The sequence below is a fragment of the Lolium rigidum genome, chromosome 3 (assembly GCF_022539505.1).
Source record: "Lolium rigidum isolate FL_2022 chromosome 3, APGP_CSIRO_Lrig_0.1, whole genome shotgun sequence".
In the NCBI taxonomy this organism is placed as follows: Eukaryota; Viridiplantae; Streptophyta; class Magnoliopsida; order Poales; family Poaceae; genus Lolium; species Lolium rigidum.
This window is the reverse complement of record NC_061510.1, coordinates 325,331,753-325,402,480: the sequence shown is the minus strand read 5'-3', so window position 1 is coordinate 325,402,480 and position 70,728 is coordinate 325,331,753. Positions and strand designations below refer to the sequence as shown.

The window sequence follows — 70,728 nt, the reverse complement described above, 5'->3', positions numbered from 1 at the left end:
GGTACCATTATGAATTGCATGCAAACACTGATTATGTGGGCTATTTGCTTGTTATATGTGTTCTTTTCACGCTTTTCTCCTGTACTGTCTCTTTTCACACTGTTCTGTTAGCCCGCTGCAATGTGGTTTTGGCCCATATGAAGTCCATGCATATATTTTTTTGTGCATCACATTTTCTCAGTCCCCTCTGCAAAGCTTAATGCATTTTATTAATTTAATTTTCTTTGGTATTTCTTTACATGATGTGACCATGGGCAAACACGTGAATTTAAGAACTCCATGTAAATGAATGCTAAATACATGGATGGGATTTATGAATGGCAGTTCCTTCTCCATATACATCTGTAAAGTGATTTATGTTTCTAGCATTGCATCTGCGTTTCTTCCAAATTGCTGATGGAAAAGTCACCTCTCAGGATTTTTTTTCCAAGTGTTGCTTTTTGTATGGCAAAGTTGTAATTGCGGTCTGGTATACTATGACGTGTTTATGGAACTTTGTGATGGTATGGTAAGATTTCTATGTATGATCTGATTGACTTGCTTCTCTGTAATTCTTGGCAGGCATCACACCTTTAGCTTGCGCAGTCTTGCGTGGAAAATCAATCACTGTGAAGTATTTGCTTGACAAAGGGGCTAATCCCGATAAGCAAGACAACAAAGGCTTTGCTTCTCTGCACTACGCTACAAAAGAAGGTTCTCTCTCTGCACCTGTTAATTGTTAGCACTTTATATATTTACTAATTCATCGCACACCCAAGGAAGTTCTAAATATTACTGTTTATCTATATGTTAAAGTCCATGCCTGATCTTGTTACTAATGACCATCCTCACTTTGTTTCTAATTGCAGATTTACATGTTTGTACTTAAAAGACTGATAGTATATTATATCTGACACACGTAACATTCCTCATGGATTTATTTTTTTCCACATTTTTGGCTCTTTGTACTCTCTGGAATGACATTGAATTCAATCATGGATTTGCCTGTTATTTCTTAAAGGTTGTCATGTGAATCGCGTTATATGTGCATATCTTGAATGGAACACACTTACTTGAGTGATATAGCCCTGATATATTTGTGTCCATTCTTCCTAAAATAAGAATGTCTAAAATAAAGTATTATTCTAACATTACCTCTTATTTTTCCTTCTTTTTCATAGGGATGGACCGACTGGTTCGACTCTTGCTGTCTAAAGGAGCTAGTGTTAATGTACTTTCTTGTGAAGGGATGCCACTACATGTTGCTGCCTCCTATGGGAAGTCTGGGATCATGCAGATCTTGTTGCAACACAATGCTGATGTAATAAGCAATTTAATATATAGCAGTGGAGGAGCATTACTACGTATCTGTGTAACTATTTTTCTTTTATGTTTCAAATGACGTTTTCTCTAAAAACTTGTAGCCACACAAGGTCGTGGCAGATTTAGGCACTCCCATGGCTGCAGTTCTTTCTGTTGCTTCCGGAAGAGTTAGTGAGTCTGCTGTTTTGAAGTGCATGAAACTCCTTGTCAAGGTCTGGTAGACAATTCACCCTCTTTTTTTTTTCTTTATCTTAACTGGTGCAGGAACTCAGTGTGGATTCTTTACTGGATTTATTTATTATATGTGACCCGCAAATTTCACAACATTCACTTGTATCCACAGGCTGGTACTAATTTGAATTTCACAAATCCTGATCCTCCATTGGTGATAGCAACTAGCAAAGACTTATCTGGATGTGTTGAGTATTTGTTGGAGGCCGGTGCAAATGCCAATATTCCGAGCAATCATGTAAGTCCTTGGCTCTTGCTAATTGATGTTGTTACTTGATTGTCATTCTTCTTGGTACTTTGTCAACTGATATTGGTGCGATTTTGTGTTGCCTGTCAACTGGCCAAATCGATTTCTCAATTTCACAGTGACAGCTTATACACAGCTACATGGGCCTAATGGGCTTTTACTCTACACATACAAGAGATACACTTAAACTATAACTAATACTCTTAACATTGTCGACTCTTGGGAAATGCTATATCTTGATAATTACATTGTTTTGTTTCTAAGATGCTAACAAGATGGACCATATATGACTTCTGTTGACACATGTTGTGATCATGCTCCATAAATATTTCTGCCTTCTGTTTTACATAACAGGGCTGTATGACACCAATAGAAATCGCTGCAAACTCTGGCAGAAGAAAGCTTGTTGAGATTCTATTCCCGTTCACTTCACCCATTCAAACTGTGTCAAACTGGACTGTTGAAGGAATCATTGCCCATGCAAAATTAAGGAAGAACAAGGTACGGACCAAATTATAAGCTCAGTTATTTCGACGTTCTGATTTGTGGCACCTTATATATTACCGTTCCTAAGATTTAAATATGTCTTTCGTTCTCTTTGGTCTCGTCCATACATATTTTCACTAAATTGGAGCAGCTAAATAATTAATATGTCAAATATAAACTAGAGATATCAGTTACTTGCACATTGTCACCTAGTCTAGGAAACAAATCAGTAAGCTATGAATACACAACAGAGAAGCTGTGGTCAATACTCAATAAGGAATCTGATATTGAAACAGAATGTGCCAGTATCTGCTTGAAAGAAACCAGAACATATATAGGCTGTTAATGGAGATAAAATTGCGTTATTCACTCATGCAAGCCAGTCAAGGAATTTTGCTGCACATATTCACTGCTTTTGAGTTGTTGTCATTTCAATTTTTTGTGGAACCTGTGGTTTGGACTGGAAGTACCACAATTAGGGAATTCCGATTGTTTGTGGACCCCCTCCGTCCCATAGGAGGTGGTGTATAAGTTGAACGGAATTGTCTCTTTTAAGGTGGCGCGGGTGACAGAAAAGCGATGATCTTCCTGTTCTGCCCTTGGTTATGATTCAGACTGAGCACACCAGGCGAGGTAGGAGTAAGTGCTCCAGCCGTTTCGCATGCATGCCACAGACTGTCTCTCTCTCTCTTTGTACGTGGCGCTGCTCTGCCTAGTGCCAGAGCACATCATTGGTCCCATAAAAAAGCCATCAATAATTGCTCGCAATTGGTCTTTGCCTGTTCTTAGTGCATAAACCCTTGTGATCATTTCGCGAACTTTGTGTAACTCTTCTACTTCTAGTAAAAATTCTGGTGTCCTTGCCCGATAATAAGCACTAGCAGGTTGGTGAAGCATAATCCTCGCATGAGGGAATGCTATACGCTTGGTGGGTTCTCCTCCAAGCAGAATGAAAGGACAAAAAGCGACTAGAAGGGGGGGGGGGGGGGGGTTGAATAGGAGCTACCAAGTTATAACTTTTTCAATTTTTATGTTGGTTGCGGAAAAGTAAAGGTGAGTGCGGAATAGTAGATATGACCCTATATGAAATGCAAGCACAAACAAGGAAACATCAAATGCAAGACAAAATGAAAATGAAGCGGTACGACCGGGTAAATGTGCGGAGACGAAGGAGACGAGGTTTGTTTCCCGTAGTTCCCTTCACAAAAGGAGGTACGTCTACCTTGAGGAGGTGTGGCACCACAAAGGTGCCAACCGCCACAAAGGTGTCACCTTATTCCTCGTAGGCACACCACAAAGGCATTCCTACTTCTCCACTAAGCAAAGCTGGTTGAGGTGGCTAGCCTTCACACAAGGTTGGGGCAAACTCCACAAATGATGGAGGCTCCCAACAACATCACGACTAGTCACAACAAGATCTAGGACGAGATGCTCTTCCAACAACAAGGACCCCCACAAAGGAGATATAGGGTTTCCAAGTCCACAAAGGATGAGTAGGAGAATCATGAAATTTCTTGGGTAGATAGGTAGATCTAGCCCTCCTTCGATTCCCCAAGTTTGGTGGGATTTGGTTGGCTAGGGAGGGAGATCCACTGATTTAAGCTCAAGAACAATGGAGGAGAGAGAAAGTCTTCGTGCATCTAATTTGAGGGAGAAGAAGGCTCCCCCTTTTATAGCCCATACGCGCCTTGTAGCCGTTGTGGTGGCCGAGGGGGCGGATTATCCGGGGTTATTTACCCCGGAAGTTTTGGCCTCCCCGGAACTTCCGGCCTGCTCAGCAAGTGTGGACGGGGCGGATGATCCCCCCCCCCCCCCCCGCGGATATTTGGGGGCGGAAGAAGATAACTTCCGGGCCCTATCCCGTAAGATGGCACGCGCCGCATCTTCGTGGTGAAGGGCAGGCCGGATGTAAAACACATCCGGCCCACAATTTCCGGCCGAGAAAATCCGGTGGATTTCTGCAGAAGAGGGGTTCGGATGTAGATCACTTCCGGCCTCAAACTTCCGACCAAAGTTCCGGCCTGAACAAAACCTTCTGAAGTCCTTGGAATGTAGTGGCCGGAACTTCCGGCTGCTTGGGGGCCGGATAATCCGGCCTGTAGAGAAAAACTGCTTCTTCAAATCATCAACAAAATGATCTTTCTCCTCACAAGTTCTCTTCCACCAAGTGCAAGATCACACACCCAATTCAAAAGAACCAGAAACAAGATCAAAACAAAAACTGGGTCATCATCCATAGTGCTAAAATTGATTCCTACACACTTGAGCACATATGGTAAAATTCTTATTCAAGTGTTGTGGTCAAACACACAAAACCATGCTCTTTCACTAACTCTTGTTCGTCAGCAGAAAACTGCCATGGCCCCCTCCTTCCATCCCATGAAGAGCTGGATACCCCTTTCTCTACCTATGATCCACTATTACAAGGCCATGATGAGTATTGATGAACCAGCCAGCATTGTTTCCCGCGATCTCTAGTTTGGCTTGGATGCCGTTGCTCTTGTCAGCGAGTCGTATCCGGCATTCCTGCACATATGCCGACTCGGACGCCGTTGGCTGTGAAGATGCCTCGGACGCATGACATAGTTCCCTTGGCTGGCGATCATCTTTACAGGGAAGTCACATACATGGACGATGGTGTGCTAGAAGCTGCACTGGAGGGCGCATGTCCGTGCCCTCCAAGTTATGCACGGTAAGGTCCAGCACCGCATCGATGACGCGCTGCGCGGCGAAGTCCAGAGGGCAGAGCACCCACGCCTCCAAGGCCCAAGCCGGGAAGGAAATCTGATGCCGCCTCGATTGACCCTCTGTCTGCCACCGCGTCCTACCTACCCTCTTCAGTATGGCCGTCCCTCTATGCACTGCCTATTGCCTAGCCAAGCGGCTGCCAACAAGCAGAGATTTGGCGGGATCACAAAAGCAGAGGAAGGGGTGAGAGCGAGAGCTGTCCGTTCGTCCGTTTTTATACCCGTTAAACAGAGGAAGAGCGCCATCACAAAACTATTTGAATCAGGCGCCAATCTTTGAAATCGGCAGTTGCTGGTGCCCAAATCCTTAAATTGGATTGAATCCGGCGCCATTTTTTGTACCTCTGCGATTTATTTCTGCTGTGACGACCCGTGGGAGCTCTCCTGCCTCGCCATGGCCAATAGATGTGGTTTGTGTGCGGGGCAGCTCCCCTTGGCCAATCCATTGCATGTGCCTTGCTTGAAGAGAGAGAAAAGATCAAGCGAGAGATTTGGGCGTGGGTATCGAGGGATAATGCATCGGAACTCAGGGGTATTTTGGTCCAACAATCGTCATTTGCATTTCTGTCTTGGTTCCAGTGCAAAATTTTATGCGCCACCTCCTCCTGGGCGCAAGTAGTATAACTAAACTACTCATGAGTTCAAGTGGTAAAAGTTGTTTCTGTGAAGAAAGCTCTCAAATTTGCAAGTTTAAGTTTTGTGAGTTGTTAAGCTGCTCCATGTTGTTAACTTGACATTTTAATGTATCATGGGTGGCCTGCTTGATCATCGTGATTAGAGCGAGCTAAGTGATAAAGATAGCAATGTTCAGCTGAAATTAAATGCAGAAAAAGCAACCAAGAAACAGGATTCTAGTGCAACAAACCCCTGTTCAAAGGTAATATTCATTGCACATGTTTCCTATAGGAAAGCTGCATTATATATATACTGCTAATATGCATGTCTTTTTCAATGATATATGATAAGAGAGGTGATAAAGATAAGAAGGCTGAGCTGAAATTACTTGGTGCAAAAGCAGTGGAGCAGAAGGACTATGCTAGTGCATCAAAATTCTACAGTGAGGTAGTATACTGTTGCGCCGTCATATTGTAGTACGAGAGTGCTTTCTTAGTTCCATATTTGTAGTACATAGTCAACTATAGAGCATGAATGGAATACATTATGGTTTGCCCACTTCATTCTGGGATGACGGAGTGTGCTTTTGTTTTGAGAATCAAGCATACTGTTTGCTTTGATGCAGGCAATCGAAGTGGATCCTGATGACGCAACGCTTTATTCAAATAGGAGCCTCTGTCATCTAAGGAGGGGTGAAACAGATGATGCTTTGCTTGATGCTAATGCTTGCATAAGGCTCCAGCCTGATTGGCCGAAAGGCTACTATCGGAAAGGAGCTGCCCTCATGTCGCTCAAGGTCAAATAAAATTGCAATTTGATATTCCTTTGCTGTTATACATGTCATGCCCTGTGTAGATAATCTGCCTTTTGTTTTTATCCCTAGGAGTATAAAGAAGCATGCGATGCATTCTTGGCTGGAGGGAAACTGGATCCTGCAAGTGCGGAGATCCATGATGCATTTTGGTAGGCTTTCCATCTGTTGCCTTTGTTTTCTTGAAAATATTTCCTCAGGAGTAAGCATTACTTAAACAGTACCGGGTTTTGATTCCAAACATTTTTTTTTTCATCTTATTTTTTTGAAACTTCGACAGTAGGAAAGGCCCCTACGATCTGTGTTATTATGCATATTATTCTGTCCATAGTTAATGTTGTAAAGCATGTTTTGTGAATCCCATTGCTTGTGTGCCTATCAGTTTCTGTTAACTTGTTTTTCTCATGGTGTATATAGTGTTGCAAGGATATGTTGCACCCCTATAAAAAAACTAAGGAAAGACTTGAGTTATAGCAGTATTAAATATTTATGCCTTCGGCATGGTAGTAGGTACCTTCCAGGTTTCTTAACATTTGTTACATCTCACACATTTTCAGGGAAGCAGTTGAGGCAATGAAGAAAGAATATTCGGCTCGACAAAATTCCAAGTCATCGGATTAGAGCTTGGGCGAGTTCCCTGCTGCTGGGTTTAGTGGTCGCTTGCTGGCTTCTGTTTTGTACACTTCTGATGAAGTGGCGGTTTCTTTTTTTTTGGTCTAAACATACGGTGAAATGGTGAGAACGCTAAGTTCCCTGAAACCGCGACGTGCCTTAACCCATTGTGAAACACTTGGTGGCTTGGGTCCTTTCTGTTGCCATGGCTGTTTGTGTGCGCACTTTAATTTACCATTTACATTTCCTAGCATGAAGGATTAGGATTGCAAGAGTTTGCTACTCCCTCCGGTTCATATTAATTGACTCTAATATGAATGTATCCAGAACTAAGATGTGTCTAGATACATTCATATTAAAGTCAATTAATATGAATCGGAGGGAGTACGTGATTTTTGTACAAAGATTGTAGGAAGGTACATAGAGTACTCAGCTCGTTCAGAGCTAGGGAGCTGTTGTCTCACAGGCTGAGGGGGAGCTAGGGAGCTGTTGTCTCACAGGCTGAGGGCGTTTTTCACCCCATCCTCTGTTCTTGACGAACTTGTAGACCGCCTCAATGTTGCCCACCTTCTGGCAATGCCTTTTGCATCTGGGATTACTTTTGAGATGATGTTAGGAGTGTTGAAGCTGCTGATGAAATCGCGACTCTCCCTTGTCTATCTGGAAAAGATTGTTCTTGTTGCTGCACTATTGAAATTCCTGAAAAAGTCGCAAACCAACATGAGTAGGCCGAGAGTTGCTTTTTCAGCCGACCTTGAATAACCTGAGGTGTTTGAGATTTTACTCGCCACATGAGGAAGATCGCCCCAGTGTGGTCTTGATTAACCGACCTCAAATAACCTGTCTGAGATTTTACTCGGCAACATGAGGAAGATCGTCACAGCCTAATCTTGATTAACTGACCTCGAATAACCTTGGGGTGTTCGAGATTTTACTCGGGAGGAAGATTGCCCCATTCTGATCTTGATTAACCTCCTTATTGACCGGCTATGTGATTGTTTCGTCTAGATTGAATGCTTAATTATGGAGAGTTTCAGAAATTGAGATAACCGGAAACATGACGAAAAATTGTGACTTGGGGGTAGGTAGCCCTATACACACCGGGATGCCCCCGTGGTTCATCGACAAATTATCAGATTTCTTCTCTTGAAACTATATTTTTATTCGGTCACATCTTATGTACTTTACTTGGAGCGTCTGTGTGCTTTTATTTTCGTTTTGTTATTTTCATTCTATGAATAAATTTATGCTTGTGTGGGAGAGAGACACGCTCCGCTGTTGCATATGAACACTAGTGTTCTTCGCTTTATCTTTATTGTTCATGGCGAAGGTTGAAACTGCTTCGTTCATTGTTATATGGTTGGAAACAGAAAATGCTTCATGTGGTAATTGGTATAATGTCTTGAATAATGTGATACTTGGGAATTGTTGTGCTCATATAGATCATGTTTAAGCTCTTGCATCATGTACCTTGTACCCATTAATGAATAACTACATAGAGCTTGTTAAAATTTGGTTTGCATGATTGATCTCTAGAGTCTAGATATTTTCTGGTTGAGGTGTTTGAACAACAAGGAGACAATATAAAGTCTTATAATAGTTACAATATGTTCATATGTGAGCTTTGCTGCACCTTTTATACTTGAGTTTGCTTCAAACAACCTTGCTAGCCTAGCCTTGTATTGAGAGGAATTCTTCTCGTGCATCCAAATCCTTGAGCCAATAACCATGCCATTTGTGTCCACCATACCTACCTACCACATGGTATTTCTCTGCCATTCCAAAGTACATTACTTGAGTGCTACCTTTAAAATTCTATTCTTTGTCTTTACAATATATAGCTCATGGGAAAATAGCCTTAAAAACTATTGTGGTGAAGAATATGTACTTATGCGTCTTATTTCTTAATAAGTTGCTTGTTGAGCGGTAACCATGTTTCTGGGGACGCCATCAACTTTTACCTTTGTTGAATATCATGTGAGTTGCTATGCATGTTCGTCTTGTCTGAAGTAAGGGCGATTTTCATGATCAAATGGTTTGAGTATGCATACTGTTAGAGAAGAACATTGGGCCGCTACCTAAAGCCATGATTCATGGTGGAAGTTTCAGTTTGGACAATTAATCCTCAATCTCTTATGAAAATATTAACCGTTGTTGAATGCTTATGCATTAAAGAGGAGTCCATTATCTGTTGTCTATGTAGTCCCGGTATGGATGTCTAAGTTGAGAATAATCAAAAGCGAGAAATCCAATGCGAACTTTCTCCTTAGACCTTTGTACAGGCGGCATAGAGGTACCCCTTTGTGACACTTGGTTGAAACATATGCTATGCAATGATAATCCATGTTAATCCAAGCTAATTAGGACAAGGTGCGAACACTATTGGTATACTATGCATGAGGCTTGCAACTTATAGGACATCTTATACATAACACAGATGCTTTATTACTACCGTTGACAAAATTGTTTCTTGTTTTCAAAATGAAAAGCTCTAGCACAAATATAGTAATCAATGCTTCCCTCTGCGAAGGGCCTATCTTCTACTTTATTGTTGAGTCAATTTGCCTATTCTTTCTATCCTAGAAGCAAACACTTGTATCAACTGTGTGCATTGATTCTTACATGTTTACCTATTGCACTTGTTATATTACTTTGTGTTGACAATTATCCATGAGATAAATATGTTGAAGTTGAAAGCAATTGCTGAAACTTATATCTTCCTTTGTGTTGCTTCAATGCCTTTACTTCGAATTTATTGCTTTATGAGTAACTCTTATGCAAGTCTTATTGATGCTTGTCTTGAAAGTATTATTCATGAAAAGTCTTTGCTATATGATTCATTTGTTTACTCATTATCTTCACCATTGCTTCGAATCGCTGCATTCATCTCATATGCTTTACAATAGTATGATCAAGATTATGATAGCATGTCACTTCAGAAATTATCTTTGTTATCGTTTACCTACTCGAGGGCGAGTAGGAACTAAGCTTGGGGATGCTTGATACGTCCCAAACGTATCTATAATTTCTTATGTTCCATGTTACTTTTATGATGATACTCACATGTTTTATACATATTATATGTCATTATTATGCATTTTCCGGCACTAACCTATTGACGAGATGCCGAAGAGCCGATTGTCTGTTTTCTGCTGTTTTTGGTTTCAGAAATCCTAGTAAGGAAATATTCTCGGAATTGGACGAAATCAACGCCCAGGGGCCTATTTTTCCACGAAACTTCCAGAAGTCCAAAGAGGAAACGAAGTGGGGCCACGAGGTGGCGACACAATAGGGCGGCGCGGCCCAAGCCTTGGTCGCGCCGGCCTGTTGTGTGGGCCCCTCGTGACGCCCCTTGACCTGCCCTTCCGCCTACTTAAAGCCTTCGTCGCGAAACCCCCAGTACCGAGAGCCACGGTACGAGAAACCTTCCAGAGCCGCCGCCATCGCGAAGCCAAGATCTGGGGGACAGGAGTCTCTGTTCCGGCACGCCGCCGGGACGGGGAAGTGCCCCCGGAAGGCATCTCCATCGACACCACCGCCATCTTCATCAACGCTGCTGTCTCCCATGAGGAGGGAGTAGTTCTCCATCGAGGCTAAGGGCTGTACCGGTAGCTATGTGGTTAATCTCTCTCCTATGTACTTCAATACAATGATCTCATGAGCTGCCTTACATGATTGAGATTCATATGAGCTTATGTGTTACTGCGGTAATGTTATTAAAGTAGTCTATTCCTCCTCCATGGTGTAATGGTGACAGTGTGTGCATCATGTAGTACTTGGCGTAGTTTATGATTGTGATCTCTTGTAGATTATGAAGTTAACTATTACTATGATAGTATTGATGTGATTTATTCCTCCTTCATAGTGTGATGGTGACAGTAGTGCATGCTATGTTAGTACTTGGTGTAATTGCAATGATCTATCATGCACTCTAAGGTTATTTAAATATGAACATCGAATGTTGTGGAGCTTGTTAACTCCGGCATTGAGGTGCTCGTGTAGCCCTACACAATTAGTGGTGTTCATCATCCAACAAGAGAGTGTAGAGTGGTTTTATTATGTGATCAATGTTGAGAGTGTCCACTAGTGAAAGTATGATCCCTAGGCCTTGTTTCCAAACATCGAAACTCCGTTTATTTACTGTTCTGTTGCATGTTTACTCGCTGCCATATTTTATTCAGATTGTTATTACCACTCATATACATCCATACTACTTGTATTTCACCATCTCTTCACCGAACTAGTGCACCTATACATCTGACAAGTGTATTAGGTGTGTTGGGGACACAAGAGACTTCTTGTATCGTGATTGCAGGGTTGCTTGAGAGGGATATCTTTGACCTCTTCCTCCCTGAGTTCGATAAACTTTGGGTGATCCACTTAAGGGAAACTTGCTGCTGTTCTACAAACCTCTGCTCTTGGAGGCCCAACACTGTCTACAAGAATAGAAGCACCCGTAGACATCACCGTTGCTGCTACCGTTATCACGGTTCTTCTTTTGCTGATGCAGGGGAATTGCTGTAGCTGCGAGATCTCCGCCTGCGTCGTCATCGGCGGTAGTGTGATCGCTGGCAATGGTGATCATGTCATCCAAAGTCAGTTTATTTGCGTTGACCAAGCAAGTGAGCTTGTGCCGCAGTAGTCGTCCCCTCTGCAATCCACCTATGAAGGCATGCATTGCTGTGCGATTATCGACGTTTTCGCACTCATTCCTGGTTGCTAACCATCGTGTGAGGAAGTTCCTTCATGTTTCTCCCTTCTTCTGGATACATGCATGTAGGTCGCTTGTCGTGGTAGGTCTCTTGTAGGTGCCCCTGAAGTGCTTTTCGAAGGCGGTCTTCAGGTCAAACCAGCAAAAGATGGAATTCTTCTTGAGGTCGCTGAGCCAGATCCGGGCTGGACCTACAAGATACAGCTGAAGCATGCGGCAGGCAATATTAGGGGTTCCTCCGGCAAAGGTTACTGCATTATAGTAATCCTCAATCCAGGTATCCGGCCTTTCCATGCCATCATAATTCTTCAGGTTTCCGGGTAGCTTGAGGTTCATCCTTGGCTTTGGTTCCTCTCGAATCATCCTGCCAAAGCACTTTGGGCCGATGTAGTCAGTTTTGTATTCATTGAGACGTTCCCGCACGTCATGCGAGCCGTTGCGAGGGGATTTTGAGCGAGATCTCCGGCCACCGCCTCCGCCTCCACCTCCGCCTCCACCACTGGGTGGTGGGGAAGGAGATCTGCGAGGGGGCCGATGTGACCTCTTGCTTCCGCCATCTGACTCTCCTCGTCCTTCGCGATGATGACTCCGGCTTCGGTGGCTGCCTTCACCATGGTGCTGGCTGCCTTCGTCGTTCCGGCTTCGGCGCGGCTCCGGCTCGCGTTCCTCGTTCCGACTCCTCCTGGGCTCGGGCTCACGATCATTGTTCCGGCTTTGGCGGGGTTCCGGCGTACGCTCTCTGTTCCTCGGAGGCGGCACATTGTCGCGGATGTTAATTCCACCTGGACCATGGGGTCTGGTGTTTCCGAATGGACTACGGCGGCGAGGGGGCGGAGGACGCGGGTACCCGTTGGGTGGAGGTGAAGCATTCCGGTACTTGTCCCTACCAGTGTACATTGCATCCTTCCCTTCTTCGGATCTGACGGATGTGTCTTTGATGGTACAGGGATTGGATTTGGGTGTTCTCTGGTTTTCCTTCTGCGTTCCGAGGATCCGGTTCGCGATTCGTCATCGCGATGGCGATTGTCGTAGGCGTCCTTCTGCGCGGTAGAGATGCAATGATCCGGGTTGGATTCCAACTTGCGCGAAGTATCTGCCTTGCTCTGCTGCTTCATTGCTGAGGCAACGAGCGTACGGACGTAGTCGATATCAATCTCCTCGTCCTTCTTTTTCAAGATTTCCGCAGCCTTCTTCATGTTATCCTTTGGAGTTGCGAGCGGCTGTTGCTCGGTAGGGGTTGCGAAGGTGATCCTGCGAGGAGCTACAACGTCTCGCCTGATCCTATCAGCTTCCTGTTGAGCCTCGGTGATCTTTTCCTCCCAATGTTTCCGGAGTTACTTGACTTTTACCAATGACTCGTCCACCACACGTTCTCGCTTGAGAAAATTGTCCACGAAGTTCGCGGCCTCCTTCGTCTCATCTAGCATTGCTGCTGCGGTGGTGGCGAATTTTTTAGCTGTTGCCAGCATCTCCTGTCTTTTTGCTTCTAGAGCTTCCGCATCTGCTGCATCTTCAGGAGTTATGGGTTTGTTGAGGATATCCGAGTGTGCGATTGCATCCATGCCCGCCTGATCAACCAGTTCTTCTGGGGACAGGACTTCATTATGCGGACGTTCCCTCGAGAGCGGAGATCCTGCACGGGATGGCTGTGGGTCGGAGTGGGTGTTTTCATCCTCTGATTCCCGTTGCTCCAGCGCCGCCAAGGTTGCAAGAACCTGTTTAGGCTGGGCGGATTCAACTTCAGGCTGATCACCGTATCCAAATTCCTTCACCTTGCGATCGAACTCATCAGTATCCATGGAGGGGGTATCCCCGGAAATTGGGCTTAGGTTACCCAGGATCGATTCTTCACCCGGAGCACTGCTTTCTCCGACAGCCTCCTGCTGATTGGGAGCAGCGTTATTTTCCGGTTCCTCAACCTGCATGGGGCCTGCTCCGACTTCCTGAGGGGTGGCTCCTGCGGTATGGGCTAAGAAGTGCACGAAGTGACACCTTTGCTTCTCTAACACCTGGGAGACCCAGGCGGATCTGTGTTGGTCTTCCACCTTTATTTCCTGCTCAGGGGCGGATTGGGTGGGTTTTGATTTTTTCAGATCTAAGGCGGAATCTTCCTTGGGAAGCTCCTGCGTCTCAGATCGGATCTTCGCGACTGCGTCCTGCTCAGCGGCGGTCGCGTCAGCGTTACTTACCAGTGCGTTCCCGTCGGAATCGACGGTTTCGCCGATGAAGATGTGTATGCCGCCAACTGGGACGATGGAGAGCTTGACGGGGTTAGTCTTAGCCGGAATCCAGCACTCGTCCGGAGGGACGATCGCAAGGTTTCCGGCGTAAAGGACGCGCCCCACAGCGATGGTGTCATCGTAGCTTCCCATAGCGGAACCCTCCCGGTTCCTGCCTCCAGACGCCGCTGGCCCCACGGTGGGCGCCAACTTTCGTTGCCTATTCGACGATACCTCGGAGGAGGGATCCTCACGAGGGGGAGAAGAGGTAGGGGCCATAGGGCGGAGTGCACACGGGACGGTGGTACGCGATTTACCCAGCTTCGGAACACCTGCACGATGACAAGGCCTACTGCTGCTTGTCTGAAATTATCTGGGCGCTTTCGCGTTGTTACAATGAGTTGTGGTTGTGCCTCTAGGGCTCCCAGGATCCGGTTTATATAGGCGCATGGATTTAGGGTTTACATGGAGAGTCCTAGCCGGAATACAAGTTGCCTAACTACGGTACAATATCTTGTCGTGTACCTCAAGGATCCGCCTTCCTCTAAGAAACTGCTGGATCCGGATACTTCATGGGCCTTCACGAATCCGGCCTCCTTCGTAGGTCGGTTGGGATCCGGCTCCCTGCTCCTGGGCTGGACTTCATCCTTCAGGATCTACAGCAATTGGGCCGCCCGATGGGCCACATGCCACATCACCGTCTGTGGGCCACCCGGGCTTGTCGGATCTAAGCCATGCCGTTGATATACCCATAAAGTATACCCACAACATTCTCATTCCTCCTCTTGTGGCGCAATAGGTATTCCTCATACCCCTTTGCATACGGTCATCTTCCGCCTTCTTCTTAGCTATCTTCTCCTGCCTCTTCCTCTCAAGTTTTTCCTTCTCCCTCTTCCGCACCGTCCTCAAAGCCTCCTCCCAAACAGACTCCTCCTTGGCATTGCCCTCCCACGCCTCCTTCCCCTTGATGGGTTGAGTTGCCATAGCTGAAAACAAAAGTGAAAAAACCAAAGTGAGTCACGGAATTGGAAAATAGAAAGTACAATACAATTAATATATTGGAGACACATACGGAAAAGGCTCCGCTAGGTATCCTAGCATACTACCACCCCGACGTCCACCACGACGACCTCTACTAAGTCCTACATGAATCCTTGGTTGCCTTGGAGGTTGTCGCCATTGTGATTGATAACTTGGAGCTTGATGCCTTGGAGCTTGTTGCCTAGGACCATGTTGCCTTGGGGCTTGTTGCCTAGGACCATGTTGCCTTGGGGCTTGTTGGCTAGGAGCTTGTTGCCTTGGAGCTTGTTGCCTTGGAGCTTGTTGGATTGGAGCTTGTTGAGAATGAACTTGTTGGCTTCGACTTTCATGGCTTGGAGTTTGTTGGCTTGGAGGTTGATTTGAAGCTTGTTGGCTACTTGATTGTTGGCTTGTGCTAGCATCATTGCCCTCTGACTTCTTGCCATTATGATGGGTCCAAGTAGGGAGAAAACCTTGGAGCCCATGTCCTTTTTGTGGCTTCGATGGAGAACTTGAACTCCCGAACTGTGAACGGATTATTATAGTCCACACGTCGAGTGCGTGCTGCTGTGAGCAAGTGGGAGCAAGCCAAATGAAGCAACGATGGCCTCCTACATGTGCATTCACTAGAGTACTCAACCAAACAATATGTGATTACGGAAGTGTGGTGTTATTGTGATCGCTACATGTGTGATCGCTCCACTGACCCCGTCTTGGAAGAGCCTATGCAAGAAACAAAAGTGTGCTGCGAACCATTTGATACTTGTGTCATTGAGATATTGTAACTTCGTTACATTTGCCCCCTTCATCTACCTGTGCGCTCGACAGTCAACAAAAGCTTCACAATTTTGGGCGAACAGACCTCCACCTCCGCAAGTTTTACAAAGAAACTGGGATCAAGCCACCAGAACAGAGCATCCAAACTCAGACGGTGCGCATCAAAAGGCATGTGCAAACAGTGCGATTCTAGCTAATCTGTTGATTGGAGATTTCCTGCAGCAGCATGATCCTTTTTCATAGCCTCCAAAGCCTCCCTGCGAACATAGACCAAAATTAATGTATATAAAAGCAAAAGGTTGATGAAAATATGGTGCAAGAACTTCTTGAGATCTACTACATAGTTCAGGAAACAAAATATATGCACAGAAGCAGGCTATGATAAATATGTTTGTTTTACTGCATGGTGTAGGCGCGGACTCCACCTGACTAATCAGTGTACGTGTGTTGGGGTTTAGAAAAAAGGAGTAATTACCACAATACTTTCTCAATCTCGGCATTCCCTGGATCCAGTTTCAGTCCATCCAAGAAGGCCTCAACTGCTTTCTTGTGCTCCTGGGGAACACAAATTGGACAGATGATCCACAGCAAGCTAATGCAAACAAGGCAACAGATGACGAGTAGAGTAATAATCTTTCCAACCTTGAGCGACATATGAGCAGCCCCTTTCCGGTAGTAACCTTTCACCCATTTGGGTCGTCTTGCAATGCAAACATCAGCATCAAGCAAAGCCTTCTGAGATTTGCCAATTTGAACATAGCACAAGCTTCTATTTGAATACAAGGTTGCATCACAATTGTCTAATTCAAGTGCCTGCATCAAATTGACAATTTAGATATATAATATGAGTCAAATCCAAGAAAAAATATTCTATATACTAGCTGCCTTTGCATCTAGCAAGCAGGAGTCAAGATAACTTGCAAATCCTCCAGCCGCTACTTTACGCATAAAATTTCAGAAATGTAGTTTACATAGTGGAAATGTTAAGAGTTAATTTTGGAAACCCCCAGTTTGTGGTCGTACTTACGAAATTACCCCGAGTATTTTGGCATGAGGCACATAACCTCATGTTATCTGGTCCTGTCCGTTTGACGAAACCCTGTCTTTTGTTAATCACACAGCCACATAGGTGCTGACAAGTGGCCCTGCAGAATTATGTTGGTTCCATCTCTCTACCAGTAAAAGTCACTATTTCTCCCCAGCATAGCCGCTCCTGCACGGCAGCGCCTCCCCAACAGTGAACACATGCCGCTCACATCCCCCCAACTATCACCGATCCGAAATGCGCTGCCCCCCACTGGAGAGCTGAGTCCACTGATTTGTGGATGTATTTATACCAACAGATAGTAGATTGCACAGAAAGGTGGTGACTAGTGGAGAGCTCTTGTTAGCTGGCAGGACACTTTGGCAGGAAGCAGAGTCACTAGGCCTCCCAACCATCAACAGTGACATCACCATTCTACGAGGTCTAGAGCGGAGCGTTGCGGGGGGAAACTCTGGGGACTGTGACATGAATCAGTTGGGTTGCGGAAAAAATTACGGCGTGAGTGAATGGACCTCAGTCCATGTCAGATAGACTAACAAGTTTCCATACTGGGAAGGAAGACAAAGCAGTCAAATGGTCCAGCAAGTAGATCCTTGACGTCACCAAGCTTGCAAATTTAATCTCATGTACTTTGGTGAAACTATAGTACCATAATATCTGAGGTTATGTTTTGCTAGACATACCCATGGTTCCCGCAGCTTGCTAACAATACATATGTTTTTTCTGAGGCTTGTAATTTCGGCCATTTTTAAGTTCCTAGTTGTGGCATCTGTTTAATCTGCTTAGTAACATGAAGTGCATAAAATTGACCGCTGAAGGTAAAGGACCAAAAACTGAACAAGTGCAAACTATTGACATAAAAACTAAGAACATCCAAAGCATAACAAACTATTTTGCTCCTTACAGGATAATGCAATTAACAACAAAACGGTGAAGCACAATTCATACTGCGCAAGGCACCTCATATAGCATTAAGATGGGAGTACCTCTGAGTAGAGTTTTGAAGCACCAAGGTAGTCCTTTCTCTTAACTGCATTTTCTCCTTGCGATTTCAGATCAGCTATCTTATCCATGGTCTTGTTGCGTGGCTTCTATGAACATACATTATGGGAAAGTAGGTTAGTAACACCAAGAGAAGCAATCATGCAAATTTAGGAAAAGACATCGCAAGCTTAACAGCACACTACAGGTGAAAACTACTTTTTGCCCTTCAAATTCTCTGATGTTAACCAGTTGCAGCCGAGGGGGCACATCCTCACAGATGTGGAGGTCACCAGATCATGACAGGAATGGAGGAGGCAACCAGATCTGTTAGTTGTGTAAATTAAGTGTTGCCATGGAGTTATCCCCTGGCAGCGTTATTTCGAGTGTAGTAATACAAATATTATTTTCGTGCATATATCTCGCAATAATATGATTGCTAGTGTTGTTAATTTTGTACAACATAAAAAAATTAATATGTTGTACCCCATTTGGGATTATGTATTGCTTTGCAAAATATTTAACTACTTATGTCACAATATCTTGATAAGCTGAAGTATTGCTGAAATGATCCAAAGATGACTAAGATTGAAGCTTAAAATAGGCTTGTTAGATTGTAGTGTTACTTCTCAAAAGAAAAAAAAATACATATATCATGGTTAGTGAAACAACTATGTTTGTTATTAGCAAATTGCATGTGAAAATAACCATGAATAGTCTAATTTAAAATTATTAATGTAATTCATGCTGCATGGATTTTGCTTGTTATAGTTAATCAGTAGACACTTCAATTTTTGCAGCCCATGTTGGCGCTGCTGAATTGTTCAGCACAATAACCTGCTCAGTCGAGTCTGGAACATGTGCGTACTGACACACCTATCATCTGGGGCTTATGTGACATGGTAACCATGAATACTTGGAATAATACGAAACAAATACAACCCATACATATAGTATAATAACACAGCTCACTGGTGCAATGGATTGAACGTGGGGGGATAAACCATGCAAGCAACCGCGAGTCCCATTAACTTTCACTTTTTGGCAATACTAACCATAATATATGTGTTACTGGAACCATATAATATTCTGACAAGTTACGATAACATTCCATGGAAAGCTTAACAGTTACTGCCAGCCACCTGTTGTAGTAAATAACAGGTGGTGATACTTGAGGGGGAGAAATCCTGAGTCAATGTGTGAAATTCTCATTCAAGTGAGATAAGGGTTACAAGTTCATAAAATCCATGTATACAAGCAACTATAGAAATATAGAATGGTTAGAGAACTTCCAATACAAGTCAAACCTTAGGAATTGAGCATCCTGATTTCTGGTGAGCAATAATTCCTTGGACACTCCAGTTTGCTACTGCTCTGATGGGAGAAGTGAAAGGAAATAGAATCTCCACAAGACTTCTTTTTCCGAAGCTTGCAGCAATTTGTAGTGGCAGGTGGCCATGCTGTGAAGTAACAAAAGAAAGAAGATTAATTTTATAGGGACAATATATCACATCAGAAAACTGGATATGGTTTTCGCTGGAATATACTCCTATTAGTTTATTATGAGCTGATTACCTCACAAAGAAAATAATCATGACAAAAATCGTTGCGATATAAACAAATATAGAAGGGTGGGCCTGGCGCAGTGGTAGAGTATCTCCACTTGTGTCCTTGCAAGGGAAAGGCTTCCTAGAAATACCCTTCCCCAGACCCCACAAGGTGTGGGAGCTTTTAGCACTAGGTACGCCCTTTTTTTAATAAACAAATAATTCCCTATGAACCCAACATGGATGTGCAGCTGCACATGTGCAGCCAGATACAGAAAATTACAAATGTAACCATGTCATAAGGATGTGACTACACACTAAGCCCACAAAATACCATATGCATTAGATTTACACATACTTAGAATGACAAAGGATTGGGAAGAATAAAAACTCACCTCTTTATCTGGAATGTTAGGGTCTGCGCCAGCCTCTAGCAAGTACTTCATACAGTCAGCCAAGCCATACTTGGTTGCCACCACCAAGGGAGTGTCTGGATTAGCGGAATTCACATCAGCACCAGCCTGTGGACACATGCAATGCAAATCCATGCATACATCAGATCATGAAGAAATGGAATCAAATAAGAAACCACTTATAATGGATAGATGCTATACATGAAGAAAAATAAAGCAAATAGGATTTTACCAGACCTTGACAAGTAGCTTGACACAATGCAGTGAAATAGATTCACTCAACCCATGCTTAGTAGAATCAAGAGCCGTAGCTATAGGGGTACCTGAAACTTCTGAAACCCTGTTTGGCTACAAATTTAAAAGAAGACAATCATTTCCTCCAAAAGAAGTGAGTCGTGACATAATTCAACAGGTCTCAAGAATACCACAGTGAATACAAAGTCAAAACAGAAAGCACAGGCCAGAAGCATTCGACTATATACATCCAAAATACATGTCCGAACTCACATTTGTACAATTACCATTATTTTGGATTTCTAAAGCTAAATTAACAGCAGATGCTACCCTCGACTTGGCAATAAAATTTACATGAGTGGCCTGAATTTAGTTGGCCATTATAGGCATTTTCCAATATATGATTGAAGCAGAGGTGACTAGAAAATTTATGACTGCTGGATTTGTCAAAACAAAATATGGTAAAAAATACTTGATTATCAAGTAGTCTTGGGTGGAAATTTGGAAGATAAATCCAACATGACAGATGAAAGCAAAGCATATAAATAATCCAGATTGCATCAAGTTGTCCATATTGTCAATGAAAATAGTATGCAATGTACACTACATCTGCATGGTGATCCAACAAAATCTTCAAAGCACCAGGATTCCCATATGAAGCAGCAGTGTGCAGGGGTGTTCCATGAACGCCAGCTATATCAACTGTGGCTCCTCTGGATAGCAACAGACGCACTATCGCTTCATTCCCTGGAAATACATTAACATGAGTGTTATACAGAGCAACCATTATTTAGACACACTGGCTAAGACAACTAGGCAATTAATTCCTATAAGATGCAGTAAGCCACTAAAAAGCTCCATAACGGCCTTTTCTTCCCGTAGTATCAATCATGATAAGCAAAAACATTTAAAAATGCAAACACCAATGTAACCATAAAATGCATTTGAGTTCCTCTAAGTTGTTATCAAATAATTTACAGAAAGGAATTAAAATGGAACTATCAGACGTTCAAAAGCAAACAAACAATTGAACATGAATGGCACCTTAACGAGGTGGGTCAATAGTGCTGGCAAGGCACCAAATCCAGAATGGATTCAGACACCGAGATATGCGTCCAGTAACAACAGTGGGTGAGGGCACAGCGTGTTGGCCAAATAGTAGTTCCGGCTACTTAAAAACCAGTAAATCAGTAATGAAAATGGTTTGGGGCATATTTTTCAGTCGCACCTCTGAGGTAATGAGGTGTACTAGTAAAAACTTCTGAAAAATACCATGACATAGAGATAATATATATCAATTGTGCTACAAAAGGTCAAATCCAAATTCGATCCACACTTGATAAACAAAAATAAACGGCTATGAATTAGTAGTATCATATTCAAAACCAGAGCAAATAGTATCATGCTAGTACTTCACAGTGAAATTTGTCCCCTTTTTATCTGTAAGTTCAGTGACATGATATATGCATGTTGTAAAAAAATAAGAAAATTCTCAAGACTTCTTTAATGCAAAATTAGGAGCTCTCAATATTCTTCCAAGTTGTAGGCCTCTCGGTGATATGTTTGGATCAACACCATAGTATCAAAGCATGATCGGGAAGAACCACAAGAGCTACAATGCTGGCAGGATGCAAGGTTCATATTGACAATGGTGCGTAATGATTAAGTAGTGGGGTAGGTTATATGGAACAAAATCTCGAATAAAGCTTTAAGAAGATTGAAAGAAGAATGTTTTAAGACAGGTAAATAATACATAGTGGGTTCGTTTCAAGATTGTTATCATGAGGCTAACAAACCAGCCCAGCATAGAAGAACAGGGCAACTAAGAAGTTAGTGGAACAAGTAGAATACTTAATCACACAAAGGAATATTTCAATACCCAAAACGGCTTCATATTTACCTGTTCTTGTTTAGCAACAGATCAACATTCATGAAAATCACTAATAGATCAATGAGAGAGAGAGAGAGAGAGAGAGAGAGAGAGAGAGAGACCATTTTTAGCAGCTGCATGAAGAGCAGCAAAGCCTGTCCCATCTATCTTATTCGGATTAGCTCCATGGTCAAGAAGATATCTGGCAGAAATAAATTCTCCAGACACTGCTGCAGCAGCCAAAGGTGTTGGACCTGACAATAAAAAAAGTACTTTGTAAGGTTACCAATATCTCTGGTTCTCTCATGTCGAAGGTGAAAACACTAAGAGCTCTACCAATGTAGTATTAGGCATACCATGTTTCCTCCTTACATTGATGTACTACCATTAGATAAATGCCTAGAAGTGTGAGAAATAATTCACGAAATTTCTATGAGATCCTCTCACCACTGGATAAGGATAACCACATAATGAGATATAGCATGGCATGCATCATGCAGGCCCTCATGTGAGTTCGAGACGGGAGATATTCCCTCAAGCTTCAAATTCCATTATGAGATGCTATATGTGGAACCCATATTTTAACTTCTGCTACATATATAGCCAACTTATTAACAAAGTACCACCTAAAAATGGTAAATAAGCACGAAACTGGAACATGAATCAATTCTACTTGTAACAGTGTAGAAGTACATGTAAGGAATGTGATGGGAGCTGTGTATTGAATGATAAAACGTGACGGAAAAGATAGCAATATCAAAGTAGAACATATCTCAATAAAAAAAAAAGTTGAACATATCTCAATAAAGATTATATTAAATGTACCATGTTACTCAAGCAACACACTGATGTAAAAAATGATAAGAAAATAGTTGAAATCTCCGAAAAGAACCTGCGTCAGCTACATTATTTATTAAATCAGAAACACACAAAAAGCAGATATGAATTGAATTTAACTTCACAAAGTGCCCTGAAATCATGCCAAAAAAATCCTGAGAAGTGCAAAACAGAGAGAACAAGGGCAAAAACTATTTTGACAGCACATCATCACTTTTGTTCACTAATTTTAGCATTCAGAATTGGACATAGAAATAGGGTAGTGGAGCTAGGAAATATATAGAAGAACTAGCAAAGACAGGCATCATCTAAACTTGACATGCTGCTTCAGACAAACGTACATGACAATAACGCAAGCTCATAAAACAAAAGTGCAGTTAATCTAGAAGAGAGAAAAGCACGCACCGCCACGGAAGCCACCGAGATTGACGTCGAAACCAAGCTCCTCCACGAGGTACTTGCAGACCTTCATTTGGGACAGGGACGAGGCCATTTCCAGCATTCCACATCCCTCTAGTATAACCATGTCCGCAAGTTTAGCCCTATCCTCCTCGTCCAGTGCGCGCACCATCTCTACATCAACCAAAAAAATAAATAGAACTGCAGATGAATTGATTGTGATGAGATGCGTACAGAAACTAACTCCCAAATCCTAAAACAAATAATTGTGCAACATGGGTCAAAAAGTTGACAGTAAGCATGCAAGTCAGCAGCTTAGCGCTCCAGTAGAATAGCAGAGCCAGATCTGGCCAAAATCGACTAACGAAACAGAGTATGTACAGCCGCTTATTTTTATTGAAAAAAATTGGGTGGGTAGATAGTAAAAAGAGCACAACCATCCACGCGCGAAGGAATTCGGGAACAAGCACTCCTGCAAGGAACAGGAGGCAAGCGCACCGCGTACAGGCCACAACGAAACGAAATGACTGCCGTATTGGGGCGGCGGGCGGGGCGTACGGTAACTCACCCTTGAGGCGGGGAACGTCGTCGTCAATGACCGCCTGGAGAAACGCGCTCTCCGTCGACCCGTTGGCTGGAGGAAGCAAAGAACCGAAATCAGCTCACTGTTATTAGAGACGAGGAAATACGCGACGCGGGGCTAGGGTTTCCGGCGGCGGCGGCGGCGGCGGCGGAGATGCACGCGCGTACCGAGGATGGACTGCAATTCGTAGTTGTCCAGGCACGACTGCATCTCCCCCATTGTAGGGCTTCGGCGGCGGCTGGCAGGCTGCCTGAGCTGCGGCTCCGGGAGGGGGTTTGTGGTGGTTGGGGTTTTTGGCGGTGGCTTCCAGGGGAAGGAGGCGGGAGGGGCAGGGGAAGGGGCGATTTACAAAAAATAACCCTTTATGTAAGAATTTCACAAAATGACCCTCCAGTCAAACTATTTCACGATTCTAACCCTTTTGTGTGGCTCCGCGCCACACCCTCCGTTTGTGTGGCTCCCTTTGCATGGGCGCCACACATTCTGATATACGTGGCGGCTCGAGCCTGCCTGCCAACAATGTGTGGCGCCGCTCCCAGGTGTGACGCTCTTGCAAAGGGCGCCACACAAAAGAGTTAGAGGCGTGAAATAGTTTGGCCGAAAGGTCATTCTGTGCGTTTTTTCTCATAAAGGGTTATTTTTGTGTAAATCGTCAGGGGAAGGAGCGGCAACACTGAATGTATGGGAAAAACATATACCGTTGATGGGTATGGGTGACGGTAAAATTGAGCAATGGTATGGGTATGGGATAGCTTCACTCGTACTCATACCCTCCGGGTGCCATTCCTAATAATACCTTTTTATGTGCGATTATGCCTGTGTGGAAGTCACTTGTTAGTAAAATATTTTTATATTATCCCCCATTTCAAATTCATCCAGGTCATATCTTTGTCTTAGGTCAAATTTAAGTAAGGTCTCAAAAAAAGTGTGCAGAAATATACATCTAAAGAACTTTATAGAAACCTATATCAAAATCTAAAACACCAAATTAGCCCAATTTCATTTGTCATAAAATACACTCTTATTGCATATATTTGATAGTGTAAATATCAGTGTATTTCTTATACTACCTACGTTTAAAAATATGTGTCTCACTTTTGTCTAGATATAGATGTATCTAGATGTATTTTAGTTAGGGATACATTGTATCTAGATAAAGTTCATACCCCTATTTTTAGACGAATGGAGTAGAGTAATTTTAATTCAAAGATAAAACTTTAATTAGTTTGAAACTTAGAATTCGTTTCTTGGTTGGTTCGATGGTTCGAGTGAAACCAATTCTAAGTTTTATCTGGCGGAGCAACCACGAAAATGGAATTTCTTTTCTAGCCGATGTGAAACTCCAGTATTATTGTGGCTTTTCATGGTTGTACTATTTGGCCCATTCCCTTGTCAATCTCTGCGGAAAAGATCCAACCGAACATATCCTACTACAGCACCCAACCAAACATATCCTACTACGGCAATATGTCTATGTGTAGTGTATTCAATCTCTATGTTTCTTTATTCTGTATTCGTTTTTTTCCTTTAGTCAAAAGGATACTCCGCATGAAACAAACTGGTTCGCTATTTTCACCCCTACTTGTAGCTACAAATTTACCTCAACTCAAGTTTCATTATATAGGTGGAGTGGCACAGCTCTAGAAAGTGGGAGTATAGACCTATTTCTGATTCACATACTATTTTATTAAAAATTCTCTCATTTTCTGAAACAGGTATCTACTTATCATATGCCATACAAATTAAAAATTGTTAATTAGCTGAAGCTGAGGAGTTGAATGTTGAGAGCTAATTTTAAGAGCAGAGTTAGTTGGAATATGGTATAGGTTAATAATACCAACAAGCGGTTTCCTTATTGAGTCTGAATTTTAGAGAAAATTGCAGAGGCAGCAAAGATGAAAAGAGAGAAAACGCTCCTAACTTTTACCACGGGGAAGTGAAAGCACAGGTTACCAAAGCAGCAAAACGTGTGGTTTGGCAAAGAAACCACAAGACATTCCAGAAACCATATCCAAACACAGGATGATTAGCTAGACAAAGCAAATAAATCTTTAGAACACTGCCTGGCTCCACAAGCAGCCATATGTAGCAACAGGCAACAGCCAACCTCACACAAAGAAAGTACCAGTATCCTAACGACTCAGATGGGTTACAGCACGTCAAGGCTCACCACCACTTCGCCGCACTGAGTCACGATTAGACAAAAAGAGTCCGCCACTTCATCAGACATGAATAAACAGACACGAATGAGAAGCCGCCAGAAAGGAAACCCACTCAACCAGCAGGAACTCCTTCAGCCCTAGTCAGATGAATCGTCGCTGCAACCAGACGAATGATCCTTCTTCAATGCCACAACTGCCTCCCTGAAAATTGACAGACATGACTGTTAAGAAAAATCTATGGTGGGGCTCAAGCTGTGCCAAGTTTAATCTGTTCCAAAGTTCTCCCTCACATTTCTGCTCAAACATAATGTCACAACTAGATATACAGCATAAGAATGCACCAGTTTACACTAACTATATGTAATGACAGTATACAGGCAATAGGATTCATACAACATGCCTCACTTGATTAATTTTAACCAGAATAATTTGGATAAAAACCAGTTATTTAAGCAAATCTCAGAAGAGATGTTCAAGGAAAGAAAGGAAAGATTAAAAGATTTACCAAAATGCGTCATGCATCTCCTCATTCTCAGGATCCAGTTTCACTGCAGCCATGAAAGCGTCGCATGCTTCTTTGTACTCCTAAGGACAAATAGAAAACACAAATCACATTATCAACATGGGCACATGGGGTTTACATGTAAAACAGTAAAATAATACCAAATTGTAGCTTTATCTTACCTTGAGCACCATGAAGGCAGCTCCTTTCCGATAGTGACCTTTTGGCCAATCAGGCCGCACCCTTATGGAAGCATTAGCATCCACCAAAGCATCCTGTGCTTTACCACTCTTCAGATGGCAAAGGCTCCTGTTTGAATAAAGCGCCGCATCTGCAGGATCCACTTTGATTGCCTGCATAAAAAAAATTCACAAAAAGCTGTCAGTCATCCCAGAATCAAACTAGCAAAACGGGAAGTATAGATCACACATATCCACGCCACAACAAATATGGAGCAAACGTAGCCCTCTGGTAGGAAGACATGAAGCCACAACAATTTACCTCACTGTAGAATTTTGTTGCAGCAGCATAGTCCTTCTCCTCTACCGCTTTTGCACCAAGTGATTTCAGCTTTGCCTTCTCATCTTTATCACATACCTTGTTCTGTAACAGTAAGAAAACATATATATTAGCAGTATGCATCTAATGCACCTTTTCCAGTATGGAAGTTATGCAATTATGTACCTTGGCAGAGGACTTCGACGCACTAGCCTCCACTTTCTTGGAAGGTTTTTCTGAGTTTGCGTCCACTTTCTTGGATGTTTTTTCTGACTCTGATTCCAGCTTAACCTTGTTGTCTTTGTCACATTTCTTATCCTTAATAAGAATGTTCAGTGTGTTATATACATACAAAATATGTGAAGTTAACAAACATGGAGAAGCTCAATGTAACACCTTTACGTTCAAAATAAGTTTGAATATACATTGAAAATACTCAAGTATTTAGTTCAGAACAACAATTTAACCACTTCACTTCAAGGGCATGTTTAGTTACAATCAATTGAACCCTAACTATGGTACTTCAATCTCCAAGCAACTGTTTGGCAAAATTGTGCAAAGAGAACACCTAGAAATGGTAAAAAAATGCAAGTGAGTATGTCACATAACATACTTTTACTGACCCAGTGTGGGTAAATATCATGATGCTATATGTAAAAACCTATTTATGTTCTGTTTCGCAAGAGTGGCAACTAGGACTCTGCATCTATTTTGCATGTGGTTCCCTGTTGACCACAGTTTCAATACAATTTGTGTTCATCAGTTCCTGATTTTAAGTGGCCAGAAGAAGTTTTGACAAACTAAATAGGTCACATTATTCAAGACATGATAGTTTTACACATCCATTTCTACATATTTGTTATTTAGCTGCTAGGCAGATTTTTCTGACAAAAGAACATTGCCAAGACAAAAGAGAACAAATGACATGAATCTTACATCACAGTTCCACAAATTAAAACATTTTTTAATGAACGTATAATGTAGCTTGTACCTTCTCCTTCAATTGTTTCGATTTTGCATGAGCAATGATCCCTTCAACACTCCAGTTTGACACGGAATGAAGAGGGTAAGTGTGAGGAAATAGAATCTCCACGAGCTCTCTTCTTCCAGCATCTGCAGCAATTTCTATTGGTGTGGAACCGCCCTGTTATAAAAATAGAACAAGATATTTACAAAGGATGATCGCAACATGTTTCCATCAAGTTAGCATGTTAAAAAACAACAACGGGCACACTAAAGCAGCAATCATCTAGACACATTGCCTCAGGCTGCAAGAGTTAACAATAGAACATCATCACCACAAGTTTCCTACCTAATGCTAATTATAACGATTCAAGTTGGTGGCCACCCGTTTACTCTTGCTCTGGACTTACTTATCTCAACCATGGCAAGAGCAACATACAAAACTTTTTTGCAGGTACATACAAAGTTACAAACCTATAAAGCATAGCAGCAAGCTACCGTCACATCTGCCACCCCCGATAAATGAAGCATCACCGTAACTTAATTTGACACAATATATTTAGAGAATAATTTGACATATTTACTTCAGTACACTATGCATCACATCGATTTATGGTTCCATATTGTATCATGGGTGTCTTACTAGGCAGTTTAATATTAACAGGAATAATATCAATCAAGAAAGCAAGTTGCAGGAGTCAAGAGCTTACATGGTTGATCGGAATATTGGCATCTGCACCGACCTCCAACAAGTACTTGACACATTCAGATAAGTCTTTACTGGTTGCTATCACCAATGGAGTATCAGGATTTGTACAGTTGAAATCAGCACCAGCCTGTGAATAAAATTAATGCAATAAATGAATGTGAATGGACATTTACAATTCGTATAAAGTTCAAAAGCGCAGCAAAGCCTAAATTGGATTTCTTGTAGCAGTGAAGATACAATTAAAGTGAACTGGCTACAGACCTTGACAAGGAGCTTCATGCACTTTAGAGCAGCAGACTCAGTAATTTTTCCAGGAATAACACAAGCAACCGCGGCACAAAGAACTGTAGCAGTCATGGGTGTTCCTAAATCTGCACAAACCCTGTTTGGCTACAGGTATTTTGGAAAATATGTCAGTTCCCATGAAAAGCATAATAATTGTACAGATACCAAATATCAAAATACTTACATCTGCATTGTTCTGCAACAAAACCTGCACGATGGCAGACTTCCCATGAGATGCAGCCATATGTAGTGGCGTCCCTTCAGAAGAGGATGCATTAACACTTGCACCGTTGGATAGCAACAGTCGTACCAGTCCATCATTTCCTATTATTAAAAAAGAAATGTAAGGAGTTGCGTCAATTACAAAGATCATTCTAGAAAATAATTTGTTCTAGACATTCTCTAGAAAAATTAAGCAAAACATAGATCTGAGATCGGCACTATATTATTCAAGTGATGTATTTTGAGTTCAACACACACACACATACACGGCCCCAATGCACATGACAAACTTGAAGTACAAACAGGCAGAAAAACAATTCGAAAAAAAGGTGAAGAAACATTAATCCAAGAGGGACATTAATTATGTGTAAGTTATTTATGTGTAATACAATATCATGCTTCAAGTACAAACAGATAAATATGCAGTCTAAACACAAACTGTGGATGGCCATTACTTATAGTAACCAGATCAGGTGGCAGGACCTCAACATATAAAATGAGCAGTAATTTGGAACTATTTTGTGTATGCAGCAACAAGGTAGTAAACATAAAAAATGTGAATAGGCGCTGAAAGAGAACCTTCCTTTGTAGCATAGTGAAGAGGAGTAAAGCCTATGATGTCTTCCTTATTCGGATCAGCGCCTTTCTCCAGCAAATACCTCACAGCAATTGCTTTGCCACGCGACACCGCACAAACCAAAGGTGTCATGCCTGCAAGGAGTGTGACAAACAAGCAGTTTACTCAGCTCAGATACATCTTGCCAGGCTATCACAACAGAACGTGAGGCATAAAAGTTCTACAAATGCATCATGGCATACCAGGCCACAACTACAACAACAAATGACAATCCAATAACAGCACAATATATGCATGTTTCAAAGTGGGTGGGATTCTCAATCAGTTATTTACAAGAAATGCATATCACATTGGCTGCAACATGAAAAGCAGAACCACATTGCAGCAAAGTCTGGATATGGCACTATTGTTAATGATAATAAGAAGCATCGTTACAGGGATTCCAAAATCATTAACCTTTGCGCAGTGGCACAAGACAGCCACATTGAGTGGGGTAATAAAACAGGGTAGGCAATAAAGGGAGAAATTGTGTAATAAGCAAAATAAGCACACGAGACGAAGAAACCAGTTATGCACATAACAAGCAATGAGCCCGCATGATGAGTGCTTTCCTCGCATTTCTAATAATAGCATGCCAACAGTACAACTTCATTTAGAATAGCAGTTGACTACTCGAGAGAGAGAGCAAGCTGATACCCGAATCATCGTTAGCCTCGGCGTTGATGTCAAACCCAAGATCCTCCACCAGGTACTTGCACGTGTCCATCCTCCCCATGCCTGCCGCCTCATGCAGCGGCCCCAGCTCCTCCATCTCCCCCGAGTCGGTCGACTCGCTGTCGCTCCCAGCCATGTCCTCCATCATCCCTTGACAAAAGAAGCACGGTCAGGCAAAAAGTTCAGAAAATTTCCGCAATTTCAGTCACGACTCGTGCGCCGGATGTGAAGTAGTAAAATCGAAGCGCTCAAAAGACAGGGAAAACGGGCGCCTTGCGCGCGGAATCACAGGATGGCCTGCGCTACCTACTGACTGTACAGCGGAAGGCGTACGTCTACGGAAATAACAGCGCATCTGAATGAGCAGTGGCGGAAAAGTAGAGAGACCGGCTAGAAGCAAACCCTAGGTAGAGTAGCGAAAATAAAGCAGTTGCATTTTGGAAGAGGGGGAGTGAGGGGAGCGGGGGATCTGACTTTGGGCGCGCTCGGGGTCGACGTCCGAGGACTCGATCATGCGCTTCATCGTCTGCTTCTGCTGGGCACCTGTAAGCCAAAAACACAAGGGATTAGCCCAAGACGCCGCCGCGGGACGGATCTCCCGAAAAGAGGAGCGGGGAAGCGGCAGATCGGCGGCGGCTTACTCATTTTGCACATCCCGAGCTGGGCGGCGACGTGGCCGACGCTGGCGGAGATGCTCTCGTTGCTGCCCGGGACGAACGCGCCGCCGCGGCCCCGCCCGCCTCCGCCGCCGCCGGGGTGGACGGCGACCGCGCGGCGCCTCCCCCTCGCCATGGATGCGGAACCCTAGCTAGGAGATTGGTGTGGATTGGGTTTGGAGTTTGGACTGTGGTGGTGGCTGAATGCTGCTTCGGGAAGGCTCGCGGCAGGCTTTATGGTGGGATGGGAGCGGGCGGGAAACCGGGGGGAGAGAGATAGACACAGGAATGGGATGGAGCGCGATCGGGCGCCACGTGGAGGATCGGACGGATGGGGTGGAGCGGGGAGCAGGTGGGGACTGGGGAGGGGTCTTCGCTACGCGGCACCCGTGTCGTGCCACGAATGGGGGGGCCTCGTGCCCCGGAGGCGTGCGTGCGTGCGTGGTCTGCGGGTCTGAAATGGAAATGCTACGCGCACGTCCGGAAGTCGCTACGCTGGATGTACATGGTTCTGCTAATCCGCTGCAACCCTAAAAGCATCACTCTGCTACTGCCTTTAAAAGTTTGAGCCTTAAAACGCAAATACAGGTCGAGAAAAACGAGTTTTGAGGGATGAAAACAGCGCGCAGATCTGTGCCCTAAAAAATAACCCGAATAGAGGAATATGTTAGTATTATGCGCGCGGATCTCCATCTCCAACAGTGCCCGGGGCTTGGTATCACCGCGGTCGGGCCGTCATCGTCCGCCACAAACCCCCGCCTAGCCTGCGCGCATTAGCGGCAGGCAACGCCTCGCCCCTCGCTGGCATGGTTTGGCTCATGCTCCTGCCGTCCTCACCTCTGTGCGGCATCGTGTGCGCCCGTACTTTGCCCTGCCAACCCTCACTAATACAGGTTGAGGAGCAAAGTAGGGGCCAGGCCTCAAAAGGTTTAGAGATTTAGGGGCACTGGTCTGCGCAATTTTTTGCCCACAACCCGTAAAAAAATCCGTTATTTTGAGGGTTTGACCATTTATGCTCTAAACAACACGGGGGAAATGTTCGGCAGAAAAAGACTTCCTGAAGAATGCTCTTTCTCCCCAGATTTTTTTTTTGCTATGATTTTTGTTTCCGGAAAAATGTTGAATACTCCCTCTGTGCACTAATATAAAATATTTTAGGTATTTATAAAGTAGACTAGATACAAACTAAATTGAGTGAACCTAAATAGTAAGAGTAGTAAAAATAGATTAGGTACAAACTAAAGTGGGTGAACCAAAAAAAAAGACTTCAACATCTTCTAGTAGATAACTTGATATGGGATGTTAATTGCATGATGAAGGAGAAAACCACATGAGCGTGTTTGTGACACAAGAATTCTGATCTTGTTAATTGTACTACTCCAAACTATCTATAATTTGTATTCTGATCTAGTAAATTTATGCAGAAAATGGATTAGAATCGAGCTTCTAATCAGCCTAATCTGCTACACATAGCAGAGAAAGTGACTCTAGAACATGCTGCTTGGCTCAACAGGTGACATGGCTCAACAGGAAATCTAAGTAGGGATAAGTAAACCTTACTGTACCAATCGAGCAACAATGGCAGGGGAGAGGATATATAGACTACCAATCGGTCAACAATGCAAGTTACTCAGCGTCCATGCACTACAGCTCAACGGATGACACACAACAACACACAGTACATAAACTAGCTGCCAGCTTGAACCGAAAGCCCATTGGTCGCAGCAACGAACAGTGATAAATGATCGTGATGCATGATCATACATGTATGGTAGTCCTATTGATGCATAATTTGCCTCGACTCACAAAACGAGCATTTTGGACTGAGTTGACATACAAAAACCACGTGCTACCTTTTTCCAAGTATATACAAAGAACGGAAACACCAGAGATTACAGAAACCAGCACGCACAGACACTCCCGGCCGAGCACTAATCAAGATCGTAGAGACTTGGTTCAGACTGTTCCTTCCTCATCGCCTCAACTGCCTCCCTGAAATTGTGAACAAGATGGGGGATCATAAGGTGTTTCCACAACCATTGAGAAAGGAACAGACCATTTAACAGTCGTCCTTTTGTTTAAAAAATAAATCTACCAAATAGTGTCAACAATAAAGAGACCAAGTTAATTTCAAATGTATATCGTCAAATTATCACCACAGGTACTAAGGTTCATAAACATGGTCCCCACTAAGAGGCGGTAGTTGAAGAATCATGCTAATGGAATAGGTACAGTACCAATATGCGTCCTCCATCTCTTTATTTTCAGGCTTCAGTTTCACTCCAGCCAAGAATGCATCAGATGCCTCTTTGTACTCCTAAGAATAAAAACGTGGATCAAAGATCTACTAAGAGTTGATTTATGAAGCAGCAAAAGACCATTATATCGTTCTCTAAGTCTTACCAGAAGAGACATGAGGGCAGCTCCTTTCCGATAGTAACCTTTGTTCCAATCAGGCTTCAGACGTATGCAAGCATTGGCATCATGCAAAGCGTCGTATTCTTCATCACACTTGAGATGGCAAAGGCTCCTGTTCGAATACAACACTGCATCTTCAGGATCCAGCTTGATCGCCTGTACCAAAACAGTTATTGATGACAAAGAAGCATATAGACCCTGTTATTGCAGAGTCAAACTAGAATCATGATGTGGCTAACTATGTTAGAACATAAGAGTATGCTGATGCGTGATGTACAGCAGTACATGTAAAGCTACTAGCCTGTGACTGAATGCGAAGGTTAAACTCTGGAAACTTTATCGCTCATATATCATTATTTGAAGTACGTTCGAAATAGGACAGAACAATGATCCAGTTAAAACAATGAATGGAATACGTGAGCTTATTAGTTTTTCTTGTACGAAGTAATGTAAATACTTAGAAAGGGGATACGAATATTAGTCAAAATACACAAATCAACAGTAACTTGCATTTGCCGGCGTATTATATGCAAATAGAAAAGGCCCTCATGCCCCCTAAAAGCTAGCAGTACAACAAATATTCTCAGATGTGGGAAGCAGTAGTGTGACTGTGTGTGAGAACATGCAAATTTTCAGGATGCAAAGTGTTCTGTTCTCAGTTAATGTCCACTACTTCCTGATGTATTAGCGAATATCCACAGTACTCTACAGTTCTTCAGTAAGAACACTTTCAGAAATGATTGAACAGCGATAGTACCTCAGTATAGAATTTCAATGCAGCAGCATAGTCATTCTCCTGAACTGCTTTTGCACCGTTTGATTTCAGCTGAGCCTTTGGACCGTTTGATTTCAGTCGAGCCTTCCTACGATCCTCACTTGGCTTAACCTAAATTCATTAAGCAAAAGTTATGTCAAGACAATAGATAGATCTAGAAAACTTCCTATCATGCTTTCCACCAATTATTTTCTTCAAAACGTATAGCAGGCATCTATTAAAGAGATAATGAGTTTGATTATTGCGAATAAATTTCCCCACTTGCCTCTCCAATATCACAAAATCGCAGCTAACAATTTCGTGTTCGCAATAACCCTTCATAACCATGAATTCAATGCATGTATGTTTGAGAGAGGCTACATACCAAGCTTTTTCTACTGGTTTCCCAAGTAATTATTGCAGACAGGATACAAAAAAATACAGGGGTTGTGAGTGCAAGAAACATAACACAAGAAGATTTTTGCAAAACAGAGACATCTCACATCTAAATGATTTATGCACTTTTCTATAGCATAATGAGATAAAAGACTGCTAAGGTCAAATGAAGCAAGCAAAGTTCTTCGGTTTGTGTTGAGCAGTGTCTATATATAAATTTTCACATTAAACTAGTAAAATCATTGGACAGTACGTAAAACATGAAATTATTCACATAAAAAACAAAAGTCATTAATGATGCAATGGGATCATTAGATTATTGTTTTGGGTAGAACTAGACTGTACTGTTTAAGAAACAGCAACAGGTCTCAGCAGTAGGATCAATCAATCAACCCATAGCACCTAGTTTATGGATAGGACTATTAGGGTCTCTAATCTGATTTTCTAGAATGATTCTGTCTCTTGATGTAACTGAAGCTCACGTATTAAATACGACAAGTTGCACTTAAGTATCAGTAAAGAAGGATTGTGGCCTCCGTACACTCCGAGTCTCCAAGAGATTGCATCGCATTGTATTCATCACCCAGACAAGTTAATCCAACAAGTGCAAAGATAATAACGATGATGTTAGAGTATCAGGTTTAAGAACTAACATCAGTATCATGTTTAACTGGAACATTGGCATTTGTAGCAACCTTCAACAAGTATTCAGCACATTTAGTTAAGCCATTGGTAGTTGCTATCGCCAATGGAGTCTCAGGATTTGTACATTTGACATCAGCACCAGCCTGTGGATGAACAAATATAACATAAAAACATGTGAATGCCGAAAATATCTTTTCACACGAGATTCTCTCGAGCAATCAAAATATACAGAATGTAAAACTGGGTATCAGACCTCGACAAGAAGTTTCACACACTTTAAGCAAGTGGATTCGTCCATTCTGTCAGGAGTAGCATAAAGTGTTGTAGTTAGGGGTGTACCATACTCCCAAGAGACTTTGTTCGGCTGCAATTTTAAATTGAAAAAGCATAAGCCACTTCCCAGGTACCATGTAGAAGAAATAAGATTCTAGAGATTTCATATGCATAAATACTTGAACTAAGCAAGAAGTAGTAAGCTCAAGTAAAGAACATCAATTTATTAATTACGTCTGCATGGTGCTCCAACAAAATCTTCATAGAACTGAACTTCCCGTGAGCGGCAGCAGCCACTAGAGGTGTCCCTTGAGAAGAAGGTTCATCAACATTTGCTCCATTTGCTAGCAGAAGTTGTGTAATTTCATCATAGCCTATGAATAAAGGAAAAAGAGACCTAAGTATAGAGCCATAATATGAAATATAAAAAGCTTAGTAAGCTGTAACTATCATAACCACCATCGCCCCTCCTGGTTATGGATCAGGAGTATAATTCATACAAGCCTTAGTTTATGTGAATGACATGCTTTAAGGGTTTAAGTGAAAGAAGACCACCATGCAATTTGAATCGATATATCCTATTAGGATATACAAGAGGTTAACAATTGTTTTGATCCCCAAGACAAGTTCGATTTGGGAGATCTATAAAAAAGTTATGTAGTGGAACCATCACTTGTGTATTAGTACTCTCTCGCTGCAGCGCAGCATAAAAGACAAAGTTAGGATAGTCACAGGTTGGAAAGCAAATAACCAGGGAAACTGGGGCATAATAGTCAACTATATTTTATACAGCAGAAATCAGTAATCATTTACAACTGAGTAGAATGTGCAGAAATAGACACCTAACGCTGCTGCCTCATGCAGAGAAGCTGTGCCGTTGGAGGAGTCCTTTATATTGGGATCAGCACCCTTTTCAAGAAAATACCTCACAGCAGTCACTTGTTCATGCGACACCGCAAAATGCAAAGGTGTCACGCCTGCCAAGAGCATTCCAGTAGAGCAATTTAGTCAAATATTGACACCTTGACAGCAAATGGCGGGACATAAGAAGTCCACAGCAGCATTCTTCAGCATACCAAAGGGATACATTGCAAATTTGCAGTACTGAAGACTATCCGTAACATAAACATCATTTATAAAATTATAAGCATATTCACTATCTGTTCAGAAAGATGTCTTAGAATCATGTTTCACTACAGTAAAAAGAAAATTGAAACACGAGATGAATAGGAGTACGAATTGTAAAGAACACACATACACAAAAGCAAAATAAACAATTGCACTTGCACAACGCAATATTATTTTTTGTATCATTTGGAGTATACCCCACATTCTCCTACAGATTTATTTTCGTTTTAGTGCTGTCAATATATATGGTATCAAGAAAAATACAGTGCATAAAAACAGAGGGCAATAGCTGAAACAAATAAGGAAAAGCCTGCTAATAGAACTGATCATAATACATGTTCCATCTGCGAACTGAGTCATATATACAGTCTATAGTAGCAGCTCTTGTTTTCCAGAAACAAGAACTCAACAATAAGATGAAAACAGTAAATATAGCATTCGCATACCAGATCCACGATCAGAAGCATCCGAATTGACATCAAACCCAAGCTCCTCCACCAAGTACTTGCAGATGGCCATATCACCCGAGCTTGCCGCCAAATGCAGTGGCCCCAAGTCGGTAAACCTCAGAGAGGAGAGCGACTCCCTCTCAGCCACATCCATGGCATCTACCGCGGCTTCAATGCCCAATATTCACAGGAAGCACGTTTTAGTCGTTAAGGCACAGAACTTGCATAGTAGTATCCAGTATCCACGATTGTTGCATAAAACAAGATCCAAATACTCAATAAACTGAAGGTGAAATGCGATTTCCGACCGAAACTCAATGCAACTTGGCCACGAATCAGATTCCACCAACTACAGATTAGAAGTCGGTCGATCTCGTGCAGACGCAAAGGTGCATGCATCCGCAATCAGAGAACGCAATCCGAGGGAATAACGGCTACAGGGATCGAACACCTCACGACCATGCCATATTTGTGCAGCCAAAGGAAACAGGAAAGCCAGTGACGTACTCCCGCAAATTAAGCACCATTCCAAAAAATGTCTGCACGCAAATTTACTCAAACGGGGAAGGCGCACAGCAGCGCAAACACAGCAGTGCACGCGAAGGCGTGTATAGACCCCACCTAGCTAGCAGAAATCACGGCTAAAATTAAGCGCTACATCGAGAAGCAAACGCCATTACGGGGGAGGAGGATCTTACCCTTGGCGCGGCCGAGGTCGCCGTCCGTGCACGCGAAGTGGAACTGCATCTCCGGCGGCCAGCCGGTACCTAGACGCGCGCGAGACGAGGAGGAGGAAGGAAACATAGCACATGCCGCAGTTAGTGGGTGTCGATCGCGCGCAGAGCAAATGCCGCGCGCCCAGAACGGCGAAGCGAGGGAGGAATCGTAGTGGATTCGCGGTGGTTGCGTATGCGTACGTACCCGCGTCGGTAGCCTGGAGGCCGTGGCGCGCGGCGGCGTCGATGAGAGTCGCCGCGACTCGCTGTCGCTGGAGGTCGTTCGGGCTCGCCGGCCCGCGGCCCCGTCCGCCGCCGCGTCCGCCGCGACGGCTCCCCATGGCGATGCGAGGCGAGAGGTGGAGAACCCTGTGGAAGAAGACGGAGGGTTTGGGGTGGAGTAGTTGGCGAGCAGAGCAGAGGGGGGAAGGAGAGCGGGGAGAGAGATATGGTGTCGAGTCTCGTCGTGGGCGGGTGGGATGTAACGAGACGGGGTGGTGGGAGTGAATTTTGGTATGCCGAAACAGGGGCCCGACCTCTGCCGTGGACCATGGGTGTACAGGCAGCGGAGAAGCCGGCGGGCGTGACGGTTTCCGGGGAGGAAATGATACGGACACACCAGCTGTACAGTACAGTAAGAGCATCAGTACCAGCCATCGTGCCCCATAGCGGCCTCGATAGGTTTTGCAGCCGCCGTGGTTTTTAGGCTTACAATGCACACGCTTAGAGGAGACGCTAGGATTTTAACCCCAGCAGTTTTATGAAGTTCCTGGCCGTGGAGGAAAAATACCATGTGCTAGAAGCATGGAGTGCAAAGCGATGCGCTCTGGCGATGACGAAGGCGAACCTGGCGACCTCGAAGACGCTGCGCTGGCCCGCGGTCGGTACCTTCTCCAGGGGCGGGGAGGAACCGGGGCAGGTTCTGGGCACGGGAGAACCACAAGGACGACGACGCGCTGTCCTCCTCCTCGGATGGTTCTGACGACGGCGGGTCTGACGCGGAGCAGGGGATGCTCTGGCCACCGGCCCTGTGTACCCTGGATGCTTTCGTGCTCCGGGCTGTGGAGCTTGGGGGCTCCCTCCCGGCGACGAAGCGCTCGGCCTTTGCCCCTGGCGGCAGGCCTTCCAGATGCACTGGCTCAGCGCCGCCGCGGTTACGGCGGCTGGGCGATGTGGCGGGTCTTCGGCGATGAGGCCAGTCCGCCAGCCCGCGTGCGGCCACCAGTTTTAGGTGGCTCTGGCTCCCTTCGGGCTGCACCGAGCCAGAGTTAGGGTTTCCTGCTAGACCCTCCGAAGTGCGGCGGCATCTCTCGGATCCCCTTGCGCCGCGCCATCACCTCCTCCGCCGCATCCCTGATCCAACGCCGCTGGTTTGCTCCTTCGCAGTTGTGGTCATGGCGGGTGGCTTCGACGAGGGGTGCAAGATGCGCTTTGACGAGAGCTCGGGGGGCGCGTCGGCAGGATGGCGGGGGGCGCGCGGCGGGGGCCGCCAGGATGGCGGTGGCGGGGGACGACAAGGCGGAGGTGGCGGCAGGTAGGATGGTGGTGGCGGGGGATGGAGGCGGTGGAGGGCGTCAAGATGGTGGGGGGCGTGCAGCGTGGGGGGGGGCAGGATGGTGGAGGCGGGGGTTGGCAAGACGGAGGCGGCGGAGGTGGTGGGAGGCCAGATGGCGGCGGAGGAGGACGCCAGGACGGGGACGGCTACCACTACATCGACGGGCCAGGCCGCCTTGATGGCTGGCAGGAAGGTGGTGCTGGCGGGCAGGACCGTGGCCGGGGCGACTTTGGTACCTACGGGGCTCCGCCTCCATGGTGGGAGGAGCAGCACTGGAGGGAGGAAGCCCTGGCCAACCGCCGCGGGGACGACAACTCGAGCAGAGGCTTCGGGCCGCCGACGCAGGGCGAGCGGGGCAACCCGCGTGGGCAGCAGCAGAAGAACACGGGGAAGAAGGCGGCCGGTAGCGCATCAGGTGACGGGCACCAGCCGGCCAAGGGCAAAGCCAAGCAAGCCCCCCGCCCGGACAGGGGCTCCGGTGGCGGGCGAGTGCTTCAAGTGTGGGAGAGAGGGTCACTATCAATCCGATTGCACCTACGACCCTCTGTGCATTATGTGCTCCGGGGAGGGGCACACGTCCGCGAACTGCCCGTCCAGGGGTAAGGGGCTGCGGCTGGAGACCATGGGACATGCCATCACCGACGGCGGCTTCTACAACATAGACATTGAGCCGCTGCGCGGGGGGGGGGAGGGGCAACGTCGAGGTCTTCGCCGCGATCATCAAGTTCAGCTCGGCCCCGCTCTCTGAGGAACAACTGTCTGATGAACTGAAGCATCTTGTGGATGATCTGTGGGACTAGCAGGTTCGCAAGCTGTAATATCCCAGGTTTAGAGGCTATAAAATGAGAGAACGCCAAAGTGTGCATTGCATTCATGCATAGGAAATCCGGGGAATTTTCGCGCTTTCAAATAAAACTTACCATAGTAACTGAAGTTTCACCTGACTTGCTGGAATTGAAGTAGATCATCAAGTCAAGCGCTATAAACTTCACTGTGATCTTTGCTAAAACCCTGTTTTGGGTAGAGAGGATTTGATCTAGGGGCTAGATCAAATGGAATTAGCTTTACAACAAACAACACCTTAAGTAAGGATCAACTGTAAGATCCTACAAAGGAATTATAAATGATCTCAACATGACATTCCTTACAACCACACATGAATATTGATTCAACTATAAATCAAGGAACACAATCAATTAAGAAACTATTCTTTACTTATCTTTTCCATGTCTTTTACTAAATAAATATTCCTACCATGATTCACATGGTATATCTTTTCAACTACAATACTTGAATCCATGTCAAGGATATTCATGTTCATTCTTCATCAACCCTTGACCATTCAATCTAGTTCTATCAAACCTATTCCTATTAAACCTCAGAGAAAGGAGAGGATTATCTCTATATGTGTATACCATCCATTGAGTAAAACCTAGGTTGACACTTAAACCTTATCCAAGTGAGGAAATTGTTGATACTAACCAATGCTACAAGAAATATAAGTCAAATATTAAATCCTACTTGACCTAGCTAACATTTGGTGGTAAGTGAGAACCTATTTAATTAGGGATTCAAGAGAGGCAAGTGTTGTGATCATTAAACCTTGGTAATGTTCATAAACCCTAGAGAAAACCCTACCTATTCAAGAGAGATCAAGCTAAAGGTGTAGGCTTAAGTATATTGACCAATACTTGATCTTGGAGAGAAGAACCATGTTTCATTAATGAATCATTACAAGGCCCATACTTTGATCATTACAAATTTGGTGATGATCATAAACCCTAAGAATCTAAGTGAATGTGTTGAGAGGAAGAATAAAGAAGTGATTAGTGAGGAATGAGTGGATCTTGTCTAATGCATGATCATACCTTGTAAATTTAGATGATAAGTTAAACCTATATATATGATCAATAGATCTCATCCATCACATGAAATAATAAGTATATCACTAGTATTTAACCAAGACCAATCCTCATGCCTTGTGTAGAGGAGTAATGGCATAAACTCAGCTCTTGATTATCCAACTATTTGGGACAACCATAGCATTGCCTTGATAAAAGAATTCTAACTAAGTGAGGAGGAGTAACCCTAGCCAATTAAACATAACCCTAGCTATTGCTCATATCCTAATCCTAGTGGTGTATCACATTGGTGATCTCTACTAAAACCCTAGGTCACATGTGAATTCCAATCCAAGTACCACTTTGGGGGAATAAGTGGAACCCTGCCATGCCTAATGCCTATTTTATACTTCAAATAGTGAAGCATCACCAAAACTCTAAACCTTTCAAATAGAATTCCCCCCGCCTCTCGTCGGTGCGTGGAGGCGATCTCGGGCTTCCCCCGCGACACGAGGTCGCCGGGGGCAGCAGCCTTGGGTTTGACGGTGGAGGTGGCCCTCTTCTTCGCTGGAGAGGGTCGGCCTACGGTTGGTGGTGGTGGATCTGTTGATCTATCACCGCGTTTTGGCGGCGAGATGGAGAGGCGTGGAAGCCGGCGACGGCTGATGTCACCGGTGGAGGGTTGGAGGCGGATTCTGGAGGTCGCCGGCGTGGTTGCGCGGCAGAGAGTCCAAACGGGGACACTGGCCTCCTCCTCGTGAGACGAACGGGAGAACGAATGGGGAGGTGGGGCGGGGCGTCAACGTGCCATCGTGTTGTCCGAAGGGAACAGACGGGCCAAAGGGCCGAGCTGATGTCAGTTTGGCAAATCAGGTGGGATTAACACCGTTAATCGTGGCTGCCTGTCTTCTTTGGAAAACGTGCAAAAGAAAGTCTCGAAAAGCATAGGAGCACTCTTCTGATAATTTACCCCAAAATTGATTCTCTGGAGGAAAATTGAGATATTGAGGAATCTGGAGGGATACAGGTAGGCTTGGAAACTTTCTTCTACACGCATCTAGGACCTTCTAGAGAGTTCTTAAATTTGCCTCATCATATGCAACAATATTTCCATAAGCCAAGTTTTTCAAGTTTGACTATGGTATGCGACTGCTCCTGTCCAAGCCGACACGCGACCCCGGCCACATCAGCGGGCCACCCAGCCCCATAGCCCACCTAGCTTACGCCCCGTCCAGGTCAGCCCCTCCCGCCTCCACGACCATGTCCGTGCAGGTATGCGCCCTATGGTCGCCTGCTTCTCACTAATCACTATAATATGATTCTTAATCTCAAGAGATGCATGTAAACTATGATGCACAACATACAGAAAAGACTATCAATGCGTGAGAACCAGGAACGGGGAGATCTCCCCTTTTTCCGCCCGACTCTTTGATCTTAAACTTAAGAATGCTGGTTTTAAGAACGAGTGATTTCCCTTCTCCGACCCTTACTGCCCAACCGAGAGCGGACGGCTAATGTGTTCCACTTATTGAACAGGGTCTATGGTCGGTCCGTGACCCCTGGCCGCCGAAGTTGTCCTTGGGGTGATCTCGTAGTTCCTACGGGGTGGAGACAATGGGGTCGGTCCATAGATTTTCCTTCCTTTTGCTACATTTCGCTCAAAGGGTTGAAGGGAGATAGTGCTTATTCGCAAGGACCAACTTGATCCTCTTCCCCAGGTGGTGCCTATCACTAAGAAAAATGACTTTACTGCGCAAAGGTTCTCTTGCTAGTACCTCCATACCGGTTTATTAATCCTACACTATGCATAGATCATAAATTTGATCAACTTAATATTTATATATTACAAAAAATATTATTAGAAACGTCAGATATAATATTTTGTAGTGACATACTTTTTACATTATAAAATTTATATTACGTCGGTTAAATTGATGGTGTCGCGATACGCGTAGGCCTATAAAATGGTATGGAGGGAGTAGTTTCTTGAATATTTAGAGAACCAAGAGAAGTATATATTTGTCTTTGAAAGTGATATGAGCAGGTATTGCCATAGAACATGCTTTACTCTGTTGCGAACTACTCAAGGCAATGACCTGCAAAAAAACATCACTTTCACATGAGATTGTCATTTATCTCTCCTTCAGCACGCTCTTGATAAATAGAAGATCGATGTGATATTCTTCCAAAAAAGAGGAGGATATATAAAGAGGGCACATGACCAGCCATACATTACACATCTCTCCCTTAGACAGATGAAAGAAGATTCCAAGTAGGGAACAAAGGAGGATAGTAGCAAAGACTAAACGAGAGCCAAACATGGGAACGGGACACAACGGAATTTTTGTCTGTAGGAAGTCAAATTAACCAAGCGGCGCCTTGGCTTGCGATGAACGAGGTATTTCTTACTCAGAATATCGTCGAGGGAAGGAAATCACTGGTCTCTAATCTGTGTGTTGTCAAGCTGTTTGATATCCTCCAATCGTTGGTGGTGAGGTGATGACGAAAAATTACTATAGTCTAGTTGGCACATCGAGACAGCTTGTCAGTGGAATTGACAGCGCTTCACGATCGTGTAACTTTTTTTCTTTTTCTTCAACTGTTACATGCAGCAATTGATGACATAAATTGACTATTTACTGTCAAAGTTCTTGTAATAGGAATCACTAGATCTCCAAAACAAAAAGTTTCAACGGATCTTTCACGGAGGTAAAATTAGCTACTCGCTTTGGCCCTGAATATTTGTCGGGAGTAGTTACATTACTCGCACTAATAGTTGTATGCACAACGTTGCATGTTCACTCTTTAAACCTCTATAAGCAATTGGTCAGTTGTTCCTATCAAACAAACCTTATCAAAGTGATGATGCCTGATCAAGTTGTGTGGCTGGTGTTAACATTATGTCCGACTTTGTTCAGTTTGCATATCCCCCTATTTTAGATACAAATGAAAGATTATTACCTATCGATTTCAGTGGTGCTCATAGCTAAGGAGAATCATTTTACCACAAAGAGACGTTTTTACTAATTTTTTAAAAACTCAAGGACGTGATTGGTAGCCTGCATGGAGTCCAGCTATGCCCGGCGAAGCCAAAATCGGGGTGATTGGATGCATGCACATCTTACTTGGCCGCGCTATCCTGAAGCTTAAAGCACCCTGCAGCCAAGCCTGCTAGGAACAACTAAATCAACCATTTCATGGAGCCACCGTCGCAAAAGCTAATATTCGGAATGTAGCGTACGAGCTGATGCAAACCATGGAGCTCGAGGTAGCGCAAGCTAGCGCGCTGCATTGAAATTGTGGTGGGAGAACTTTGGTCACCGTCCGCCTAAAATCAGCCCTCTATTTGTACCCTTCACTCTCACCCATGCGAGCTTCTCCACCCTCAGAATTTCAAATCGACCATTTCACTCATGAGAGTTTCTCCACCCTCAGAATTCCATGGAAATGGCGGGAGCTTCTTCACGAGCTGCACCCACGAGTAAATTAGCAACGGTTGTTGGCGGCCAACCGATTTCTCCCTCTTGCTTGACCTATAAACATGTGCTAGATGTTGGTAGGTCTATAAGAACGTGCTAGATGTTGGTAGACCTGTATGGATTTGATGGTGCTTGTTGCTAGTGAGTGTATATTTAGGTGATACACAAGCAATTTTCATGCTTAACATTGTTCTCGCTAGCGATTTAGGTTATCTGCAAACAATTTTTTATGATTACCATCGATCTTTCTAGCGATTTAGCTCACATTCTAGTGATTGTCATGATTACCGATGACCGATGTAGGATTTCAGATTCATGCTTACGATGTTAACCTATTTGTATGATATCATGCTAGCTAGCTCTCTCGATTTATTTGCTCCCTCAGTGTTGTTGTATGCGCTTAAACCCAATATGATAAGGGAACCTTCTCTATGAGAGTTTGTCCTGAATGAAATGGTTGAGCTCTTCAACACCGGGATCAAGTGTGACAATTGGTTTCCGAGAAAGACTCATGCAGCGTGTTTGCGATGATGTTCTTGACATCGCTAGGATCATAGTCACCACTACTCAGCTCTACAACCACCTTAGAAAGTGGAACATGATATGCAAGATTAGAGAGCAAAAAAATCATATTTTGTAAGGACACCATGATCATTAGGATGTATGATGATGAGAAGCTGATGATATACCTCATAATTAATTCGATAACATTGCACTATTCTATTTCCACTTGTTCATAGTCTACATATTGAGCTATATCTAGCACCCTATCTTGTCAATGTTAGATGTACCCAAAGCACGATGACTCCCTGAACAATCCCATTGTGAACTATGCTCGGATGAAGGCGATTCTCATGCCTAAGTATGTTAATGCCGACCAACTCTTCGATCCGCGCTTACCGATCCAAGCTATAGACTACCTTGTGGACAACAAAGATGAAGGTAGCAACTATACTGAGATGACAATAACTGGTAGCAGGTCCTGGCTGTGAAACCACTATTGTTAGTGCAACTAGTTTGCTGTGCATATGTTGTTTGATGGTGGTCATGATCTGTTGATGAGGTCATGTATATTTTGGGAGAAACTTGTATATGTTTGCATTAGTTAGGACGTGATGAAAACTGATGTCACGTCTGTAATATTGTGGGGGTGTTATATATTAACCAGTCTGATGATGAACTTATGATGCATTAGAAACTATAATTGCTTATTTTGTGGTATACCAGTAATTAAGATAATTATTAGTTTGGACGGTACATACTACTTAGTATCACCTCCTTTTGACAAATTTATTATATTAACTCCTTATTTGCTCTTTAGTATTAAATAATGAGTGTTGGATAGCCTCACCACTCTTAAGTAAATGGTTACCGCATCGGCTGCCTGCTTGCGGCCAATCACCTGCATTTGTTTTGTCTAGAATGAAAAAAAAGCAGCCAACCAAACACCCGGTCTCCCGTTCCTCTCTCATAATGCAAGAAAGTGGATTATGTGCAAGCAAATAAAATGAACAATATGAGCTCAATGGTGTTCAGATGGGACATATGATATGCCCATGCTCCAGGGAGGCCAAAAGTGCCCCAGTCAACCAATCACAACATCATGAAGGAAGATAAATATTTATTTTTCTAGGAAAGTGATGTCAGTAGGTGCATTGGCCACACAAAAATGATTTACTACTGAGCCGAGTTTTCAAGCCAATGGCATGCTCAAAACTACACTCTCCGTGTCGATTGTCATTTATTTCTCCTTCACGAGTCCCTGATAAATAGAAGGTGTGATACTCTTCCAACAAGTAGAGGATAAAGAGCACACGAGCATATGAGTAATTGGAAAAAGAAAGAGCACACCAACAACCATAGCTTACACCCCGCTCCTTCAGACAAATGAAAGAAGACTCCGATCCAAGGAGAAAAAGAAAAGGGTGCCAAAACTTCAAGTAGAGTGTAGTAGCAAAGAATAGAGATGAGAGCCAAGATCCTGGTGCTTTGTAGTGCTTAATTAATTCGTTTTCTAGCGCCAAAAAATAGGAATGGGAGGCTACAGAATTTCAGCATGTCACACGAGATGCCTATGATGCGGTGGCTCGAGTTGCCGAAGCAGACTGGCCTGCAATGGACCGGACAGTCAACATGAATTAGCGAGAACATCTTAGAGAGAACGAAGGCACCGGTATCTCACTACCGCATTTTGACCTTGTTGTGCGTTGTCAACCTGTTTAACATTCGGATTTGTTTGCTTCGAAGGTGCAAGCAAGATGGAATTTAGTACGGTTTTAAATGCAGAAAGTTCGATATTGAGTAGTATTGGACTATCCGACTCTCAAATGTTACATCCATAAATTGGTGCCAAAATTGACTGCTCCTTGTGCCATAAATGTGTGCACGAAACTGAAACCAAATTTGGTCCACAAATGTGTCGTTGTTCGTTCTAACACAAACAGATCCGAGTTTTCCGTTTGCGTCGGGCGGCTGGAGATACTCTTAGGCACCATCTATGTATTAGATTGGGATCCACTGAGCAACCTTTTGGCTAACAGATTTTACCACTATGTATGTTATAAAAATACTTCTTAAGGTAGACCCCATTCGTTAGAAAAGCAGCTAATAGAGTTCTATTGAATATTACTATTTCATCACTTTGTGTACCACAACTGTATAAGTAATATTATTATATTCCGTATGGGTAACCACACTTGCGGGTTACCCAAAGCTTTTGAGTTGCTGCAGAATAGGTTCCACTATGTATGTGGATAATATAGTGGATGCACTTAGGTGAAAGCCTAGAGTGACCTCAGTCAGAGACAATGACGCCCTTAAACAAGAAAATAGCATAAAACTACCATAATTTAGGCTAATGCTTAAGAAGTTAAATATTGAAGATTTTCTTTGAAAATCACCATCCGTCCCTCTAATTGTTGCGGATAGCACTGATCCAACGATTTGGTCCGTTCGACGCTAACTTTGATGGGTGGGCCACCTGCAGGCTGATGTGGCTATCAATTTTTTTCGCAAAAAACACCTCCATAAATTGTGTCTGCGAATTATATGTCCTATCAGAAAAAATCCAGTGTTTAAAATAGCCAGCTACAGGATATAGCCGCGGCCTCCCAAAACAGCTATAACCCGGCTATAGTATGACTATAGCCGGCTATTTAAGAATTTTGACAGCTTTTACGGGCTAATGCAGTTAGCCGCACCATGCGGGAAAGGCTATAGCGGGCTATAGCCGGCTACTTTAAACTATGGAAAAATCCCAAACCCTTGCCCTCGATCCGAAGACCACGGCCAACGCAATAGCCACCACATCTTGACCTCTGCGAGCTGACACGCCAGCCTAGGTGTACAAAGTGATTAAGCTTGCTGAAAAAAGAATACTTTCATTTGCTGATATTTAACAGACTAATCTACTTTACTTCTGATAATTTATTTCAGTGGTCCTAGCTAGCTACTACTCCAAAAAGAGTAACTTTATGCTCGATAAAGGGAACATGGGACACAAGATTCTAGCTAGCTCCAATGAGAGAAAATGCAGGCCCCAAACACTGAATACAGTTAGGCGAGAACTCCGACTAGACATTCTCAAGGAGTTAACCAAATGTGACAGTGCTACCCCATGAGCTACTTATGACGCCAAACCCTATAAGGAAGTTTTGTGCATATGTGCGGGTATGCCATTGCTTGCCGGGTCTCAAAGTCCAATGCCTCTAAATGGGAATGAGAGGATTTGGGAATAGCCAGCAGGTGAAACATGGCACATGTGCCTCGCCGCAAGCATTTCAGACCGGATCTTCTGCGAGCTGGCGCGACCTAACCTGTACTTACTCGTGATTAAGCCGACCAAAAAGTCACTGTTGGCAAATCAGGGTGGATAGGGACAAGGCACCTGTACAGACGGAAATGCACAATTGTATGTCTTCTTTTCAATTAAGATATGCTTAGCATGGTTGTCACGTGGTGTTTACTGATCTATCTCACTATCAGAACCTATTCGATGGTGGCCGTTTATTGAAAGTCTTAAAGCCAAGGATTGATTGTTTGTATTATTATGCACATCAGGTAAATGATGTCCAACAGAATGATGGGAGGCACTGGAAATTAATCTAGTGATTATTGTAGTTTGAAGAAAGTGTTCATGGATCTAGCGAAAACTTGATCGTGTTAAAACTTCTTAACTACTTTGGCTAGAACACCAAGCTAGCATAAGAAATTTCTACCACAATGGAAGATATACATGATCGTGCACACGCCACCGAACATGCCCTAAATACTGAAGTATTTAGAGGCCGCTTCTTAATTTTTTTTGTCTAGTTGAGATGCTCTTTAAGCTTTCAAAACCAATACTGAAGTATTGTGTTTAAGCACACGGAGGGGACATTTTTTTAAAGGGAATATATTAATATCAAAACGATACCAATTACACCCAGCCTGCAACAACGCACCACCCTAATGGCACTACAGATGCACACAACAAAAAAAGGAAAAGAAAACTAAGAAACAAAAGTCCCGCTACAGTATCTCGGGCCTAACAACAGCAATACATCCACCGCCAAGACAACACCTGAAATACAGAATCTTCAAAAACGACGCCTCCAAGAAGGGAACAGTGCGCTAACACCATCGTCGCCCGATCAACGATCTTAGGTTTTCACCCTGAAGATAGTCCCCGCTCTCAAAACAATGCCTCCAACAAGGTCATTGCTAGACACAACCAGTTAAGGCCAGACCTTGGGTTTTCACCCTGAAAGGTCGGACTCTGATTCACCTGTGTTGTCGCCCCCACTTTCATACCGCTGCTGTGAAGCCCGGAACACCAAGCAAGTCCCTCAACAGCGCGGAGACTTGAACCTCCCTTAGCTAGTCCTCCCCTCCGGCCTTCATGAACTTCTCTTCTTCCGACTTTCATCATGGATCCATAGTCACTTGATGTCAACACGAAAAAGAGCTTCGCGCCGCTCTCTCCAGAACCAATCGGTCGGAATAAAAGCATGGGTGCGCACGACCGAATACCACTGATCCAGCAAACTCCAGGCAAAAAGCACCGTTACATTCGCCGGTGGAGCCTTCCGGAACTCAACACTCCGGCTAGATCACGAGTCCAGGCCTCCGGTAGGTCTTCCTCTTCACGCAAGAGAGACCCTAGGACCACCACCTTTATTCAGGTCGGACCCCCACGTCGGCGACCATCCCGGGCTGGCCACTCCAACCCTCCACCGGCGACTCCGTCGCCGGCTTCCAAGCATCTCCATCTCGCCGCCGGAACGCGGTGATAGATCGATAGATCCACCACCACCAACCGCAGGCCGACCCTCTCCGGCGAAGAAGAGGGCCACCTCCACCGTCGTACCCGAGGCTGCAGCCCAGGCGACCTCGTGTCGCGGGTGAAGCCCGAGATCGCCTCCACTCACCGGCGAGAGGCGGGGGGAAATTGGTGCAGGCCATGAGCCTGGCCGCCGCCCACCACCAGCCCCTGTCGGAGTGTTGCGGAGAGCCGACGGGAGGAGGGAGGCCGCAGCGCTGGCTGCCGCCGCCCATCCCAACCGCGCCGGCTGATCCACCAGGGGAGAGCCGACGGGAGAAGGGATGCAGTGCAGGCCGCCGCCACCCAACCCATCCGCGCGCCCGCCATGCGTCGAGGAAGGAGATCTGGCCGCCGTCCACCAGGCGTCGACGAGGAAGGGCCCCCGCCGCCGCCACGCTCCGAGGGTCTTTGCCCCGGCAGCGCTACCGGCGGTGGCGGCGGCGGCATTTAGGGCTGGGGAGGCTGGAGGGTTACGGGAGGCTGGAGGCCAATACCACACGGAGGGGACATGAAAAGTAGCATACGTCTATGGAAGTACTAACAATCCGAGGTATCGAAGCTTGGTCCGAATCCCAACGGATTTGCCGCCGTGTCCACCAAACGTACTATGGATGTGTTTTTATCTTTTAGATATACAGAACGAGAATTCTGAAGGAAAATACAGGAGCCCGAACCAGCATGGACATCCCCGAACTAATCCACTGTGTAATGACTTGGTTCAAGAATGTTCCTTCCGCATCGCCTCAACTGCCTCCCTGCAAATGCCAACGAAATGAATTTAGAAATATTAGAGCATCTCCAGTCGCGTCCCCCCAAATCGTCCCCCAAACCGCGCCGGATTGAGCGTTTGGGGGACGTGTTTTGCTCGTGCCGCGTTTGGGGGACGTCGCTCCCCAGCCGCGTCCCCCAAACGCCGCCCCCAAATGAATATTTGTGCAGGAAAATAAAGGTTTTCATTCAATTTTGATTATATATTACAAAATTTGAATGAAAACGGCTAGATTTCATCTAAACCTAGGCTACTGACCGCCCGGCGGCGCGTTCGACGGCCCCGCCCCGTCGTCGCCTCCCCTACGCCGCAGCTCCTCCTGCGCGCGCCTCCTCTCCTTGCGTTCGGCGGTGGCCGGACGGTGCCGCTCCCGCCGATAGTCCTCCTTCGCCCTCCCCTGCTGGGCCGCCTGGAGAGCTCGACGGCGCGACGAATCTGCGCCTCTTCGCGGGCACGGGCCTCGTCCTGGAGCTTCTTCTCCGACTCGAAGGACTCGACGAGGGCGCGTTGCTGATCGGCCGTCTCGTCCGGGTGCGGGGCGTCGTCGTCGGACCCGGCCGAACTCGTCGTCGTCGTCGTCGTCCTCCACCTCGGTCTCCTCCGCCTCGGCCTCCTCCTCCATTGGCGCCTCCTCCTCCACATCCGTTGGCGCCTCCATCATCGCCGCCGCAAACGCGTCGGCCGCCGCCAACTGCTCCGCCCGCCTCCCCCATAGCGCCGTAGCGCCGACTCCCGCCGTCGACGCTCCTCCGCCGCCGCCTGCTGCTGGAGCTCGCTCGCCTCACGCCGCCGGCGCTCGATCGAGTCACGCCGTTCACGGAACAGCGCCGCCGCTCATCGCGCCGGGCGCCGGCGCTCGTCGGCCCATCGCTGCTCCATGTCCTCCCGGTACCGGCGCCGTCGCGCCTCTTGTCCCGTCGAGGCGTCGAACGCCGCAACGGTGTCGCACCGCTGCTCCCGCCACGCTGCTGCCGCCGCGGCCTCCTCGGCTGCGGAGGCAGGGGCGGAGAACGCCGCTAGATCCGCCGCCCGCCGGGCCTCACGCCGCCGGCGGGCCTCCTCCTCGAGTGCCTCCTCGAGTGCCGCACGCCGCTGCCGGCTCGTCAATGGAGGAGACGGCGGTGGAGGGAAGTGGCCATCGCCGGGCCGGTTCGCCATTGCCACTCGGTGATGGAGGAGACGGCTGTGGAGCGACGAGGGCTGTGTTTGTTGCCGGCGGGGTGTGGTGGCTACCATTGATGAGCCGGGAGACCTTTTATAGACGCCGGCGTCGGGAAGAAAGCGCGGGAACAGTACGAGAAGAGGCGGGAAGATCGCGCGGGAACGGGCGGTGGCGTGCGAACGCCGGCGACGCGTGGAGGCCGCGCAGCACCGACGAGACGTCTCGCCTGCCCCTCCGTCGCCATTAAGGCAAAGATGCCGCTGCGCGCGAATAACTTCCGTCGCGAGGTAGGCGACGGTTAGGTTAAAATTAACTGTGCCGCTGACGCGTCGGCCCCGCGCCTCCTCGCCTCTCATTTCGTTGTGTCCGGCGTGCCCGGTGCGTCCCCTGTGGGACGGGGACGGGCTCGGGGCGCCGGACACCATATAGGGACGCGCCGGACAAAAAAGGGCTTTGGGGGACGCGGCTGGAACGCTTTTTTTGTCCGGCGCGCCCCAAATCCCTTTGGGGGACGGTTTGGGGGACGTGACTGGAGATGCTCTTACACCTTGTCTGCAATCTGCAAGAACTCAGAAAGACAGAAGAAAAACATTTTAAATTTCCTCGTCCGTTAAGTAAGGCTACCAATAATTCGTCACTTAAGATTGTTACATTTGCATGAAATATGTACAATATAAAAAAGAAGTTAACAGTAGCATCGTGATATCATAAAAGTACCAAGGTCCCACGAAAACACCAGTGTAAAAAGGTAAATTAAGCATGCAATCGTTGAAAAACTGTGGTGAAGAAATGCAGTACCAAAACGCTTGCTGCATCTCCATATTTTTTGGATCCAGTTTCACTCCAGCCAAGAATGCATCAGATGCCTCTTTGTAATCCTAAGAATAAGAATATGGAGTAGGACTATATGAAAGGAAGTGATCTTTATAGCAGAAGACTAGAAGATTGTTTTTCTTTTATCTTACCAGGAGCAGCATGAGGGCAGCTCCTTTCCTATAGTAACCCTTATGCCACTCAGGCCGAAGACTTATGCAAGCATTGGCATCAAGCAAAGCGTCATTTGCTTCTCCACACTTTAGATGGCACAGGCTCTTGTTTGAATACAACACTGCATCTGCAGGATCCAGCTTGATTGCCTGCGCCAAACCAAATGTTAAGGGCCAAGAAGCACAACCTGTTATTCCAGAATGAAACAATAATCATGCTCTGCTCCATTGTGTCCAGACCATCTGAGTGGCTGATTATTGGTTTACAGGTGAATCTAAACTAGCCTTTGAATGGAAACCTAAGTGCCACAGTTAATATTTTATAACTAACTGAACATAGTTACAAAAACACTCGTAAAAAGGCTTACTTGGCAAACTGACGCGTCCAATGGAATGTGTTACACAAGAGATGCAGATAGATGCAGATTTTATCAGTTATATGCTAACCAATTTTATTTAAACAAATAATGATGAACGTGATTACAAAAAACATAAACTTCAAGTCAAAACAGATGAATGAAACATAACAGGTTCCTTTTGGTGGAGTACTGGAGTATGAAATCCATTTTGGACAAGTCTCCCTTTCATAATTCAACGAGATAATGATGTATCAAAATACAGAAAATGAAAATACTCTCCAATCTTTTTTCAGTAACAACAATTTTGGATTGCACAACAATATACCTCAGTATAGAATTTTAATGCGGTGGCATAGTTCTTCCCCTCAACTGCTTTTGCACCTTGTGATTTCAGCTGGGCCTTGCTATCTTTGTCACTTGACTTATCCTAAATGATTAAGAAAACTTATGCCAATATATAATACTCCCTCCGTTATTTTTTATAAGACGTTTTGGCAAAGCCAATTAGTCTTTCCCAAATCGTCTTAGAAAAGGGAACAGAGGTCGTAGAAAAGATGGATGTCAAGCAGTAGAAATGTGGCAATATCAACTGACGAAGCATTAGTACAACACAACTAAGATGGTTTTCTTCTAACATCAGGAGACATTCCTAGACATACTCGCATCCAAACGAATGACCAGAGCTCTCGACAAATGTAAACATAAAACTTGGATGAGAATTCCTTTTCCTAGGCCTTTTCCTTTGTTCCTGAAGAAAGCAAGATTATGACTCCTAAAAGGCCTCCTGCGAGAGGTCTTAAGCAGAGGAAATCCAAAACAACTTTAACCCAATGGGTGGAGTTCATAGCACCTATTTTATGGATACAACTACTGGGGCCTACAATCCCATTTGCTCCTATTCTCTTTGTATCACCTCACATATAAAAGCATTAAAACAACATGCACTGAAGCAACATTATTAACAAATTATGGTTTCTGTTTGTTCTGAGAGATTGAACACATAGCATTCATCACCCCCAAGTTTATCCAACAAGTGCCAAGCATACCAACAATGACGTTAGGATATATCAAGTTTCAAGGTTTATGAACTAACATGACTTACTTAAGAAAATACACTCACATGGTTTACTGGAAGATTAGCATTTCTAACCTCCAACAAGTACTCAACACAACTAGTTAAGCCTTTGAAAGTTGCTATCGCCAGTGGAGTCTCAGGGTTTGTACAATTGACATCAGCACCAGCCTATGGATGAACATATAGAAAACAAACATATGCACATTACAAATAATATTTTTTTACACGAGATCCTCTCCAGCAACAAAAATAATAGAGAAAGTGAACTGGGTACCAAACCTCGACAAGAAGTTTCACACACTTTAAGCAAGTGGATTCACTCATTCTTTCAGGAGCACCATAAAGAGTTGAAGTCAGGGGTGTACCAAAATCCCATGAGACCTTGTTTGGCTGCAATATTTTTGCAAATAGTCACTCACAAGTTCCCATGTAGAATTAACATGCTTATATAAATTAAGAAGTAAAGATAAAAATATATCATGACCTGTTAAGCTTTAGAAAGGGCACGTGCCACTATAAATTTGGCAAATAAAAAAATAAAAAAATTATGAATTCCTATTTGTAAACCTTGAACAGATTCTCCATCGATTTGTGCATAAAAATCATATTTCAAGGTTTCTGGCATTATCAGAATAAAAGTATGGCACTTCGGACAAAAAAGAAGATGCACCAAATGTAATGTGGCGCCATCCAACTTGACTACTTGAGCATAGAAACAAATATATGCCACGCATGATAAACATTCCCGCATGACTTTGAACCAGTAGTAGTCAGAAACATAAAAGATAAATGATGGTAGACCAACAAGCAGGACATTTGTACACGTAAAAAACTTAAGAAAAATAGCAAAAAAGCAAGTATGAAGGACACTAGACCATGTTTGGTATGCATTCGGCATCAGCTTATGATGGTGCCAAGTCCCCCAGAAAGAATCAATGAAATTAGACGATGCTGAGCAATATAAAATTAAACCTTGAACTATGCAAAAAAAAAGGGTAAACTCAAGTGAAAGAACATCATTTACTAATTACATCTGCATTATTCTCTAACAAAATCTTCATAACACTGAACTTCCCACGAACACCAGCAGCAACTAGAGGAGCCCCGTAAAAAGAAGATGCATCAACACTAGCTCCTTTCGATAGCAAAAGCCGTGCTATTTCATCATGCCCTAGACAGAAAAATATATGTAATTATAAAACCGAAATACGAAATAAAATCCTAGTCATGTGTATGTTGGATAACCATCATTCCTGTATAGTCACGAATCTGGTGTGTACAATTAATGTAGTGTCAAGTAAAAAAATTATTCCGTAAAAGACGGCAGCCATTGCAGTTTCGAGTCGATCTGTCATGTTAGAATACACAAACTGGTCAACAAATAGTTTTCACTCACGATAAAAGTTCATTTGGACAAGTATACCAAATTTTATGTAGGACAACCTCCACTTATTTATTATCACCTCTCCCTGTTTATGTGAGCTGCAGCGCAATCATAAACACAATATAGGGAGGGCCAAACCTCATAACATATTTGGAATACAATTTGGGAGTGAAAAAATAGATAGAATGTGCTAACTACTACCGGCCTCCTTGCCACAATGTAGTGCATATAAGATTTTTTAAGAAGTCAAAAAAGGTAAAAAGTTTGACCGAGTTTATTGAGAAAACTATCTATATCTACAATACAAAATGTATACCATAAGAAAATATACATCATGATTAATCTAATGGTATTGATTTGATAATTCAAATATTGATATTTTATCTACATACTTGGTCAAACTTTACATTGTTTGACTTTTGAAAAAAACTTATATGCACTATATTTTGGCAAGGAGGGAGTACGTTTTTCTGTATAGCGGAAGTTGGTAATTCTTTGTTATGAGAGTTCCAAATATATACATGAATTTAGACATGGCACCTGCTTCTGCTGCCTCATGCAGAGGAGTTGTGCCTCTAGAGGAGTTCTTCTTATTTGGATTAGCACCTTTGTCAAGAAAATACCTTGCAGCAATCACTTGCCCATGTGCCGCTGCAAAAGCCAAAGGTGTGATACCTGCCAAGAGGATCACAATAAATCAGTTTAGTGAAACATCAACACCCTTACATATTGTGACAAAACATAAAAGGCCCGCTTCAACATACTTAGGGATGTATGTAATACTAAATTTTGAGAACGTCAAAATTGATGAAGTGCAGAAAAATTGGAGGAGCGAAAAATTATGAAAAGTAAGTACAGAAACAGGTGGAATAAATGGTGCTTACAATAAGAAAAAAATATTTTGATATAACGGAATGTGTCACCTGTCGCTACAAGCTTATATATGTTTATTATGAATATTAAAATAAATATTAATATCAACATCCTTTCAGGTTTTTAACTGAATCTGTTGTACAACGCCTTTGCTCTATACTAAATCAGCAGAAAAGCCCTTACCATCTACTTACAAAAAGAATGCATAGATGACTAACAAAGAGTCGGATTTAGAGTTGGGGTTGATATGCAAATTTTGAGCAAAGGTTTCCATTAGGACTGACAAACAAATTTTGAAAAGTTTCAGTTATAACATATCCAGTCTACACAATAAATCAATAGAGTACAAGAAAACAAAGGTACAGTGCTGAAAAAATAATGAAATGCCTGCGAATATAATACCAATAATTCACATCTGATATAAGAAAATCATCATGCACAATATTACTCCCTCTGTTCCATTTAGTTGTCGTAACTTTGTACTAAAGCAGCGGCAACTAATATGGAACGGAGGGAGTACCATACTATTTTGCATTGAATCCCACAAACAAAACTCATGAGTAAACATGAAATCACTTAATTTAGAGTTGGAAAGAGCGCATGTACCGGAACCATGATTAATAGCTTCAAAATCTACATCAAATCCGAGCTGCTCCACCAAGTACTTGCAGACCACCATATTACCCGAGCCTGCCACCGAATGCAATGGCCCACAACCCTCCATCCTCAGAGAGGGGAGTGACGCCCTGTCATCCTCGTCCAAGCTATCCACCACGGCTTCAGGGCCCAATTTTGAAAACAAGAATGGTGAGACGCAAACTTGCATACATTTCAGTTTCCACCAAAGTTTGATGCACAAAAATAAATCGAAGTACTTGAGTATCAATAGGGTAAATCGAAATATAAAACGTTTTAGCAAGCTATTTTAGCTCACCAAAACAGTACAGTATAATATTATGGAACGGAGGGAGTATCTTGCAATGTTGAAAGCAACATTACAAAAACTAGCTGTCTTGAGTGTTGGAGCATATATCAGTTAAAGCAAACAGTCCACCAAACAGTAGCATGCATCATCACCATTTAATCATGTATACACAGCAACAGTAAACTAAATTAAGAAAAAAACTAGGACCCTCCAGCAATTATCAGATAAGAACAACAACTACGGATGACAATTCGCTCTCAGTGCGCGCGCACAAGGGCACAACGAAACGGGCACACCGACAACGCACACTCAAAACCTACACGGAGCCCGCCACGGCTAAGAGCAGGTCTAACAGACCCCGTAAAAGGGGCAAACCCGTATAATAACCGCCGATTTGAGGGTTTCGCGTCTACCCGGCCGTCTAGCACGCCCCGTAAAAACGGCCCCCGCATCGTTTTTTGCTGTTTTCGACTACGGGGTGGGTCGTCGCCCCCTACTTGTGCGGGGTGGGAGCGGGGATAGTGGGTGAAACCAGCATCGCCCACTCCACTGCGCGCGAAGCATTTCGCTGAAGCCAACCGCCGCCGCCGCCGACCGATCTCCTCCCCGCGCCCTTCCGGCCGGATCCCGCTGCCATGGATCGTCCGCAAGAGCCGCCTGCCGCCGGCGATGCATCTCCTCCGGCCGCGGTGGTCGATGTCGCCGTCGGAGCTGCGCTGAACGCCGGGGTGGTGTCGGCCATGATCTCCGCCACCATCCCATCGAAGAGGAAGAGGATCCCGAAGGTATTCTTCGAAGCACCTGCGGCGGCGGCCGCAGCTTCGCCGGCCGAAGCCCCGCCGGCTGCCAAGAAGGGGGCCAGGCTGAAGACCAAGGCGGCCGGGCCGAGGGGCGTCGCGCCGGCCAAGGTGCGGACAAAGGCCATCAACCGCATCGGCCTCGCGCCTCCACCGCCCTCCAAGGCCACGCCCTCTCCTCCCTCCGTTCCGTCCGATGCGCCGCCCGCGCCGCCGCCATCCACCATTGACGTAGACAAGGTGTTCGATGTTGAGTCCACAACATCCTACATGGACATGCTCAACGATTCCGCGGTGAATTTGGACGCCGGTATCGATGCATTCGATGGCGAGTGCAACGTCGAAGAGATTGATGAGGAGGAGGAGGATGAGGGTGACGAGGAGGAGGTGGTTGAGGTTAATCCGGCTGCCGCCGGTTCTTCGTCGACGCCGAAGCCACGCACGGCGAACTACAGCGAGATCGAAGACACCATCTTGGTCCGTGCTTGGAGCAAGGTGGGGATGGATGCGTGCACCGGAGTGGACCAAGGCGGCAAGCGCTATTGGCAGCGCATTGAGGATCTGTACCACCAGCTGAAGCCTCGCACGAAGAGCATGGCGGACAGATCCTACCGCTCCCTTGAAGGCCGATGGAACATCATCAAGCCGGCTTGTTCTCGTTGGAGTGTTGCCATGGATCAAGTGGCCGACAACCCTCCTAGTGGATGCGTGCCGGAGGACTATGTAAGTTTTCCTTGTGTTGATGATGTGAAACATCACAAGCTATCCATATTATGTGTTGATGATGTGGAAACATCTCCTCATACTATTGTTGTGCAGCCCAAGTATGCAAAACAACGGTACAAGGACATGGCCGGCTCTAAGAACAAGGACTTTCAATTTCAACATTGCTTTGCCATCCTTCAACATCTTCCTAAGTGGAAGTTGAGGGACAACGAGCCAAAGTGCAAGAAGGAGGCACTTCTCACCATGGATGATGAAGCGGAGGATATGAGTGGGAGAAACACCGGCAAGCCCGAGGGCAACAAGAAGGCCAAGGAGAGGGTCAAGGTAGAACTTGAAGCAGCTAGCTTCCGGGAGAAGTTGGATCAACTCATGAAGTCCAAGGAGGCATTGACGATGAAGACGTTGGAGACCAAGCTCATCATCACCGAGAAGAAGAGTGTGGTGAAGCTTGCCAAGGTGCAAGCAAGGAAGGAGCTTGACATGAAGATGATCGCAGCCAAAGAAGCCAAGGCCATGAAGGAGCTCTTGGCCGAGGAGAGGAAAATCATGATGATGCGCACCGACGGCATGGACGAGGATCAGCTGGCGTGGTGGAAGGAGATCAAGGCGGACATCATTGCGAGGAAGAAGGCTGCGCGTCAAGCTCGTGATCAAGGTGAGTCTCCGGCGAGCGGTGGCGCCGGTGGTGATGGATCCGTTGATGGTTGATCATATTTGGGAATTCCGTGGCTTGAACATTGCCTATGATCGTGTTGTGATGTTAAAACTATGAATTATGCATCACATATTTTGGATGTGCTATGTTTGATGTGAAATTGTTGTGCAAATTGCTGTCTAAAACCCTGTTTTGAGGGGCCGGAAACTCGGACGAGCTATTCTGTTTTACGGGGTGGGGATACGGGCTCTGCTAGCTCGTCCGAGTTTTTGGCCGGCGAAAACCGGATACAGGGCCCTTTACTCGTGTTATACGGGGCGAAAAAATACGGGGCCTGTTAGACATGCTCTAAAACCCAATCCAAGAGCAAGGCCATTAGAGGGGAAGGATCTTTACCCTTTATGCGGTCGACGTCGCCATCCGAACATGCCAAGATGAACTTCCTCTGCGGCGACGTCAAGCGGCCGGTGCCTACACGCGCGAAGAGGAGGAAGGACACACCGCGTGCCGCCATTAGTTAGAGACCTCGAGCGTAGAGCAAAACCTCGCCAAGAATGGCGAGGCAACAAAGGGGTCGATCGGGACGGCTGCACACGTACCGACTCGCTCGACGCCGTCCGCGCTCACCGGCCCGCGTCCCCTACCCCTTCCCCCTCCGCCGCCGCTACCAGCAAAACCTCGCCCAGAGTGGCGAGGCGGCGTTGGGGTCGTAGTGGGTGCACGCGTGCCCACGTCGGTAATGACGAACCCGAGTTGGGTGGCGAGGTCGGTAATTTTCGCCGCAACTCGCTGGAGGTCGTTCTCGCTCACCGTTCCGCGTCCCCTTGCCTCTCCGCCGCCGCCGCCGACGCCCCGACGACGGCTGCCTTTACCCATGGCGAACTCGAGAAACACTCTGGAAACAGCAGGCGGATGGGTTTGGTAGTGGGGCCGGCCGGTTGCTTCTAGGGAAAGGAAGCGTCGGTGTAAGGCGTTCCCTCGTAGGAAAGTGGAGATTTATGGAAGCGCAGGGGCAGGACGTGGGAGAGAAGGGAGCGAGGACGTGCGATCGCACGACGCGCGCCGTCGCGGACGGATGGGATGGGACGGGAAGAGCGTGGGAGGGACGTGCCTGCCGTGGACCATAGTTGACGACGGAAAATCCGGGAGGCGTTTGATATCAGGAGGCAAATGATACGGGGCGCGCCAGGCAATGCCGGCCATTGCCATGGAGGCCGATCCCACCATAAAATTGCAGAAGCTTAAAATGCTCACTTTTTTTTTTGACAATCAATACCACATATCTATACCTAATAATAAAGGAGCTAAGGTTTCTGCCAAAATTTTCGTCCAACTTTTATTTGGACGATTTTACCCTCCCACCAAATCGCATAATACACAGTTTTGCCATTGTACCGGTTGGTTTTGTCTTATTTTTTGGACCGCTCCGGTCACAGGGATCACGGGACACGCCATGCCAACGAAATATGCCGCCCGTTCCTGCTTGCTGGAATTGGAAGTCGTCGGCATGGGAGCACAAGGCGCGTCGCCGCGAGCTGTCGCCGGCGGGCCGGTTGGAAGGATGAGAGGGCCGGAGGGCCTTCGACCTGCGGGAACGATGAAGAGCGGGAGCAAGCAGGACGGCGTCGATGGGCGTACGGCCAGAAGGAGGAGAGGCGCGCGAGCAGGCGGGACGTCATGGACGAGCGGCCGGCCGGAAGGAGAGGCGAGGCGAGGGGATCGATCAGGGAGGACAGAGGCGCTCAGAATGGAAGCAAAGAGAGGTACCCCTTTGTGACACTTGGTTAAAACATGTGCATTGTGATGATCCGGTAGTCCAAGCTAATTAGGACAAGGTGCGGGCACTATTAGTATACTATGCATGAGGCTTGCAACTTGTAAGATATAATTTACATGATACATATGCTTTATTACTACCGTTGACAAAATTGTTTCATGTTTTCAAAATCAAAGCTCTAGCACAAATATAGCAATCGATGCTTTTCCTCTTTGAAGGACCATTCTTTTACTTTCATTGTTGAGTCCGTTCACCTATTTCTCTCCACCTCAAGAAGCAAACACTTGTGTGAACTGTGCATTGATTCCTACATATTTGCATATTGCACTTATTATATTACTCTATGTTGACAATATCCATGAGATATACATGTTACAAGTTGAAAGCAACCGCTGAAACTTAATCTTCTTTTGAGTTGCTTCAATACCTTTACTATGAATTATTGCTTTATGAGTTAACTCTTATGCAAGACTTATTGATGCTTGTCTTGAAGTGCTATTCATGAAAAGTCTTTGCTATATGATTCACTTGTTTACTCATGTCATATACATTGTTTTGATCGCTGCATTCACCACATATGCTTTACAAATAGTATGATCAAGGTTATGATGGCATGTCACTCCAGAAATTATCTGTGTTATCGTTCTACCTGCTCGGGACGAGCAGAACTAAGCTTGGGGATGCTGATACGTCTCCGACGTATCGATAATTTATTATGTTCCATGCCACATTATTGATGTTATCTACATGTTTTATGCACACTTTATGTCATATTCGTGCATTTTCCGGAACTAACCTATTAACAAGATGCCGAAGTGCCGATTCTGTCGTTTTCTGCTGTTTTTGGTTTCAGAAATCATAATAACGAAATATTTTCGGAATTGGACGAAATCAACGCCCAGGGTCCTATTTTGCCACGAAGCTTCCAGAAGACCGAAGAGGAGACGAAGTGGGGCCACGAGGTGGCCAAACCCTAGGCGGCGCGGCCCCCTTGGCCGCGCGGCCACGTGGTGTGGGCCCCTCGTGCCCCTCCCTGACTTGCCCTTCCGCCTACTTAAAGCCTCCATCGCGAAACCCCCGGTACCGAGAGCCACGATACGGAAAACCTTACTGAGACGCCGCCGCCGCCGATCCCATCTCGGGGGATCCAGGAGATCGCCTCCGGCACCCTGCCGGAGAGGGGATTCATCTCCCGAAGGACTCTACACCGCCATGGTCGCCTCCGGAGTGATGTGTGAGTAGTCTACCCCTGGACTATGGGTCCATAGCTGTAGCTAGATGGTTGTCTTCTCCCCATTGTGCTTCATTGTCGGGTCTTGTGAGCTGCCTAACATGATCAAGATCATCTATCTGTAATTTCTATATGTTGCGTTTGTTGGGATCCGATGAATAGAGAATACTTGTTATGTTGATTATCAAAGTTATGTCTATGTGTTGTTTATGATCTTGCATGCTCTCCGTTACTAGTAGATGCTCTGGCCAAGTAGATGCTTGTAACTCCAAGAGGGAGTATTTATGTTCGATAGTGGGTTCATGCCTCCATTGATATCTGGGACAGTGAAGAAAGTTATAATGTTGTGGATGTGATGTTGCCACTAGGGATAAAACATTGGTGCTATGTTCAAGGATGTAGTTACTGATTACATTACGCGCAATACTTAATGCAATTGTCTGTTGTTAGCAACTTAATACTGGAGGGGGTGATGTCTACGTTCCCCCTCCTTTCCTGTAGACAGTGTTGGGCCTCCAAGTGCAGAGGTTTGTAGAACAGCAGCAAGTTTCCCTTAAGTGGATACCCAAGGTTTATCGAACTCGGGGAGGAAGAGGTCAAAGATATCCCTCTCATGCAACCACTGCAACCACAAAGCAAGAAGTCTCTTGTGTCCCCAACACACCAAATAGGTGCACTAGTTCGGCGAAGAGATAGTGAAATACGAGGTGGTATAAATAAGTATGAGCGGTAGCAACGGTGCCGAGAAAAGTGCTTGGCGTGTAGTTGATGGTGGTGGTATTGCAGCGATAGTAACGTAGTAAAACAGTAAACAAGCGGTAGTAACTCAGCGGTAGTAACGCGGTAGTAGTAAACAAGCGGTAGTAACTCGGCAGTATTTAGGAACAAGGCCTAGGGATTACACTTTCACTAGTGGACACTCTCAACATTGATCACATAACGAGAATAGATAAATGCATACTCTACACTTTTGTTGGATGATGAACATATTGCGTAGGATTACACGAACCCTCAATGCCGGAGTTAACAAGCTCCACAATAATGCTCATGTTTAAGTAACCTTTAGTGTAAGATAGATCAATAGACTAAACCAAGTACTAGCATAGCATGCACACTTGTCACCTTCATGCATATGTAGGAGGAATAGATCACATCAATATATCATAGCAATAGTTAACTCCATAATCTACAAGAGATCATGATCATAGCATAAACCAAGTACTAACACGGTGCACGCACTTGTCACCTTTGCACACATGCAGGAGGAATAAACTACTTTAATAACAAATCACTAGAGTAGCACATAGATAAATTGTGATACAAACATGCTGCAATCATAAAGAGATATAAATAAGCACCTCACTATGCCATTCAATGAGTAAGTATTCTGTGAAATCTAGCCTAAGAGACCCACACGGTGCACACACTGTCACCTTTACACACGTGGGACGAGGAGTCTCCGGAGATCACATAAGTAAAACCCACTTGACTAGCATAATGACATCTAGATTACAAGCATCATCATATGAATCTCAATCATGTAAGGCAGCTCATGAGATTATTGTATTGAACTACATAGGAGAGAGATGAACCACATAGCTACCGGTACGGCCCAGAGCCTCGATGGAGAACTACTCCCTCCTCATGGGAGCGACGGCGGTGATGAAGATGGCGGTGGAGATGGCGGCGGTGTCGATGGAGAAGCCTTCGGGGGCACTTCCCCGCTCCGGCGGCGTGCGGAACGGAGATCCTGTCCCCCGGATCTTGGCTTCGCGATGGCGGCGGCTGCGGCAGGTTTACGTGGGTTTCGTCAATTGGTATCGGGTTTTCTGATCCGGGGGCTTTATATAGGCGAAGAGGCGGCGCGGGAGGGCCGACGGGGGGCCACACCATAGGGCGGCGCGGCCCCCTCCGGCCGCGCCGGCCTAGGGTTTGGTGGCCCTGTGGCCCCCTCCGGTCCTTCCGGGTGTTACGGATGCTTCAGATGAAAATAGGAACTTTGGCGTTGATTTCGTCCGATTCGAGAATATTTCGTTACTAGGATTTACGAAACCAAAAACAGCGAAAACGAGAGCGGCACTTCGGCATCTTGTTAATAGGTTAGTTCCGAGAAAATGCACGAATATGACATAAAGTGTGCATAAAACATGTAGATAACATCAATAATGTGGCATGGAACACAAGAAATTATCGATACGTTGGAGACGTATCGGCATCCCCAAGCTTAGTTACTGCTCGTCCCGAGCGGGTAAAACGATAACAAAGATAATTTACGGAGTGACATGCCATCATAAACTTGATCATACTATTTGTAAAGCATATGTAGAGAATGCAGCGATCAAAACAATGTGTATGACATGAGTAAACAAGCTGAATCATATAGCAAAGACTTTTCATGAATAGCACTTCAAGACAAGCATCAATAAGTCTTGCATAAGAGTTAACTCATAAAGCAATAATTCAAAGTAAAGGCATTGAAGCAACACAAAGGAAGATGAAGTTTCAGCGGTTGCTTTCAACTTGTAACATGTATATCTCATGGATAATTGTCAATGCAAAGCAATATAACAAGTGCAATATGCAAATATGTAAGAATCAATGCACAGTTCACACAAGTGTTTGCTTCTTGAGGTGGAGAGAAATAGGTGAGCTGACTCAACAATAAAAGTAAAAGAATGGTCCTCATAGAGGAAAAGCATCGATTGCTATATTTGTGCTAGAGCTTTGATTTTGAAAACATAAAGAGAGCATAAAAGTAAAGTTTTGAGAGGTGTTTGTTGTTGTCAACGAATGGTAGCGGGTACTCTAACCCCCTTGCCGGACAAACCTTCAAAGAGCGGCTCCCATTTTATTTTATTTTTGGATGGCACTCCTTCCAACCTTTCTTTCACAAACCATGGCTAACCGAATCCTCGGGTGCACTGCTCAACAATCTCATACCATGAAGGAGTACCTTTTTATTTTAGTTTTATTATGATGACACTCCTCCCAACCTTTGCTTACACAAGCCATGGCTAACCAGAATCCTTCGGGTGCCGTCCAACAATCACATACCATGGAGGAGTGTCTATTTTTAGTTTGTTAATTTGGGACTGGGAATCCCATTGCCGGCTCTTTTTGCAAAATTATTGGATAAGCGGATGAAGCCACTAGTCCATTGGTGAAAGTTGCCCAACAAGATTGAAAGATAAACACCACATACTTCCTCATGAGCTATAAAACATTGACACAAATAAGAGGTAATAAATTTTGAATTGTTTAAAGGTAGCACTCAAGCAATTTACTTTGGAATGGCGGAGAAATACCATGTAGTAGGTAGGTATGGTGGACACAAATGGCATAGTGTTGGCTCAAGTATTTGGATGCATGAGAAGTATTCCCTCTCGATACAAGGTTTAGGCTAGCAAGGTTATTTGAAACAAACACAAGGATGAACTGGTGCAGCAAAACTCACATAAAAGACATATTGAAAACATTATAAGACTCTACACCGTCTTCCTTGTTGTTCAAACTCAATACTAGAAATTATCTAGACCTTAGAGAAACCAATTATGCAAACCAAATTTTAGCATGCTCTATGTATTTCTTCACTAATAGGTGCAAAGTATATGATGCAAGAGCTTAAACATGAGCACAACAATTGCCAAGTATCACATTACCCAAGACATTATAGCAATTACTACATGTATCATTTTCCAATTCCAACCATATAACAATTTAACGAAGAGGAAACTTCGCCATGAATATTATGAGCTAAGAACACATGTGTTCATACGAACCAGCGGAGCGTGTCTCTCTCCCACACAAGCATGATGTAATCCAATTTATTCAAACACAAACAAAAACAAAAGCAAACAAACGGACGCTCCAAGAAAAAGCACATAAGATGTGATGGAATAAAAATATAGTTTCGGGGGAGGAACCTGATAATGTTGTCGATGAAGAAGGGGATGCCTTGGGCATCCCCAAGCTTAGACAGCTTGAGTCTTCTTGATATATGCAGGGGTGAACCACCGGGTGCATCCCCAAGCTTAGAGCTTTCACTCTTCTTGATCATAGTATATCATCCTCCTCTCTTGACCCTTGAAAACTTCCTCCACACCAAACTCGAAACAACTCATTAGAGGGTTAGTGGACAATAAAAATTAACATGTTCAGAGGTGACACAATCATTCTTAACACTTCTGGACATTGCATAAAGCTACTGGACATTAATGGATCAAAGAAATTCATCCAACATAGCAAAAGAGGCAATGCGAAATAAAAGGCAGAATCTGTCAAAACAGAACAGTCCGTAAAGATGGATTTTATTAGGCCACCAGACTTGCTCAAACGAAAATGCTCAAATTGAATGAAAGTTGCGTACATATCTGAGGATCATGCTCGTAAATTGGCATAATTTTCTGAGCTTCCTGCAGGGCAGTGGGCTCAGATTCGTGACAGCAAAGAAATCTGGAACTGCGCAGTAATCCAAATCTAGTACTTACTTTTCTATCAACGGCTTAACTTGGCACAACAAAACTCAAAACTAAGATAAGGAGAGGTTGCTACAGTAGTAAACAACTTCCAAGACACAAATATAAAACAAAGTACTGTAGCAAAATAACACATGGGTTATCTCCCAAGAAGTTCTTTCTTTTTAGCCATTAAGATGGGCTCAGTAGTTTTAATGATGCACTCGCAAGAAATAGTATTTTAAGCAAAAGAGAGCATCAAGAAGCAAATTCAAAACATATTTAAGTCTAACATGCTTCCTATGCATGGGAATCTTGTAAATAAACAAGTTCATGAAGAGCAAAGTAACAAGCATAGGAAGATAAAACAAGTGTAGCATCAAAAATTTCAGCACATAGAGAGGTGTTTTAGTAACATGAAAATTTCCACAACCATATTTTCCTCTCTCATAATAACTTTCAGTAGCAACATGAGCAAACTCAACAATATAACTATCAAATGAAACATTCTTATCATGAGTCTCATGCACAAAATTATTACTACTCCCAACATAAGCATAATCAGTTTTATTAGTTGTAGTGGGAGCAAATTCAACAAAGTAGCTATCATTATTATTCTCATCAAGTGTAGGAGGCATATTGTAATCATAATCAAATTCACTCTCCATAGTAGGTGGCACCAAAAGACCACTATCATTATAATCATCATAAATAGGAGGCAAAGTATCATCAAAGAAAATTTTCTCCTCAATGCTTGGGGGACTAAAAAGATCATGAAAACCAGCTTCCCCAAGCTTAGAACTTTCTATATTATTGTCAACAATGGTGTTCAAAGCGTTCATACTAATATTACTACCGGCATGCAAAGAAGATTTCATAGGTTTTTTAATTTTCGCATCAAACAATCCATGTTTTAAATCAGGAAATAGAATAAGAAGCTCACTCTTGTACATTATGCCAAACTAGTGTAAACAAGAAACAACAAGATGCAATTGCGGGATCTAAAGGAAATAGCTTTGAGCACACACACAACGGCGCCGAGAAAAATACTTTACACGAGACCGTAGTATGAGAGCCTTTTACCTTTCCTCCCCGGCAACGGCGCCGGAAAAGTGCTTGATGTCTACGTTCCCCCTCCTTTCCTGTAGACGGTGTTGGGCCTCCAAGTGCGAGAGGTTTGTAGAACAGCGGCAAGTTTCCCTTAAGTGGATACCCAAGGTTTATCGAACTCGGGGAGGAAGAGGTCAAAGATATCCCTCTCATGCAACCACTGCAACCACAAAGCAAGAAGTCTCTTGTGTCCCCAACACACCAAATAGGTGCACTAGTTCGGCGAAGAGATAGTGAAATACGGGTGGTATAAATAAGTATGAGCGGTAGCAACGGTGCCGAGAAAAGTGCTTGGCGTGTAGTTGATGGTGGTGGTATTGCGGCGGTAGTAACGTAGTAAAACGGTAAACAAGCGGTAGTAACTCAGCGGTAGTAACGCGGTAGTAGTAAACAAGCGGTAGTAACTCGGCAGTATTTAGGAACAAGGCCTAGGGATTACACTTTCACTAGTGGACACTCTCAACATTGATCACATAACGAGAATAGATAAATGCATACTCTACACTTTTGTTGGATGATGAACATATTGCGTAGGATTACACGAACCCTCAATGCCGGAGTTAACAAGCTCCACAATAATGCTCATGTTTAAGTAACCTTTAGTGTAAGATAGATCAATAGACTAAACCAAGTACTAGCATAGCATGCACCTTTGTCACCTTCATGCATATGTAGGAGGAATAGATCACATCAATATATCATAGCAATAGTTAACTCCATAATCTACAAGAGATCATGATCATAGCATAAACCAAGTACTAACACGGTGCACGCACTTGTCACCTTTGCACACATGCAGGAGGAATAAACTACTTTAATAACAAATCACTAGAGTAGCACATAGATAAATTGTGATACAAACATGCTGCAATCATAAAGAGATATAAATAAGCACCTCACTATGCCATTCAATGAGTAAGTATTCTGTGAAATCTAGCCTAAGAGACCCACACGGTGCACACCCTGTCACCTTTACACACGTGGGACGAGGAGTCTCCGGAGATCACATAAGTAAAACCCACTTGACTAGCATAATGACATCTAGATTACAAGCATCATCATATGAATCTCAATCATGTAAGGCAGCTCATGAGATTATTGTATTGAACTACATAGGAGAGAGATGAACCACATAGCTACCGGTACAGCCCCGAGCCTCGATGGAGAACTACTCCCTCCTCATGGGAGCGACGGCGGTGATGAAGATGGCGGTGGAGATGGCAGCGGTGTCGATGGAGAAGCCTTCCGGGGGCACTTCCCCGCTCCGGCGGCGTGCCGGAACGAGAGATCCTGTCCCCCGGATCTTGGCTTCGCGATGGCGGCGGCTGCGGCAGGTTTACGTGGGTTTCGTCAATTGGTATCGGGTTTTCGATCCGGGGGCTTTATATAGGCGAAGAGGCGGCGCGGGGAGGGCCGACGGGGGGCCACACCATAGGGCGGCGCGGCCCCCCTCGGCCGCGCCGGCCTAGGGTTTGGTGGCCCTGTGGCCCCCTCCGGTCCTTCCCGGGTGTTCGGATGCTTCCGATGAAAATAGGAACTTTGGCGTTGATTTCGTCCGATTCGAGAATATTTCGTTACTAGGATTTCCGAAACCAAAAACAGCGAGAAAACGAGAGCGGCACTTCGGCATCTTGTTAATAGGTTAGTTCCGAGAAAATGCACGAATATGACATAAAGTGTGCATAAAACATGTAGATAACATCAATAATGTGGCATGGAACACAAGAAATTATCGATACGTTGGAGACGTATCGGGGGTTCGGATGATAACTCTGAAGGTGGACTTTTTAGGCATAGATGCATGCTTGGATGGCGGTCTATGTACTTTGTCGTAATGCCCAATTAAATCTCACTATACTCATCATAATATGTATGTGCATGGTCATGCCCTCTTTATTTGTCAATTGCCCAACCGTAATTTGTTCACCCAACATGTCTGTTTATCTTATGGGAGAGACACCTCTAGTGAACTGTGGACCCCGGTCCAATTCTCTATACTTGAAATACAATCTACTTGCAATACTTGTTCTACTGTTTTTCGCAAACAATCATCCTCCACACAATACGGTTAATCCTTTGTTACAACAAACCGGTGAGATTGACAACCTCACCTGTTTCGTTGGGGCAAAGTACTTTGGTTGTGTTGTGCGAGGTTCCACGTTGGCGCCGGAATCTGCGGTGTTGCGCCGCACTACATCCCGCCGCCATCAACCTTCAACGTGCTTCTTGACTCCTACTGGTTCGATTAAACCTTGGTTTCTTACTGAGGGAAACTTGCCGTTGTACGCATCACACCTTCCTCTTGGGGTTCCCAACGGACGTGTCAACTACACGCATCGGTGTATGTCCGGACAGTGTCCACGTTGGCCCCAAGGGGGCATTTTCCAAAGTTATTCTTGATCCACTTGTATTTTACGCTGGCGAGAGCTCTATCTTTTTTATTTGGTGGCTCCGGAGGAGCCATGCCAATAAGATCCTCCATCTACCCGCGCCACCCATCAAAAGTGTGTTCAT

At 44.7% G+C, this 70,728-nt stretch overlaps 5 protein-coding genes across 5 annotated transcripts; 1 reads left to right on the top strand and 4 right to left on the bottom strand.

Moving 5' to 3' along the window:
- Positions 1 to 1,162: 1,162 nt before the first annotated feature.
- LOC124696998 (probable serine/threonine-protein kinase BSK3) lies at positions 1,163 to 7,213 on the top strand. Its single transcript, XM_047229647.1, has 9 exons — positions 1,163 to 1,300; positions 1,404 to 1,514; positions 1,646 to 1,771; positions 2,135 to 2,281; positions 5,792 to 5,890; positions 5,980 to 6,075; positions 6,254 to 6,424; positions 6,512 to 6,591; positions 6,997 to 7,213. Exons 1-9 carry the CDS (start codon positions 1,163 to 1,165, stop codon positions 7,058 to 7,060), a joined length of 1,032 nt encoding a protein of 343 aa, XP_047085603.1. The 3' UTR covers positions 7,061 to 7,213.
- Positions 7,214 to 15,636: 8,423 nt separating this feature from the next.
- LOC124696996 (poly [ADP-ribose] polymerase tankyrase-1-like) lies at positions 15,637 to 23,906 on the bottom strand. The gene is made up of 12 exons (XM_047229644.1): positions 23,855 to 23,906; positions 23,673 to 23,738; positions 23,111 to 23,278; positions 21,991 to 22,122; positions 20,606 to 20,745; positions 20,002 to 20,112; positions 19,747 to 19,872; positions 19,112 to 19,264; positions 17,810 to 17,914; positions 16,421 to 16,591; positions 16,254 to 16,333; positions 15,637 to 16,035 (listed from the first exon to the last, which is right to left on the bottom strand). Exons 1-12 carry the CDS (start codon positions 23,904 to 23,906, stop codon positions 15,972 to 15,974), a joined length of 1,368 nt encoding a protein of 455 aa, XP_047085600.1. The 3' UTR covers positions 15,637 to 15,971.
- Positions 23,907 to 25,738: 1,832 nt separating this feature from the next.
- LOC124703836 (ankyrin repeat and protein kinase domain-containing protein 1-like) lies at positions 25,739 to 31,038 on the bottom strand. The gene is made up of 13 exons (XM_047236074.1): positions 30,961 to 31,038; positions 30,794 to 30,862; positions 30,302 to 30,469; positions 29,608 to 29,739; positions 28,991 to 29,130; positions 28,783 to 28,911; positions 28,523 to 28,648; positions 27,841 to 27,993; positions 27,036 to 27,167; positions 26,853 to 26,954; positions 26,534 to 26,704; positions 26,355 to 26,434; positions 25,739 to 26,050 (listed from the first exon to the last, which is right to left on the bottom strand). Exons 1-13 carry the CDS (start codon positions 30,971 to 30,973, stop codon positions 25,987 to 25,989), a joined length of 1,479 nt encoding a protein of 492 aa, XP_047092030.1. The 5' UTR covers positions 30,974 to 31,038; the 3' UTR covers positions 25,739 to 25,986.
- Positions 31,039 to 32,796: 1,758 nt separating this feature from the next.
- LOC124699999 (poly [ADP-ribose] polymerase tankyrase-2-like) lies at positions 32,797 to 37,139 on the bottom strand. The gene is made up of 9 exons (XM_047232204.1): positions 37,036 to 37,139; positions 36,304 to 36,438; positions 35,696 to 35,835; positions 35,442 to 35,552; positions 35,197 to 35,331; positions 34,151 to 34,279; positions 33,379 to 33,549; positions 33,213 to 33,292; positions 32,797 to 32,967 (listed from the first exon to the last, which is right to left on the bottom strand). Exons 1-9 carry the CDS (start codon positions 37,106 to 37,108, stop codon positions 32,907 to 32,909), a joined length of 1,035 nt encoding a protein of 344 aa, XP_047088160.1. The 5' UTR covers positions 37,109 to 37,139; the 3' UTR covers positions 32,797 to 32,906.
- Positions 37,140 to 50,649: 13,510 nt separating this feature from the next.
- On the bottom strand, positions 50,650 to 57,263 carry LOC124696995 (ankyrin repeat, PH and SEC7 domain containing protein secG-like). Its single transcript, XM_047229643.1, has 9 exons — positions 57,146 to 57,263; positions 56,207 to 56,341; positions 55,314 to 55,453; positions 54,562 to 54,672; positions 54,328 to 54,450; positions 53,533 to 53,634; positions 52,828 to 52,998; positions 52,661 to 52,740; positions 50,650 to 50,686 (listed from the first exon to the last, which is right to left on the bottom strand). Exons 1-9 carry the CDS (start codon positions 57,261 to 57,263, stop codon positions 50,650 to 50,652), a joined length of 1,017 nt encoding a protein of 338 aa, XP_047085599.1.
- Positions 57,264 to 70,728: the final 13,465 nt, after the last annotated feature.

Coding starts and splice junctions, on each gene's coding strand:
- LOC124696998 (XM_047229647.1), top strand. CDS start 1,163: ATGGACCGACTGGTTCGACTCTTGCTGTCTAAAGGAGCTAGTGTTAAT. Junction 1,515..1,645: donor GCATGAAACTCCTTGTCAAG/GTCTGGTAGACA, acceptor TTGTATCCACAG/GCTGGTACTAATTTGAATTT. Junction 2,282..5,791: donor CAAAATTAAGGAAGAACAAG/GTACGGACCAAA, acceptor CATCGTGATTAG/AGCGAGCTAAGTGATAAAGA.
- LOC124696996 (XM_047229644.1), bottom strand. CDS start 23,906: ATGGGGGAGATGCAGTCGTGCCTGGACAACTACGAATTGCAGTCCATC. Junction 23,739..23,854: donor CGAATTGCAGTCCATCCTCG/GTACGCGCGTGC, acceptor TGCTTCCTCCAG/CCAACGGGTCGACGGAGAGC. Junction 19,873..20,001: donor GTGTCAAGCTACTTGTCAAG/GTCTGGTAAAAT, acceptor ATGTGTCCACAG/GCTGGTGCTGATGTGAATTC.
- LOC124703836 (XM_047236074.1), bottom strand. Junction 30,470..30,793: donor CGACCCCGAGCGCGCCCAAA/GTCAGATCCCCC, acceptor TCTTTTGTCAAG/GGATGATGGAGGACATGGCT. Junction 28,912..28,990: donor TGTTGCAGAACAATGCAGAT/GTAAGTATTTTG, acceptor AAATACCTGTAG/CCAAACAGGGTTTGTGCAGA.
- LOC124699999 (XM_047232204.1), bottom strand. CDS start 37,108: ATGGCCATCTGCAAGTACTTGGTGGAGGAGCTTGGGTTTGATGTCAAT. Junction 35,553..35,695: donor TGTTGGAGCACCATGCAGAC/GTAATTAATAAA, acceptor TTAAAATTGCAG/CCGAACAAAGTCTCTTGGGA. Junction 35,332..35,441: donor GTGTGAAACTTCTTGTCGAG/GTCTGATACCCA, acceptor GTTCATCCACAG/GCTGGTGCTGATGTCAAATG.
- LOC124696995 (XM_047229643.1), bottom strand. CDS start 57,263: ATGGAGGGTTGTGGGCCATTGCATTCGGTGGCAGGCTCGGGTAATATG. Junction 53,635..54,327: donor CTAATCTTCCAGTAAACCAT/GTGAGTGTATTT, acceptor TTAATCATTTAG/GATAAGTCAAGTGACAAAGA. Junction 52,999..53,532: donor CATTAAAATTCTATACTGAG/GTATATTGTTGT, acceptor GGTTTGGCGCAG/GCAATCAAGCTGGATCCTGC.